The 60,948-nt window shown below is 41.0% G+C and overlaps 2 protein-coding genes across 2 annotated transcripts in view; both read right to left on the reverse strand.

Annotated features, from left to right (window-relative positions):
- Nucleotides 1-110, reverse strand: part of il6r (interleukin 6 receptor) — a 15,838-nt gene extending 15,728 nt beyond the window's left edge. Inside the window, exon 1 of the mRNA XM_066682272.1 lies at nucleotides 1-110. This exon is cut by the window's left edge and continues 164 nt beyond it. The gene's annotated coding sequence lies outside the window, so the exon portion shown is untranslated.
- A 6,974-nt stretch (nucleotides 111-7,084) lies between these two features.
- Nucleotides 7,085-60,467, reverse strand: atp8b2 (ATPase phospholipid transporting 8B2). The gene is made up of 28 exons (XM_066682271.1): nucleotides 60,245-60,467; nucleotides 50,579-50,637; nucleotides 48,757-48,870; nucleotides 47,127-47,225; nucleotides 46,661-46,722; nucleotides 46,474-46,546; nucleotides 44,076-44,146; nucleotides 43,558-43,637; nucleotides 41,987-42,145; nucleotides 41,330-41,418; nucleotides 40,204-40,400; nucleotides 38,440-38,648; nucleotides 37,548-37,582; nucleotides 37,157-37,325; nucleotides 36,422-36,610; nucleotides 34,318-34,433; nucleotides 25,740-25,904; nucleotides 25,514-25,625; nucleotides 24,559-24,664; nucleotides 24,057-24,282; nucleotides 21,846-22,029; nucleotides 14,430-14,653; nucleotides 14,259-14,342; nucleotides 12,974-13,219; nucleotides 12,660-12,798; nucleotides 12,248-12,378; nucleotides 9,504-10,065; nucleotides 7,085-7,303 (listed from the first exon to the last, which is right to left on the reverse strand). Exons 1-27 carry the CDS (start codon nucleotides 60,345-60,347, stop codon nucleotides 9,520-9,522), a joined length of 3,987 nt encoding a protein of 1,328 aa, XP_066538368.1. The 5' UTR covers nucleotides 60,348-60,467; the 3' UTR covers nucleotides 7,085-7,303; nucleotides 9,504-9,519.
- Between the last annotated feature and the right edge of the window lie 481 nt (nucleotides 60,468-60,948).

The raw sequence follows: 60,948 nt of genomic DNA on the forward strand, positions 1-60,948 counted from the left end.
CGAATAAATAAGAGCTGAAATCAAACTAAACACTCAGAGTTAACTTTTTGCGTTTCTGACAGCGGTAAGTCCAGCCTTCTGTGGGTGTGGAGGGGGTTGCTAAAAGCTTGTGTTTGGTTTCCAGTATGTGTCTAACGTTGGAGCGACGTTTTTTTAAAGCCTGGCCCTCTCCCTTCTGTGGACAAACTCATTCTTGCGTAATATTTCAACCCTTTAGACAAACATATCGAGTGTGTCAAGGGTCTCAGAACTGTCCTAAAATAAAAATACAGCTGCGTCAAACTAACAATAACCCAAGTTCCTCCAAAATTTCAAAAGCTCCACAATTTCTGATAGATATTACAATATTTAAAGGAGAATTTCACATAATTTTCAAAATATCTGCATAATTCAGTCACTGAGAAGTAAACAGTCACTTAGAGCATTTTTTTTACTGAACTGGTTTGTTGTCGAAAAATTTAAAAACTCAAAATCCCCTTCTCAGTGAGTGTGATAGGAACCAGGTGGCACAATGTCTACAAGACAAAAGTAGCCACATTATTATTATTATTTATATTGTTAAAATAGTGCGAAATCTCTAAGATAGATACATTTTGATGCTGTAGAAATTTTACATCGAAAGGTGGCAAGGAAAATATGGCTCTTAGCAAAAGCCTGTTTTAGTACAGAGAACAAAAACACACACAGGCTACACTTCGTAGCCCCACACCCCAAGCACCAGTATAAAGTGACGTCCCTTTGTGACAAGGGAATGCCATGGTTTTTCATGTAAACCCTAAATTTACAGACACCACAAATACAGGCCAATTTATGCTTCTGCATCAAACCTACACTGTAAGCAACATTTATGTGCCACTACATGCAAACCCTACACTGTACCTTACTGTATATGCTGTAGCCTGATTCACACGTAACTATATTTCACGTCTTTGACTGGTCCACAGATGGACAAACATGGCTGAGGCTAAACCAAGGAAGTACAGAAATATGAACTTCTCTTCTCTTACATTACAGCAGAAAGCAAAAAATAAGCACCCTAGTCCCTAAATAGTGCACTTCACAGGGTTGAGGAGGATATTTGTGATTCAGCCCTAATGCTTTGGGCTTTTAGTATTGGCTCCAGCTCGTCATAGGTCATGACGTCGGCACCAGGCAGCAAGGCAGTGTCATTCCCCCTGTAGATGCCGACTTTCCAGACAACTTTTTATTAAGTCTTCAGACCTCTCCCTTCCACCCTCTACTGTGAGCTGTTAAACCCATGCCTACGAAGGTCCCTAAAGGAGAAAGCAATCAATCCATGGTAAGGAAGCATCCACACATCTTGCTATGCTTACACAGCGTGCCTCATGCTTCCCCCGCAATTGCGTTGCCTCACCACAATCTCCAAAACATGGAAATGTCTAAGATAGTTCAAGCACCTAGGGAATTAACTGTGGCTTACTGGATGAGCCTTGGTCCAATTTGGGTGTCCCCAGGCACATAGAGGCCCCCCGTGGCTCATCCTGTGTCCTCAAAGGTCAGCTAAGTCAGTCTGGGAAAAGTCCCACAAATTTCATAGTGGTTCCAACCCAAGCAAAGGACAATAACTGTTCAGGTGGATGGATCAGTGATGATACAGTACCATCTTCTGTACCTTTCCAAAGGGACACCCAGATCGGCGTTCTCCCAGTTGTGGCAGAAATATGTGGCAGGCCTGGAGGGCTGCATGTTCTCACCACCATGTAGCAGAGCTTATCAAAGTTCTTGCCAACAAAAAGCTGGACACACATGAAGGAGATGGCAACACCAGAGCTTTCCAAGCTTGTTGGTGCTGAGTCTACAATGCAGGATTGACTTCCTAAGCCTACTAGAACTCTCCAATGTCTGCTGCACCCTACTGTTGAGGCGCATACACCACCTCCCTCTCTGAATTAATTTTCATCTGTGCTACAGTTTTTTGAATCAGAGAAGCTGCAGCTGGAGCGCACTACTCTTGGCTGCAGATACAGCTTCAGACTGGCCAAGTCGCTGCTAGAGCTAAGAATTGTACATGGGAATTTGGCATGGGAGTTCAACTGCACATGACTGTGGCCACCACCAGGGGCAGATGAGCTGCTGGCAGTCATCTTCAGACATTCCTTGTGCTGTATAATTCTGAATGCTACTTGCTACAGGTAGCCGTTTACCTTGATGACTTGCTCTCTTGAGCTGAAAGTAGACCACACATTTGACTCTCTCCCGATTCACTTCAGCCAGAATTTCAACACTGTTCTTCCAGTTCGCGGAGATGTCCATAGAGCAATGTCCTCAGAAGAATTTCACTTCTGGCATCACTGTAGCTATTTCACGTCCAAAGGAGACGATGGTGTCATGGCCCTTTTGTTAGCCCAAAGCTCTTATATTAAACTAAAGCCCCCTTCATACCGGGAGATGTTCCAGAATTTACTGTAAGTAGTTGTATGTGTGAACACAAACACCCATAACGTTTGTCCCGGACTTTATCCCTCTATCCTAGTACGATCTGCAGGTAAAATCTGAGTGAGCACGTGTGTCATTAGGGTGGGGAATGTTCCAGTGAATCATGAGCTGCAGAGGTGCTGCCCCATGCCTAAAGTGAATTGAATATTTCTAGCTGCAAGGACACATTTGACACACTCCAGACTATCTCCGTACCTGATATCAATGTGTGAATACACTTGTTTCTTGTGTGTTTAAATAATGTTGGTATAATCATCAGGAATATGTTGCCTTTGGATGTGTGACTCCTGACATGAAATGGTTAAATAAGATTTGGCCCAAAATATATATATTTGTTTATTATTTTGTGGTTTCTGAAGTTACTTATAGCATTTTAAACTTTATCTGTGTGTTTCCTATTGCAAATACAATATATATATTACTGTGCAAAAGTTAAGGCACCAGAGATTATGAGATTTAAAAGGCTTTTTATCTGAGCAGTGTTTATTTTCATAAACACAAACAAACAAACAACAAATAATGCCCTACATTAGAATAAAACCAGATAACATGATCCTCTGTGTGTGAATGTGTTGGTTTAACTCTGTCCAAGTCTCTCCTCGCGGAGTCTGTATTATTTAAGGTTACTGTCTAATACCTAGGTTTAGTGGTTAATAAATAATGATTTTAAATAATGTGTGCTGTTGATTTAACAAATTCATGCAAATCAAGGAGAATCTGAACGAAACATTGTTCTTCAAACTCACTCACACCTACTACTTTATAGGAATCTTATATTTCTTATTTGTTTTATATTATATATATATATATATATATATATATATATATATATATATATATATATATATATATTGAGTGAGTAAGTTCCTCAACAATTAACCATTTCACATCTAATCACATAAAGCAGTGGTGTTATCCACTATACCATTCAACCATGCACAAAAGACACTTATGTTTTGTTTTTGAAGGAGGCATGAATTTTTAATCGTATTTCATTCATTTTCCCAACCACTCTACAGCTTTGACAATGCACATCTGAACACATTCTGGAACACTAAAATTCAGCTTCAGCTTGACCTGCTGATCGCTCTCGCTGCGACAGAAGGAGATATGTCTACACAGAGAACAAACCGTCCAAAAATCACACACAGACATATTTGGACTCTCAAGACTCTAAAGACAACAGTTCAGTCCACCTCAGACAGAAGAAACAGCGTGGAGTGAAGTGGTTATGGTCATAAAGATGCACATACAATACAGATTCCAGAACATGTACCTAAGGCCACATTTAGGTTCAGACTGTCAATGAGATCCACTTAAGTGTTCTTTTCCCAGTTCGTTCCTTCAGGATCAAGAAGAGCTGATTGAGATTGAGGGAATATGACCCCAGCACAAAAGTTTGGTGGAGGTTCAGTAGCTTGGAGCACCAATATGGTGCAAAAGAAGTCAAGTAAGATTTTTAAATTCCATTTGGTAGAATTTGGTTTCACATTCTCATAGAGAACTATAGCGTAGAAGTGCTGCTCTTATTTGTCCATTATAAATAGCAGATCTGTGATTGGATAATGGGCTTCCAGCAACACTCGGTTGATCTTTGTGTATAACAAAACAAAAATAACAACAAAAACAACTAGATTTCCCAGTGGGAATATGCTGAAGACAAGAGGGTGTCGCTTGAACATGGAAGAAAATTAAAAAAAAAAAAAAGTCAATAAGAAACACAGACAAAAACAGAAAAAGAAAAGACTGGGTGTAAGAAGGAAATATAGAAAAGAAAGGAATAATAAGAAAAATTAAATAAAGTGGAAAGAAAGTAATTAATGACGGATAAAATGAAAATTGGGGAAAGAGGAGAGAAAACGACAAAGGAGAAAGGAAGAAAGATAAAGAAGGAAAAAGGCAGAGAAATAGAAGTGGAACTAGATAAAAGGCAAGCAAAAAAAAGAGAGAAAGAGAAAATGGGCAGATGGATGTAAGTGGAACTGCATGTATGGAAATTCCACTTCTAGTTCATCTTTTTTTTTTTCCACACACTCAGCTAATCATAAAAAAGTATAAATTACTATATTACAAATCAATGTAAATACATTTGCAGCACAGTTAATAAAAAAATAAATAAAAAGGCAAGAATCAAGGCATCTTTTAAACTGATCAATAACAATGGAGAAGAGAGCTGAACTGTGGGTCATTAGACAGATGAAGGTTTAAGAGTAAAGTACATTATATAGCCCAACGTTTGTGGACACCTGGTCATTAAAGATACTAATAAGGATCTGTCCTTCTTTGCTACAGTGACAGACTACTCCTGTGGGAAAGCTTTACACTACTTATTGAACATTATCTTTACAGATGTACTGGATGGGTCACTCCAGAGAACAGTGTTCCACTGTACCATAGCGCAATTCTGGGGAAGTTATATCACTCTTGCTGACTCTGGGCTTCAAGCATGGTGACCTTAGGCTATGTACAGCGGCTCTAGAGCTTCCCATTTCATTTCATACTGTTTGTACACAACTAAACATCTGTGCCCATGACGGGTTCACCTTAAAAGAGCAGAAATCACTAGCAATAAGGGGTATCTACAGCTATTGGGCTTGTACTTCAGCTTCTATAAATCCTGTGACACCAAGGTCATGTGCCCGGTTTTACATGCAGAGAAAGCCCTTAAAACTAAAAACAAAAAATTAAAAAAAAAAAATAAAGGGTAAAGCTCTGAATGTTAATACTGATGTTGACTCTGAGAATCACATATTAAAAGCCATGGTTTGCCAAATTAGCAAATCGTTTCTTCCTACTCAAAATGGAGTAAATTAGCCAAGACATGCTTGGAAGTTTGATTCTGAAGTCTGAAGTTTGATTCTTTAGTTTTGTACTAGCGCTACAAGGCTATGTAGGCTAACACGTAATAGAACCCTATGATCATGAATTAGCATTGGGTTAGCTGCATGTCTAATCCACCACACAGTAGCAGCAGCCACCTGAGTGTTATTCATTGTGATATATTAGAGCTGCATTTATTTCTATTGCTAGAAAAGTTTCAAGCAAAAGGGAAACAAGGCTAGGCTAAAACACAGTAAAAATAGAATATATATATATTTGGAAGGTTTTTTTTTTTACAGCAGTTGGTTTAACCATAGCTGATTTAAGTATGACATTCATTCATTGTCTGTAAGCGCTTATCCAGTACAGGTTTGTGGTGGGTCCGGAGCCTATCCGGAATCAATGGGCGCAAGACAGGAACACACCCTGGAGGGGGCGCCAGTCCTTAACAGGGCGACACATACACTCAAACATTCACTCACACACACAGACACTTTTTGAGTCACCAATCCACCTACCAACATGTGTTTTTGGACCGTGGGAGGAAACTGGAGCACCCGGAGAAAACCCACGCAGACACAGGGAGAACACACCACACTCCTCACAGACAGTCACCCGGAGGAAACCCACGCAGACACAGGGAGAACACACCACACTCCTCACAGACAGTCACCCGGAGGAAAACCCTGCAGTTAAGTAGAACTGCTACATAAACATGTGCACAAATGTAGACACTGGGTGAGTGCCTGATGGCCTGGCACTTTCTCCAGTGTGTGATCCTGCCTTTTGCCCAATGATTTAGTGTAGGCTCTGAACCCATGCTGTGTACAAAATGGCTCCCTATTCACTATATTTCTCATTATATAGTGCACTATTAAAGGAGGGTTTCAAATACTGCCTCATGCAGATTTTTACGCAAACAATGCAGTGCATTTATGGGTATCTGCTATCCAATAATGTCAGCTAGTGTACATGGCTTGTCTTTTGCTGTACATTGTTGAGTGCACTGTAAATTGTCCACTATGTTTTCGGACACTACTACAAAATGGAGGAACCCCAAAATAGTGCACTATATAGTGAACAGGGAATACAGCACCAACTTCAGATACAGTTTCTTATTGTTTAACATCACTGCTGTACAAAACTAATGAAGCAAACTTCAAAGACCAAACACAGACTACATTTACAGGGGTTGGACAATGAAAGTGAAACACCTGTCATTTTAGTGTGGAAGGTTTCATGGCTAAATTGGAGCTGTCTGGTGGCCAACCTTCATTAACTGCACACTGCACCAGTAAGACCATGTGCATCCAATGGTTCAAACATTGTGTCTTGAAGGCGGTGCCGTGTATCAGGACGACAATGCACCAATACACACAGCGAGACTGGTGAAAGACTGGTTTGATGAACATGAAAGTGAAGTTAAACATCTCCCATGGCCTGCACAGTCACCAGATCTAAATATTATTGAGCCACTTTGGGGTGTTTTGGAGGAGCGAGTCAGGAAACGTTTTCCTCCACCAGCATCACGTAGTGACCTGGCCATTATCCTGCAAGAAGAATGGCTTCAAATCCCTCTGACCACTGTGCAGGACTTGTATATGTCATTCCCAAGACCAACTGACGCTGTATTGGCCGCAAAAGGAGGCCCTACACCACACTAATAAATTATTGTGGTCTAAAACGAGGTGTTTCACTTTCATTGTCCAACCCCTGTAGTTTTACAGTTATGGGGGAAATTTTGTAGTTAATATTTATAACCAAATATCACTTTAATGTTTATAATTATATTTCGATTAATCCTACTTTGCTATAACATCTTTCTTAGCTTTGAATCAAAAGGCTGCATTAGCTCCCTTTTTTTTTTTTTTTGGCAGAAGTCAGATAAATGTTTTTCCATCTCATCTGCATGTCTTCACTGGTCTCTGCTGCAAGGCTCTTTAAACATCACAGTATTCACAGGAGAGCCTAGTAGGTTGGTTTGTCCCCATGTGGGCCTTCCTCACTCCCCACTGTTCGTTTTTTCCTGTGTGAACACAGAACACTATGATGAAACATCAATTGCTTAATAAAAGGCAGAAATGCCCCTAAGCAGCTGCATCCTGCCACGGGCTTATCTTCGGAGTCAAACACCTTGGCTGGGCAATATCCATTTCCTCTAATTCAGTCTAATCGGAGCCTCTGCCTTTTTAACTTTGGCTGCCCTTCTTCCTGAATTCATGGTGGGAGCAAAAGGTGTGTTTTGTGAGGTCTAGGAAATGTCCAAACATTTGTGGACACTGTAATGTGTGAGTTCACATACTTTAACGTGGCCCTAATTGCTGCAACTATGGCTTGTACAAGCGCTGTATCAAAATACTGAATAGAATGGGATTCTGTATGTATTCTACTCTTCTTGGAAGGTTTGTATTAGATATACAGAAAAACACTTCTGTTTAGATCTGATGGCATTCAGCCATGAGCACATGAATGACATCTCATACTGATGTTGGGTGATTTGTTTTGGATCACCCCAATAAAGGGCGTAGATCTGATGTCAGTGTTGGTATGGACACATAAAACACTTATCTATGCTGCCCCCTAAATAAATAAGTACTCTAAATACTGATAACTAAATAAATGTACTGTAAGTAGGTAAAAGAATGAATAAATAAATGGAATAAATTAAAAACCTTAGCAGAGAACTGATAAATGCTGCCCAGCTGACCATTAAACAGTTTATTAACGTACTTTACATTAAGATCAGCATTACATTGAATTAAAAACTGTGTCTGAGCCAAAGTTTTTCTCAAGTTATTGTTATATGTTTGCGGTTATTTTTTTTTTTTTTTGTACAATTCATGGGATTTGTATACCTGTCTTTGACATTTGATAGATTTCATTTCTTTTTTGTGATTTCTGGATGTACTGTCACTTTAAGTCCATGCAGCTTCAGGCTTGGGCTTGAACAGTGTCTGTGAGGGATTTGAGCTTGGGGCAACAAAGATTTTTTTTTTACCATAATATCCTTTTTTTTTCTTTGTATGCCATAAACACACACACTTAGGGTTGCCAGCAGTTACGTATAATTGCCTATGGCATCATAACATTTTTTTACTACTTTACTCAATCAATACAAGACATGATGTGGATAATGTGTCTCACTCAGTCATGGGTTTGCAACACTTTGACTCAGCCACAGACGCTCACACGTGAAAAACAGCAAAGCTGATCATGTTAGCAGTGTGTATTAGGGAAGAGGGACTTGTAGCAGAGAAATGGATCTTAACTAGATCTTAATAGATATTTTTGTATCAAATACATTGACTAGACACTGATGGACCATTTTTCTTTAGTAATTTTTGCCAAAAACTGTTAGGAACTATTAAGTAGTAGCTGGATAATCCCTACCCAATTCTAAGCCCTTGACTCCAACTCATCTCTAAGGGACTGGATGGTGGTCCATCACTGCAGAGGATACAGGTCCATAGCTCCACAGTTCAGTGCTGGGAGGTTTATACCCTTCTAGTCTACACTTGGCATTTTTCAACATGACCTTAATTTTTTGCGTTCAACTGTTCCATAGCATCCCCTTCTGACAGTACATTTCCCTGGAGAATCACTGAACAAGTAGCTGAGTTCACTAATTATAATTATTAAATAAAGTGAATTATGAATTGTGTGTCAAAATTTTAAAGATTCGTCACATTTGTAGGAATTATGATATATTTGCAAAATGCCATATCTAAACTATAGAGGACATACTAACTTGATTATTCTTAGAATATTGTAACGTCCTGTCTGTTTTCCTCACCATGTGCTCATGTAGCACATGGCTCTGGTTGTTGATCTTGTCTCTGCCCTAGTCCCGCCTTAGCTCCGCCCTGTCGTCAATGTCTCCTTTGTAGTCCTGCCCTCTTGTTATTGTGTTCCTTGTCCAGGTGTTCCTTGTCAGTGCTCTGTGTATAAATCCCTTTGTTTCGGTGTTCCATTGTCGGTTCTTGTGTGTGTGTAGATGTGTTTCTTTGTCAGTTGTCTTACACTTTGCCACCAGTTCACAGCTGTTATGTTCCTGTCTTAGTTATGTCCTACTAAGTTCTAGTTTGTATTCTTGACTCCATGCTTGTTTTTTGTATTCTGTTTGTTATTGGTTTAGTTTAATTAAATATTCCTTGCGTGTACATCCGTAACCTGCCTCAATTGTGAGAAATATCAATAAAATGATTGTAAAAATATTTACAGTATACCTGGATAACTTAAGCCTTAATACACTTGTCCACCATTAGCCCTGTTGAGCTGGACGTCGCTGCAGGTCCTACTAGATTCGGGGTCTTCATTGGTTTGTCCCACCTCCTCTGGCCTCATTTCCGACGCACCAGGCAGGGAGGACGATGTGGAGAGATCTGGGGCCTGGGAGGGAGCATTGCGGGCCATTATTTCCTGTGCACCCATCAAGGAGGAGGGTGTGGAGAGAGGAGGTGCTTGTGAGGTGGCAGGGCTGCCGTCTGCAGTGGGCGGGGCGTTGTGTGCGGTGTGTTTTTTCTTGCGGAGGGTATCGATCCAGATGGCGCTGTGGCGTGAGGCAAAAGTGGCAAGGGCGAGCGAGCTGAGGCGCATGTTCTTCCCTGACGTGATCAGCTCCCCAAAGCCCTCCTGGTGGGCAAAGGCGTAGCCAGAGCGACGGGATCCTCCACCCCGCCCCAAACGGCCAAGAGCCCCAACCCTCGATCCACAGACTCCACCCACTCTGCGGCCACCGCGTCCACCGGGTTTCCACTTCTTCTGCTGCACCAGCTGAGTGTAGCGCACCTTAAGAGAGACAGAAGACATTAGAGGCTTTGGTATAAACACTAAGCCAAGGCTAATGTATGCTGAAATTTCTGCAAATCTAGACAAACTATATATATATTGTTCATACACTCTACAGAGAACAAATGTTTTCATCCATATTCTGTAAACTTTGGGTCCTGCACACTGTTACAATTCTTATACAATGGAAATGATAGCAAGTGTTTTTAAATTACGCACTTTTTTCACAGGTCATGTTTTATATAACTATTTCCCAGTATGTTTAATACAGCGGATATATGCAGTTCTCTGTGGAGGATGTCTTCACTAAAGGCTTTTTCACACATGAAACAGGTACATTATTTGTTACGTTGCATTATTTGGTCCGATAAGTTTGTGCAATTTAGCCAGCGCACTAAACGACTTCAGTACATTGACATTATGTACGTGGACTGTTTCATATATTGATTGGTTTGTAGAGGGCCATGTATCTGAACAGGTTCATTTTGTGGTTGGTTAATTTACCACTGTAACATGACATAAAAGCCAAGGAAATTTATGTCGGAGACTGGAGAAGTGTTATATTTTATTCTCCCTCACATGAACAACTCTGAACATGAAAACATGCAGACCGACTGACAAAAGTTTAATATAAGTAATGTTTACTTTTCACTGACAATGCAGTTCTCACTCAAGGCAGTTTGGTATGGTTATGGTAACAAATGTGCAGTTAAAATAAATGTTTGTACAGTTTATCTGCTCTTTTTGAAGTGAAGGAAGTGAGTAAGTCATCTGGTCTCATCTATTTCTGTCATTTATTAAGCATCAACTTCCTGTAATTGGTCCAATCCAATGAAGTGTTTTCACACTGAGCACAAACCGGACCTTGGTTCCGTTTGATCCAGACCAAGACCTCTGGTCTTTTGGTCTTTGTTGGTCTGAGGCACGTTTCATATATTTTGATTCTGAGGAAACTAAAAACCCTAGAAGTCCAGGCCAAAAAAAGCATCCTTAGTTTCATTTGGACAGCCAATAAAAATATTGGTCATATTATCTGGAGTGAAATAACTTAATAAAAATTATGCTTTAGAGATATTTATATAAGTTTATATCATTTGTTCATTCATTCATTCATTGTCTGTAACTGCTTATCCAGTTCAGAGTCACGGTGGGTTCGGAACCTTCCCCGGAATCACTGGGCACAAGGCAGGAACACACGCCCTGGAGGGGGCGCCAGTCCTTCACAGGGTGACACACACTTACACATTCTATCACACACTCACTCACACATAGGGACACTTTTTAGTCGCCAATCCACATAACATGTGTTTTTGGACCATGGGAAAACAGCTCCCGGAGGAAACCCACACAGACACTGGGAGAACACACCACACTCCTCACAGACAGTCACCCGGAGGAAACCCACGCAGACACAGGGAGAACACACCACCCTCCTCACAGACAGACCCGGAGCGGGAATCGAACCCACAACCTCCAGGTCCCTGGAGCTGTGTGACTGCAACACCTACTTGCTGCGCCAGCGTGCCACCCCCCTGTGTCTATAATAGGTTCAAATAATTTCTTGCAGCCAATCATTTAGAATGTAGCTTAACTGCATCATAACTAATTTGCATAAATTTGAGAAAATCTCTGCTTGGTTTGTCGCTTGTCGCCCTGTCTCCACTCCTCACAGACAGTCACCTGGAGCAGGGATCGAATCCACAACTCCAGGACCCTGGAGCTGCGTGACAGTGACACTACCTGCTGCTCCACCGTGTCGCCCTAGGTTTATATCAGTGGTCAACAAATCTGTATGTAGGTGACATGAACCCTTTGTTTGATGGCGTATTGTAGTGCTACCAAAGTCTTTGTGAAGTCACAGATTTACTTTGATTTTCAGATTACTACTGTCCACAAATGTATTTCCTCTCCAAAAAAAGTAATGTAAGTGTAATAAGATTTTTTTTTCTAATGTCATATGGCTTTCTACGGGCCTGTTTATCTCTGAAATATCAACAAATTATAAAGCATGGCTGCTGTTGAAATGACACAGAAAAATAAAAACTGAAATTTCTTTGGACAGCAACAATATCATGTGTTACTACTTTGACACTACAGCATTGTCACCCTTAAAACTGTATGGCTCTTGTAAACACAATAAAGGCATTAGCCAGTGACATCATGCAAAAACAAAAACACTCACAGTGTCTGAGAGCTGTGGTTTGAGGTCCAGTTTGAGGAAGCGAAAGGCAAGCACAGGTGCGATGCAAATAACTGTAGCTAGAGCAATAGTTAACCACACCACTGGTTGTGCTAAAGTGTTCTGAGAGCTTCCTGTTGAGATATAAACACATAAATATATTACATCAGTTTTGACCACAAGTGAAAAATTAACTTCCCAATTAACCAAGTTCAAGTTCCAGTTTCCTTGTCAGAATGCAAACAGTACAAAATGCTTATTGCATGTAATGTAACCCAAGAGACAAATGTAAAAACAAAGAAGTCTTGTATGCGATGTGATAATGTGATTCCACTTCGCAAAACATATGCAGAAAAATGACCAGGGGACTTATATTTTTGCATAGCTCTGAAACACTTTATTTATAGTGCCTTACCCAGAAAGTGGAACTGCTTGGGGAAGATGCTGAAGAGGACGCTTGAGTGCATGGTGAAGAGAATAGTGAAGTACGCGCCCAGAGAGCCCCACACAAAGAAATGATTGATTGCTGTCCAATAACCAGTGTCCAGACAGATCTGCAAACGTACAAAAACGACACGCTAAAGTCTCGTGTTAGATGTGACATAATTAAAGTGATTTCTGGCTGCTTTTAATTACTGATTACAAATGATTTTGGAACATTTCTGAGGTTCGTACAAGGGCTTTACTCTCACTGTGTGCGAAAGGCTGTGGAAAATTGGGCCCACTGACCTGCACGCTGACGACGATGACAAGGGCGGTTGCTGTGGTGACGGCAAAGGTCTGGTAGTCGGCAAGGGGTACGCCATTGCTCTGTGTGGCCTGCGACAGGATGCCATACGGGATGAAGAACAGAACCACAGAGGTGTAGATGCCCTGCGTGATACAGATGAAAAACTCCCGCTTGTTGAAGAGCAGGTTCAGCTGACCCGGCTCATACAGCTTCGGGTACTCCAGACTCCGCTGCTCTGGCACGTCCTGCAAGGACAGGACACATGGAGAAGGATAATTATCACAATTTAATACAAATACAAGGGCTTTTTCCTCTCTACGTTTTGGCATGAAAACATAATATAAATGCCTTTCTGCTTCAGAGCACTTTGTGTTAATAAATATATCCTTTAATATCTTTAAATGCAAAAGATAATTTAATTTTGTGTGTGTGTGTGTGTGTGCGCGCGCGCACTTTATTTTAATTTAATTTAATTGTTTTTATATTGGCAGCACGGTGGCGCAGCAGGTAGTGTCATAGTCACACAGCTCCAGGGACCTGGAGGTTGTGGGTTTTATTCCCGCTCCGGGTCTGTGAGGAGTTGGTGTGTTCTCTCTGTGTCTGCGTGGGTTTCCTCTGGGTGCTCCGGTTTCCCCCACAGTCCAAAAACACACGTTGGTAGGTGGATTGGTGACTCCAAAGTGTCCGTAGGTGTGAGTGTGTGTGTGTGTGTGTTGCCCTGTGAAGGACTGGCGCCCCCTCCAGGGTGTATTCCCGCCTTGCGCCCAATGATTCCAGGTAGGCTCTGGACCCACCACGACCCTGAACTGGATAAGCGCTTACAGATAATGAATGAATGAATGAATGTTTTTATATTGAGGGAGGAAATCGGGACATCTGGAGGACACCCACACAGACAAGGGGAGAACACTATTTAATATTAAATGTGGTTAATAAGTGTGGCCGGTTCTCTTAATGATCGGGAGAAACAACACAAAAAGGCAGCTCTTTACAGCTAATAACTAATAAATTAAGATTTCACTGACTGGCTGTAGGTTACTCCACTCATGAACCAAGAATGTGGGGTTATTCAGCTACAGTGAGTGAAGTCAGGTCATGGCGCTCCATCATTCCAGAAATTACTTTCACTGCTCTACATTTCAGTCCCCTCTGTTTAACCTTGAGCACGGTGACCTTACACTTATGTACTGCTGCTCCAGAGCTGCTCCACCGAAAAATAGTTGAATTAAAGGGTTTTCTACAAACTTTGGGCATGTAATATGAGTTTATTAGTCGAATCAATACCTGGTCAAAGATGCCCATGGCCAGGACAGGCAGCGATGTGTACACAATATTGTACAGAGTGATGAAGTACTGGTCATACACCGTCTAAAAGATAAACAAGGAGTTCCGTTTAGCACAAACAATTTCTAAAGCAACCAACAAAGCATTTATATTCGATTATATCCCGGTTACCTGAGCGGAGAAGCCGCAGAAGAAGCCAAACCAGAAGTGCACCATGGTGAAGGCAAAGTTCTTATAAAAAAAATAGCAGAGGAAGCGGCACATTCTGAGGTAAGACCAGCGTCCATGCACCAGCAAGAGGCGCTGAAGGAACCGGAACTGGGAGAATGAGTAATCAGATGCCAGCACTGCCTGGATGCCCTCCTGCCCGCTGATGCCCACTCCGATATGAGCCGCTACAGTAAGGGAAAAGAAGAAGTTGGTAAAAGAAGACATGGTTTTTAACCCTTTAAAGGGCCCACGTATTTACCACTAGAAAACCTGAAGGCCCGCAGAAAAAAAAGGCATTTCTTTATATAATATTTGGGCAATTTTTCAGAACTTTTCTATATTTTCAAGTCATGTAACATGGTAACGTGTGAAATACATCACTGTACACAAAATTTCTCAAAATATTAACACATGGGGTGGGGTGGGGGGTACACTGTCGGGCTGCAGGAGCCTCATGTTCGTGAGTGTGGACTGAGTGAAGGGTTTTCTTGTGTTTTCACCCCTCTTCAGAATGTGACATCATCATTCAGTGAGCAGCCACAGTGCCCCCTCCCTGTGGCTCTGTTAAATGCACATGATTGAAGTCTTTGGACTTGTACTTAGACACGAAACACATACCACACACGTCATAATTTTGAAATACAGCCTTAATTTTGAGATACCATCCACATATTTAAATACTGTAGTGTATGGTATTACCGTTATATCTCCCAACCCTATGTTTGGCATTTTGTTGTCAGTCGCTCAGAGTGGACAAGTGAAAGCCATTTAAAATAACGTGATGTTGGTGTTGCTGAAATAATATGATCTAACAAAGATTTTAATAAAGAATATCTACTATTTTTCCAATGAATTTTTATCACTGATTTAGCCAGTGCTAATCCTACACTGCTGCTGGTTCTCCTCCCTGTCTCAGGATGGACTTTCTTTGTCCGAGACCCAAAAATGATTCACCACGGCATCTTTTAGAACGGCCTCTTTGAATTTTTTTCCAGTGCAGACTTATAGAGTCCAACATTGACAAGTCACAATTCTACATGTGTTAATTTCCAGTTATGGATCTGTACATACACCTTATCATCTGCATCTCGCACCTCCTCCCTTCTTTAACAAGAACGAGACATGATTTTGTGTTGAGCTGCTAGTGAGGGCTGAAGAAAGAGGCTGATAATGGAGAACTGGGAGGAAAATCCAGCCTCAGAGTAGTGAGTAGCCTATGAGTAGCATCCAGAAGGATGCCCTACTCTGCAGTTTCTCTCTTGTTATGAAAGTGGCCCTTGATCATCCAAGATGAGAAACAACAAGACAAAGCCTAAGTTAAGATTCCCTCACAGATCTCTAAGGCTCTCTGCTGCAACCAGAGCTCTGCTATTGCTCCAGTGCTGCCGCAGCTTCCCACATTATCTCCGTTACAGACGTTGCAATTAGTGTCTCAATATTATAGCTAGAGAGAGTAGCCCTGCACACAACCAATTAACATAATTTACATATTATTCAGCCAGAAAATGAAAAGACAAATGAGAAGTAATTCAGCAGTAGGTGGCGCATTTAATTTTCATTTTGGCCCCGAAAACACGTTCAGGGCTGATAATGGAATCAGAAACTCTCCCTTTGACTGTTATCTACCCATGTCTCCTATTATTTTTCATTTTATCACATCTGTAGGATTTTGCAGTGACAAAGAAAAAACTAAACATGTTGGAATTCCATGTTAATTAATGTTAATTGTGCGTGAGTGTATGCCCACATGTGTATTTCTTGCGTTTGTGTGTTGCAAAGCTGTGTACGTCTATACAAACCAAGGCTATGTTTGCCATCTGTTATGTTGTCACTTCCTTCTGCTTTGGGAAGAAAAACATGTCTCTGAAATCTCATGTCACAACTGCGTTTCCTAAGGACAGTGTCTATAGAAACCGCCGTCCACAGTGTTTCGGCTAAAGCTCTGTACGTTGTCCAGTAACACAAACTTCAACACATTGTTTCCTCTTTGCTCTTCCACATATACACAGCTGTGATTTGAAATGGTTTCCCCTGATTTGTTTGTGTGGGATGGAGGTCCATGATATTTAGATATTTAGGATAAATAGTTAGATATTTAGTTTCTGTAATGGGAATGAGTGGGGGCTGACAATATATCCAAGATTCTGAAGGCAACCCTTAAAACATGTCATTTTAGGCTACGTCAGGATGCACCCACTGTGGGCATAGACACTTTTAAGTTCACCGTTCTTAATGCAACAACAGTATCCTACCAGAGTTGGTCTCTGGAGAAGTAAATCAGCATTTTCTGGAGTAAACATGTTGTACTAGGGCGCACACAGTATGTAGAGGGGCACTCCTGCACACCGCTGCTTGCCAGTCAGTCAGAGGTGCACAAACATGCTTCTAGTAAAAAGCCTTTTCAACACTAAATAAATGAAATGATTGGATGAGTGATTTGGATGAGAAAGTATGAACAAATTAAAACTAAAATATTATACATTAAGCGCATTCATTCTGTTTGTGTACTTCCTTAAACAAATAAAACCAGAAACAGTGTAAATTTCAGATTTGCACCATTTGCCAAAACTGCATTCGTATTTCCTCTGAGGCAATTGTGTAACTAACCTTCTGCAGTCTCTGATTTAATATGACAATGTCCAGAACTGAATGATTCAGAAATGAGAATGCTCTTGAGAAGTTACAGGGGTTGGACAATGAAAGTGAAACACCTGTCATTGTAGTGTGGGAGGTCTCATGGCTAAATTGGAGCAGCCTGGTGGACAATCTTCATTAACTGCACATTGCACCAGTAAGACCATGTGCATCCAATGGTTCAAACATTGTGTCCTGAAGGTGTGCCGTGTATCAGGACGACAATGCACCAATACACACAGCTGACTGGTGAAAGATTGGTTTGATGAACATGAAAGTGAAGTTGAACATCTCCCATGGCCTGCACAGTCACCAGATCTAAATATTATTGAGCCACTTTGGGGTGTTTTGGAGGAGCGAGTCAGGAAACGTTTTCTTCCACCAGCATCACGTAGAGACCTGGCCACTATCCTGCAAGAAGAATGGCTTCAAATCCCTCTGACCACTGTGCAGGACTTGTATATGTCATTCCCAAGACAAATTAACGCTGTATCGGCCGCAAAAGGAGGCCCTACACCATACTAATAAATTATTGTGGTCTAAAACCAGGTGTTTCACTTTCATTGTCCAACCCCTGTACGTTGGGTGGTATTAAACAAGCTTATATTTATTTTCAGTGGGGAAGGTCTAACTGATTTGTTTGTGTATTGTGTATTTTTGTTTGATTATATGGCTCTAAGTTGCTATAACCCAAATATATATGACTATGAGTTATCATTTATCAATAGCAATTTGTTGCATAGCTGACTTCCTTTTAGAAGAAAGATGGTGGGCACAACTTATGATTTTTTTGCTAATGGCTTTTGGAAATTTTGGAGACTGTCAATACTGTTCTGAGAACAGCCCTCAAACCAAAAACATACAGCCCTTAATCACTTTATCTTCTAGTCCTTCACAACAAATAAAGAGCGAGGAGATGGCAAAAGAACATTACTAACCTCACAGTTATTATACCTGATCTTATAAATCATTTAATGTTAGGTTAATGAATAGGATACACTTTCATAACTAGTCCTTAAACTGCTATTGTGCACAAAATCTTCAGAAGTTTCTTTCTGAGTGATGTTTAGGTCATTTTGTGGATTTGAGTGTGGTGTGTCGTTCAACATCTGAGCTTAACCTAGTTCTTGAAACATATTACATCACTAAAGACATGTCACGAACAGGCGGACCACAGTCCAGGTCTGGTGTTTGTTTGAAGTGGTGTGACTCTTCTAGTCAAATACTCTTCAGGTTTAGCACTCCCTTTAATACCTTGAAAATAAATGTCTGTTACTCAAAAAAAAAGAAATTGTATGCTGCCCAAGTTTGGAGAGTCACTGGTGCATTATGGGTAAGATAGTGCCTGAACGAATGTGTTCTGAAGTTCTGAAACATGTCCCTGTAAATTGTTCTAATGACGCTCCTGAGTTGAAGTTTGTGATTCAGAACTAAACATTCAGCATCATAACCAGACCCCATTTATGTCATCAATTCATCACAAAAATGTCCCAACATCTACAGTTAAGCCTTCTGTGAAGAGTAGAAGCTACTGGAGATAGATTTATTCCATTTGAACTATTGGATGAACAGTTATCCACACACTATGGCTACTACAGATGTAGAGGAAGAACCATCGCCTTAACAGCCAAACAACTTACAGTATCCAAAAGGGGAATTCTAATCTCCTGCTGAACTCAATTAAGACTTTTGGAGCCTTCTTCTTCTTCTTCTTCCTGAGCCGGAAAATGCCTTGATCACTCCCCGTGTCCAGTGTAGCACAACATTTCCCTTTCCACTAAGTGTGAATGCTCAGCGGGGTAAATAAAACTGACCCGCATTGTTGAGTAAGCGAGCTTACCTGACCCCTGCACGGCTATCTGCTGAAAGTGGACATCGTTACTTTGAATCCTTGCGTGCCTAATATTTCAGACACTCGTTAAAACTGAGTCTAGGGGATTTCTAGTGTTGACCCAAAGGCCATCGATGCTGCTTCACATGCTGCTGGAATTAAACAACCCAGCCAGGATAAACAACTCCCCCTGATATGTGCATGAATGTTTATTTGGTTTTCTGGATTTCTAGGGGTAAAATATGTGCAAAACAACTCCTGGAGAACAACACAAATCGCATGCCTGAAAGCTTATTCACACTGGAGTACACTTTTTCAAAATTTTGAATAAACCAGAAGGGGTGAACAAAAATAGGGATTGTTTATTTTAGATATTCTTGCCTTCTTTGACTTGAGGCAGCATGATGTTCTCAGCTTTATCTCCATGGAAGTGGTCTTTGGCACATGAACTTAAGATCACTGCAGAGTGCCAGATGTCATCTAGAGGGGTATAAACTAAAGACTCCTAGCAATGTGCTGTGGATCTCCATCCAGTACTAATATGTGAGGAAAAACCACTTGACCTTATTAACGCTCTAGGAACGAATGCCAGCAATTTATCAAGTGCTCTAATATCTTCTGTAAACTCATCCCGGAGTAGACACTGTTACTGCATCAAAGGTAGACAAACTCTTTGTTGACACCCTTGGTCATTAGAGATATGTTGGACAAAGTGTCCAAAAACAATTGGCCATTTAGCTGAATTGCTCTGCATGGATTTTCCTCACTTCTGTTAGATGCATCAGCCTTGTATCTCTGGCTTTCACACACTGGACATTATCTTAAGTAAGGAGTCTGGTTTATGCCATTGTTTTCAGACCTCCTTCACCACGAACAGCAAGTGAAGTGGGAAAGAGGGCTCGTTCACTTCCTCTGTTAAGAAAGTTGAAGAGGTCAGAGTCTCTTCCAGGAAATATGTGATTTCTTGCAAAATTTCCAAGGGGCACTATGTGTCAGAAAGTTTGTAGATGTCTGTTATAAATGCTATAAGATGCACTAATCATGGACTAAGTTGTTTAGTGTTTATAATCACCATTGAAAAGCACCAAATAAAAAACGAGTGCTTTGGAGCAACGTCAAATGAGCTTAATGTCACTATAATTAATTCCAAGATTTGGAAAGAAGGGTTATAAAGCCATCCACTCAGCAAAGGAGGACAAATTGATGATTCCTATAAAATGTATCAAGAAAGTCTTTTTAGCTTTTAACGATTTTTTTTTTTATTGTTCCGTTTAATAATTATTTCTAGATTCTTATACCTTCTTACATACCTGTTTACATTAAGCTATTTTAAATGTAGTACACTAAAACTGTAGATGTACAGAAAATAACTGGCAGTTTATCTAAATGTACAGTACGGTTAGAATAGAACACTACTGTAATTTACAGTAATTAACTGTAATTTTATAATTACTGTATTTATTTTTTAAGTAGGAATTAATATATTCAGTACTGTGCAGAATTCTTAGGCACCTAGGATAATGATATATATTTAAACTAATGCCTTCTCAGTGAACGTGGTGCTTGTGTAACTTTATATATAATCACAGTAAATATAAAATAAATAATAATATAAAACAAATGAGGGGCGGCACGGTGGCGCAGCAGGTAGTGTCGCAGTCACACAGCTCCAGGGGCCTGGAGGTTGTGGGTTCGATTCCCGCTCCGGGTGACTGTCTGTGAGGAGTTGGTGTGTTCTCCCCGTGTCCGCGTGGGTTTCCTCCGGGTGCTCCGGTTTCCTCCCACAGTCCAAAAACACACGTTGGTAGGTGGATTGGCGACTCGAAAGTGTCTGTGTGTGTGAGTGAATGTGTGTGTGTCTGTGTTGCCCTGTGAAGGACTGGCGTCCCCTCCAGGGTGTGTTCCCGCCTTGCGCCCGATGATTCCAGGTAGGCTCTGGACCCCCCGCGACCCTAAATTGGATAAGCGGTTACAGATAATGGATGGATGGATGGATAAAACAAATGAGAAATATAAGTTGTTTTTTTCCTATAAAGTAGTAGGTGTGAGTGAGTTTGAAGAACAATGTTTTGTTCAGATTCTCCTTGATTTGCATGAATTTGTTTGATCAGCAGCACACATTATTTTAAATCATTATTTATTCAACGCTAAAACTAGGTACTGGATCATTCATTCATTGTCTGTAAGCGCTTATCCAGTTCAGGTTTGCGGTGGGTCCTACCTGGAATCACTGGGCACAAGGCAGGAACACACCCTGGAGAGGGCGCCAGTCCTTCACAGGGCGACACACACTGACACCTATGGACACTGTTGAGTCGTCAATCCACCTATCAACGTGTGATGTTGGACCCAGGGAGGTAAACCGGAGCCAGGGGTAGAACACACCAAACTCTTCACAGACAGTCACCTGGAGCAGGACTTGAACCCACAACCTGTGTGAAAGCGACACTACCTGCTACGCTACCCTGCCACACTATGTACTGGATGATAACCTCAAATAATACAGATTTGACACGAGGAGACATTTGGAAAAGGTTAAACCAATACATTCACACAGAGAATATTACACTTACTGGAATATTTGGTTTTATTCTAATGTTGGGCACTATTTGTTGTTTGTTTGTTTGTTTTAGCAAATAAACACTTACTGCTTAGATAAATAGCTTTTTAAATCTCATAATCTCTGGTGCCTAACATTTTTACACAGTATTGTACATAGGGCCAAAGTCTCCATAGGTGTGACTGTATGAGTGTGTCGCCCTGTGAAGGACTGTTGCCCCTCCCAGGGTGTGTTCCAGCCTTACGCACAGAGATCCCGGGTAGGCTCCATACCCACTGCCACACTGAACTGGATATCTATATATATATATATATATATATATATATATATATATATATATATACTGACTCACTCTTTATCATGCTGACGTCATTAGCTCCATCTCCGATGGCGAGGGTCACTGCTTTCTTGTGCCTCTTGACCAGTTCAACCACAAGAGCTTTCTGCAGAGGAGTGACCCGGCAGCAGATCACCGCCCTACAGGCACAGGCAGTGTCCAAAAACTCCTGCTCCATGTCTGCCTCCAGCGCATGAGCCTGCCACACACACAAACAAGTATGTCACTAACACTAAACACTGTATGACCTAGAAATGAACAAAGCCACACTTTACATGTCCACACTATGTCCAAACATTTCGAGTCATCCCGTATCATTTGTGAAATTATTATGATGTAGAGCAGTGGAATTTTCTCTAGAGGAGCCTTTCTCAGCCGATGGTGTTGTGGCACCCTGGGGTGCCATCTGGCTTCTTCGGGGGGGGGTGCTGTCAAATATATTCTGATGTTGCTGATAAAACAATTAAAATGATAGTTACAGAATGTATCATGAATATGCAGCTATATTAAAGTTTTAAATCTCAGAGGATAAAGTCAGAATATTTCTACATTATATTCAGAATATTAAAAAAAATAATGTCTGAATATTTTGAGAATAAAGTCAGAATATTTAATGTCCTAATATTCTTATTGTTCAGCATCTAAATATTCTCAATGAAAGACTGAGTGTGTGTTTTCCATCTGAGACTTTTGGGCACTGTTGGCAGAGCGTGATTGTGGGTTCAGGTTGTGAGTGAACACAGTGGAAGCAAGACAAAAACACAGTTCATTTTCAAGGAAATTAGTCAATAAAAATCTCATTGATTTGCGGTTATCAAAATGTTATATTCCAGGCTGATTACAGCTTCTGGTGCCTGTGTGTGTGTGTGTGTGTGTGTGTACATGAATTGTTCTGGCTCATAGACCAATGTAGAGAGTACGTTTTTAATACATTTTAGAATGGGGGGGACTCAAAACTTTACATACGTTTAAAGGGATCATGATAACAAAATCGATTGAATGATGGCTCTTGGTCCAATATATTTGTTGGTCACTGGGTGTAGAGTCAGAGCTAGTGTTGCAAAGGGGTAGGCAATTTCTGATAAATTTCCAGTAAATTACTGGTAATTTTTCAAGGAAACTTTAGAAATATTATTTAATGTAAACATTCTTTGAAAATTTTGGGAACTTTGGGAATTTATGGGAATTTATTGGAATTAATAGGAAATATTGGATAATTTAAAGGAACTACATCATACACTATCATCAATGTATTTTTTTTGTCAGCAGCAGACATGAAGGCATAACAATACAAATAATAACTGACATAATTATTTGCAAGTAGAACTTTATAAATGCTTAATTCTTTCATTGAACAATCAAAAGTTCACAAAACAATCAAGACACCCCCCCCCCTCTAAAAAAGTGACAGTCAAAATGTCTAACAAAGCAGCCTTCCTTCTTCTTAAAAATGATCAAATTTAACATCAAATAAGCCTAGCCTCTGCATGCTCTGCATTTATAGCTTTAATAGTTTCAGGCTTGTTCCTGAACCTCGGTATCCTCCATGTTAAAAAAAATAATAAATAAGTATTAATTCTTGGTTACAGAAACACACTGAGGTGAAAAATATAGGTAGCTAGCCTATGCTAACATTGGTAAGCTAACCACTTGCTAGCCTGCTAGCCTTGGTAAACTATTCTCTTAAATGCAATTGCTCATTAAGCTTTTCTGATTTAGCAGATAACAAGAAACTATAAGATTACACTTTGATTTAATTGTTTCTAAAATGTTTCAATGCAATTACTGTCAATATGAATACAGCTTTAATGTTTGCTTTCAGTAGGTTTCTAGAAATCATCTGAACATATGCTGTACATGTGATGGAGGAATGAACAGTGGGGTCTCAAAATCCCTTCAGTGTGTAATGTGCCATGTGCTTTTTTACCAACTATATGTAAGTTTCTCACCTTTGGCTTTGTATATTTGCATTTTATTTCCGATTAATTCCTATAATTCCCATAATTACCAGTTAATTCCCATTAATTCCCATGGTAAATTTCCCAACTTTGAAAAATTCTCAAAATTTTTATTATTATTTTTATATAAAATACGCACAAATCTACCTTTATTGCTGAATTCTATGGTAGACGATTTTTAAGTGAATTTTAAGTGCTTTTGGCACTTTCAGTGTATCCATTTGCTGACCATCTCTGTCACAAATTCCATAAAGCACCTTTCACTCACCAGACTGTGTCCAGTTATGACCAGCGCAAACTCCCCACTGACGGCCTCCAATACTGAGGCAGGAATTGCCTGGGGCTGTTGGCATTTCTCCTGATTGGGGCTACAGTTAGATGCATCTCCACTGCTGAATCCATTACCCTGGGAACAAGCTCCGCCCCACTGAGTTTCAGCTTCTTTTCCTCCATCTCTGGAACGGGCAGATTCCATCATACGCTCCCTTGCTCTCCTGCAACAAAGCACACGGCATCAGTAAAAGAAAACAGAATCAGCAAAGTGAACATTAAAGTAGTAGTCTGTCATTTTTACCACCAAAATTTAGCATTTAGCAAAAAAAAAATTTTTTCTTTGACATTCTACTCATGACATAAAGAATCAAACTGAGGGGAGTAGATAATCTGATCTAATATAAATCCTAATCAAATATATATTGAATAAACTGTATTGAAAGGTGGCATATGTCCAGACTGGATCGGTGGACATAGGTAGAGAAGGGTAGACATACCTGAGGTCCTCACGCACACTCTGGACGGTGTGGCCATTTACTATAAACACCTCTGTCATGTCGTCAGTCAACATTTTACAGGAATAACCAATATTCACAGCAGTCTCTGTGAAACAAACATAAAAAACATATCAAGAGAGACATAAATATAAAAATTATTTAAAATTATTTAAATTATATAAAATATTTTTTTCTGTCACAGTTCAATGTGTAAAATTAATGTACAGCTTTTTCTGCAAAAACATACTTAACTCAAATTCAAAATATGTCAGAAATCCTAGTATATATTTTCATTAACTCATTCATTATCGGTAAGTGCTTATCCAGTTCAGGGTCGTGGTGGGTCCAGAGGGGCGCAAGGTGGGAATACACCCTGGAGGGGGCGCCAGTCCTTCACAGGGCAACACACACACTCACACATTCACTCACACACTCTCATCTACGGAAACTTTTGAGTCGCCAACCCACCTACCAACGTGTGTTTTTGGACTGTGGTAGGAAATCGGAGCACCCGGAGGAAACCCACGCGGACACAGGGAAAACACACCACAGTCCTTACAGACAGTCACCCGGAGGAAACCCACTCGGACACAGGGAGAACACACCACACTCCTCACAGACAGTCACGCGGAGGAAACCCACGCAGACACAGGGAGAACACACCAAACTCCACACAGACAGTCACCCAGAGCAGGAATCGAACCCACAACCTCCAGGACCCTGGAGCTGTGTGACTGCGACCGTGCCGTCCTAGTATATATTTATTTCCCAAAAAGAAGTATCTTTATTTTTCCTCAAATGTAGATTGCACCTCTATACTTGATGATGATGTGGTGAGAGGTGATTTTATTGGTAGATGTTTATTGTTTTCCCAAACTGATGGTGCACAGTGGAGTCAATTTTATGAATGAATAAGTTTTATCACCCTATGGTGTGTAACACTGTAGTCTCTCACCTTGTTTGTCTCCTGTCAGAACCCAGATTTTAATATTAGCGAGTGAGAGGATAGCAATGGTCTCAGGGACCCCCTCCTGTAGCTTATCTTCTATAGCTGTAGACCCCAACAGCTGAAAGACATTATTAAAGGCACACACAGAGACAACTATTTTAATATTTCCATGTTCAGGTTCAGTAATGTATTATTTAGGGCACACACACACACACACACACACACAGAGTACCATCATGTCCTGCTCAATCTCCTCATAAGCAGCTGCCAGTCGGTCCTCTCTGCAGTCTGTTGCTTTATCAGCACCACGGTAACGTTCTGCCCACTCCGCCCACTGCTCTTCAGACAGATCCCTATAGGCCAGAGCCAGTGTCCGTAATCCATCACCTGCATACTCCTATGTAAGAAACACACACACACACACACACACACACAGACAGAGATAGAGAGAGACATCAGTCAGCGTAGCAGGAGATAGGACATCCAAAGCAATGATTTCAGAACACTTCGTTTTCGTTACTTTCCTTTTACATCCTGTGGCTCTAGCACAAAATAATGAGGTGTGTGCCCCCCAACGTCTGACCTTCCCTTCATGTGTCCTCTAAAGAACAAGACCGCTGCTCTAGACACCCCACCATAGTTCACCTGTTAAGAGATAGAACGGGGGTCACGAATAGACGGCCCCCAAGTCCGGACCCACATACTGTCTACAGACAGACCTGGACCTGTAATTGGCCTGTAACTGAAACTATTAAGAGCTGTTTCATTTTTGTGTTTGTTTTAAATGATGTGATTCTTCTAGTCATATACAATTCACGCGTGAGGCTACTCAGCCAATCAGATCTGTGCATTATGATGAGCGCTGTGATTCGAACGAGTGACACACACAGGGCAGGGCTCGACACACCGCTGTCCTAGGGCCAGTAAAAATAGCCCAAGGGACGTGATAAAAGCTATTTTTGGAAACTTTCAGGACGACAGTGTTGTGTGAGTTAAAACCAGAAACTTTAAAAATAAGGGAACGGTTACGGGTTGAAATTCTCATAACGCTGAGAATGGATTCCCGCCGTTCAGCACAAAGCGCCAATCAGCTTTCCGTTTACTCGTTACTAAAGTCCCGCCCTCCAGCAATAAGAACCAATCAAATTGATGGTTATGAAACAGCAAGTCAACTTCAACTGAAAGTCATTAGGGACTTTATTTTTAAATATGCTTTTTTTGTATTCAGAATCATGGTTTTATTTGTAAATTTTACTTGAAATAAAAAAAGAACATTTTATTTACAGTATTTATTATTTATAATATTTTTAATTTCTTGTTCTATATTGAAAAGTAATTGAAATACATAAAATGTTGCTATAACTACAAGGCTACTTCAATATACAGGACATGGCACCGATCATAATGCAGGTCACACATTATGTTCCGGACCTTGGCTTGAGAAAACTTTGTCTAACTGGACGTTAATGAATTTTAATTAATTACCCCTGAGATAGAACATTAAAAGGAATTTAAATTTGCTTTTGTCTTTTTCAGATCCCCACAAAAAATTGTGTGTGAGCGTTGTAATTTATTGGTGCAACACCATTCTGATTATGTTAATGAAACTGGAACTGGACTAGTACCAAGGTTTTGATGTTATTACCACCTAGTTATTGATAGCTATGTTTTGCACAGTTGGACTGGCTCTGCAGTTAGTTGGCTAAAGAATTAACAGTCCCTGAAAAAATGCATATACAGTGTGAAACATACCCCAGTCATATACCAGCAAGCTGTGTCCAGTGCAAGACTAAAGTTACTTTGGAGTCAGTAAAGTCATTTTAGAGAAGCAGGTGTTGGTTCATAATCATTAACATGACTTTTAATGTCAAAGTTTTCCTGCTTTCTAGCTTGTACATAGCATTATTGGTTAACATAGAGACCTTGTAATTTGGACAATCCCAATTCCAACAATCTGGTTTACAACAGGGAGTGATGGCAGTGATTCTTTTTCTAACTTCGCTCGGCGTTTCACTATGGGAAATCGCCTTGGGCGTGACCAACTACGGAAGCTCCAATTGCATCACGTCTGTCCATGACAGACAGGTCGACTCGTAATGAGGCTCCGCCTCTGCCCCTTAGCCACAGTCGGCCTCCCTGAAAAGGTTATTCGCGCTTTCTTCCCGTGAAGGACTACAAGCTCCCTCAGCGCTCTAGGCAAGGCTGTGCTCGCTAAACAGTTCTTAGACGGGCCGTCATTGGAATCCGTCGCCGAACGCAACCGCAGCTTAGCATTAGAAGTGCTGAATAAGTCCCTTCATCAAGAAGTGCATTTTTCGCTGTTTATTCAGCTACAGAGAAGGGTGAACGCGTCAAGGTGAGCTCTTCTCTGGTCAACTCGGTAGCTTTCGTATTAAATTACTGGAGCTACTATCGGGCTATCCCTACTTAGCATTAGCTTGCCAAAGTAGGATCACCGTAGCTTGAGGTTAAACGCGTGAAGGCGGGCCTTCTTTGTCATCTTGGTCAACGGGCTAGTTAGCTGGCCCCTAGATATCTCTAAGAAATTAGCTAACGTGTCACGACGAGCTATATTTCTTTTATCAGACCTTGTTGACGTTAATTAAACTTAAGTCCCTACTTAAGTTCTCTCCCCTCTCAACCACTATGTCTTCGGTTTCGACCCCCGCCAAAGGGAAGGAACCGGACGTTAAAGAGGCTGCATCCCGCCCGTGTCCAGCGTCATGCGGAGCCACCATCTCGGGCAGGGACCCTCACCCACTGTGCATTGTGTGTATGGGCAATAAACACGCCCAAGCGTCACTGGCGGACCCGCAAACATGCACTCACTGTGCTTTGATGCCACAGAAAGTAAGAGAAAGGAGGTTGAGAGTGGCTGTAGCGAACGAAAAGGACCCCTATCTGTCTGGGGCGATACCCAAAGCTACAGCCAGCGACCATCAGCCGCGAGCCTCCATGAGCTGGGCGGACGTGATGGAAGCTGAATCCCCCGAAATGCCTTCCCTTGTTGAGGATGTTCTCACTCAAGTGGAAGGGGAGCCGGGGGGCGAGGACTCGGAGGGCGATGCCAACTCTGATCTCCTCGATGTGGGCGACATGGAGGAGGATGAGGAGGATGACTCCACCTTCCCGGCCCAACAGCCCAGACCACTCAGTGCATCTGACACTGGCTCTCAGGTTGACAACAACCTGTATGAGGTGTGTAAACGGGCTGCTGCTAAACTGGCCATACCTTGGCCAGCAGCATTGAACGAAGCAGGAGCAGAAAGAGACCTTTATGATGGGAAAAGGTTCCCTCCAGCGCAACCCTCAATTAGACAGCTTCTGCCTGCGGTCCCTGCCTGCATGAAGGAGATGGCTCGCTGCTGGTCCAGCCCTTTCAAAAGCAAGTTCCCCACAAAGGGATGCTCTAAGCTGGAAATTCATGGGATGGCGGAGCTGGGGCTGACCGGACCCCCGACAGTAGAGCCTTCAGTGGCCTACCACCTCCATCCTAACCGCCGCATCATCTCAGCCTCCTCTAACATTTCTCTACCCAGTAAAACGGATCGCCTCACAGCATCCATCTTTCAACGGGTGTACAAATTTGCTGCCCAGTCAGTGTGCTCTCTGAACGCTGTCACACTTCTGTCAGCGTATCAGGCAGAAATTCTGGAGGAAATGGGGCGACAGTTGGATTCAGGGGCACCAAATCCCGTTCTCTGGGATGAAATTTGTGTTGTAAATGACCTGCTTCTTCGCTCCTCCCGTGGGGCAGTGCAGGGCTGCGGACGTGTCATGGGCCTGGCCGTGTCAGGAGAGAGAGCTCTTTGGCTAAACTTGTCAGGCCTTAGTGACAGCCAAAAGGCAGAGATCATGGATACGACTTTCGACCCCACCAAGGGTCTTTTCGGACCAGCTCTGGAGAAAATGAGAGAAACCAGCACTCTCAGAAAGCAAGAAGATGAGACGTTTCATCTGTGTTTGCCACGCAAACAGGTCCTTCGGCTCAGCAAGGCTTTGCAGCCACGGCTGTAAGAGCTAGGTATGGGGGGGGGGGGAAGCTCAGAGGCCAAACACGGGGGCTCAACAGGTCAGTCAGCGACCTAGAACAGTTAACCCCGGGCCGTGGGGAAAACAGTCCTTTGCAGCGGTAGCAGCTAAGAACCGTCCGCCTCCCCACCCCACAGTAGAAAAGAAGAAGCGGACTGCCTGACACCCCGTCAGCTTCCTCCCTTAAACTCTCCTTCTCCCACCAAACGGAGAAAAGTGGAGAAGAGCTGCAGCCCCAGTTTTCTGTGTTCAGAGGGCTCCCCAGTTATGAAACTTCTAGGAACCCCTATCCCACCCTCTTTTCCAGTTCCAGAGAAAGAGGAGTTACAGGGGCTCGGTTTTCAATGTTCCGTGTGTCACCAAGCACTCAGTTTGACGGACATAAAAATAAAAAAGACACTATCGCAGCCAGGCGTAAAGCCGAGGGCGATGTGCTCCCCATGTTTCAAAATAAAAACAAAACAAAGTTCTCTCTGTCCACGGCCACTAGAAGGGGCTCACGCCCCTTCTTTGAGCGGAGACGCCTGTCTCCACGGGAGATCGACGTCATCAATCCGCGACAGAGGCTCTTTTGCAGCTCGGGCAGCCCAGTGGCGCGCATTCGCTACTCATCCATGGGTCCAGTCCACAGTGTCTCGCGGGTACAGACTACAGTTCTCTATGAAACCGCCAAAATTCAACGGTGTGTTGGTCTCTTTGGCCAGCGGGGATTCAGCTCTCATCCTAAGGGAAGAGATTATATCCCTATTAAACAAAAAAGCTATCAAAGTGATTTCAGAAAAGGAAAGTCAGCAGGGTTTTTACTCCCGCTACTTTGTCGTTCCAAAGAAAGAGGGCGCAGCACCCCGCCCTATCTTGGATCTCCGTGTGTTAAACAGACATCTACGCAAATACACGTTCAGGATGTTAACACACAAAGTGCTATGTCAGTCGATTCGTCAGCACGATTGGTTTGTGACAATCGATCTGTCAGATGCTTATTTTCACATAGATATTTACCCCGCACACAGAAAATATCTCAGGTTTGCATTCGAAGGCAAGGCCTACGAATATCAAACGGTCCCGTTCGGGCTGTCTTTGGCACCACGGGTATTCAGCAAATGTGTGGAAGCAGCACTTGCCCCGTTAAGAAACAAAGGGATCAGGATTTTTTCTTATATAGACGATTACCTCGTTTGCTCCCGCACGAGGGATCAAGCGCTCAGAGATTCCAATACAGTGTTGAGTCACTTAGAGAATCTGGGGTTCAAAATAAACCTGACCAAGAGTCGTCTAGAGCCCTCACAGTGCACAGATTACTTAGGCCTGACTATAAACTCCCTCACCTATCGAGTTCGGCTGTCGGAGAGGAGAGTAACGTCATTCGAACAATGTCTTTCCCGTTTTCGATTGGGGAAGGTGGTCTCGTTACGGCTTTGCCTACGCATGCTGGGACTCATGGCTTCAGTTGTTTCAGTGGTGCAGTGGGGACTTCTCATGATGAGAGATTTTCAACGGTGGGTAGCGTCACTGCGGTTATGCACCCGCAGTCATCTCTACCGTCCTGTCAAAGTGACAGCAGCTTGTGTGACGGCTCTCCGGCATTGGAGAAACTCCGTTGTCTTAACAACGGGGATTCCCCTTGGGGGCGTGTCCGCGAGGATAACCCTAACGACGGATGCGTCTTTGCTAGGCTGGGGAGCAACTCTAATGGGCAGAGCTGTGAATGGGCTGTGGCCCCCCCAGCTCAGTCTGGCTCACATAAATTATCTAGAGCTTCTCGCAGTGGTCTTGGCACTGAGTCACTTCGAGAATTTTCTCCAAGGTCAGCATGTTTTGGTGAAAACGGACAACTCTACTGTGGTAGCTTATATAAACCGCCAGGGTGGGACACGCTCACTACAGCTACACAAGCTGGCTCGGAGGCTTCTCCTGTGGAGCAGCACCCGGTTTTTGTCCATTCGCGCGACACATGTACCGGGGATACTGAACAGAGGGGCGGATCTTCTGTCAAGGGGAAATCCTCTGTACGGAGATTGGAGGCTTCACCCGCAAGTGGTGACTCAGTTGTGGCAGAGATACGGACAGGCAGCCGTAGATCTCTTCGCCTCGCAGGAAAACGCACAATGTCTTCTGTATTTTTCCCTGTGGGACGAAAATGCACCTCTGGGTGTGGATGCTCTAGCCCACCCATGGCCAAACGTCCTTCTTTACGCGTTTCCTCCCTTAAGCTTAATTTCTCCCACACTGACGCGAGTGAGGGAACAGGGCCTGTTTCTTATTCTAATAGCTCCACACTGGCCGTCGAAGCACTGGGTGGCGGAGATCGTTCAAATGCTTGCGGGCCAGCCTTGGCCGCTCCCATTGAGGAGGGACCTACTGTCACAGGCGAACGGGGAAATATATCATCCCCACCCAGACAAGATGGCTCTTTGGGCCTGGCCCGTGAGAGGTGTAATCTAAATGCGATAGGTCTGCCACCTGCTGTCATTGATACAATTCAAAGCGCCCGGGCTATTTCTACGCGCACATTATATGAGCATAAATGGCGAGTTTTTGAAAATTGGTGTGTACTAAGAAATGTCACTCCTTTTCAGTGCTCGGTGTCAGAGCTTCTCTGTTTTTTACAAGAGTTGTTGGATAAAGGGAAAGCCTTTTCAACAATTAAGGTATATTTAGCAGCCATTTCAGCTTCTCATGTGGGTTTTGGGGATAAGCCTGCAGGACAGCACGCTCTGGTCTCTCGGTTTATGAAAGGGGCACGTCGTAAACGGCCTGTCTGCAGACCTTTGGTTCCGCCGTGGGACTTGTCCTTGGTACTTGATGGACTCTGTTGTCACCCTTTTGAACCTTTAGAGGGAGTGGGGCTGAAGTTTCTTTCCATTAAAACAGCTTTGCTCCTGGCACTGACCACAGCAAAGCGAGTTGGTGAATTACAGGCATTAACCATCCGCCCTTCATGTTTGCAGTTTGACCCAGGCTACACTAAGGTGCACCTGCGTCCTAATCCTGTATTCGTGCCAAAAGTGATAGGCTCGGCTTACAGATGCCCGACAGTAGAACTGGCGGCTTTTCACCCCCCACCTTTTAACACTGTGGAGGATCAGAAACTTAACTGCTTGTGCCCTGTAAGGGCCTTGCGTCAGTATATAGATAGAACAGCTGGTTTTAGGAGACATGATCAGTTATTTGTATCATGGGCCACTCCTCATAAAGGAAAACCCTTGTCTCGTCAACGGTTGTCACATTGGATTATAGAGGCTATAGCAGTGGCATATAGATGTAAGGGCTCACAACCACCGGAGGGTCTACGAGCCCATTCCACAAGAGGTATGGCAACATCCTGGGCATTGTTTAAGGGTGTGTCAGTACTGGACTTATGCACAGCTGCGAGCTGGGCCTCAGGGAACACGTTTGCACGGTTCTACCGGCTAGATGTTTCAGGACCATCTTTAGCACATACAGTACTGGAGGCTGGTATGTCTGATCCTTTCTGATGGGACATTTATTCAGAACCTTCTTTCAATTTTCTGGAGAGTGCAGTCCGGGAGTAGTCTATATCTCCCATAGTGAAACACCGAGCGAAGTTAGAAAAAGAACGTTGGGTTACTTGACGTAATCCCTGGTTCTTTGATAACAGAGTGAGGTGTTTCACCAACTTTTCCCTCCCTGCACTGGGACGGGAAGAAATCTCTCTGGAATAACCTTTTCAGGGAGGCCGACTGTGGCTAAGGGGCAGAGGCGGAGCCTCATTACGAGTCGACCTGTCTGTCATGGACAGACGTGATGCAATTGGAGCTTCCGTAGTTGGTCACGCCCAAGGCGATTTCCCATAGTGAAACACCTCACTCTGTTATCAAAGAACCAGGGATTACGTCAAGTAACCCAACGTTTTTGTAAGACCATTCACCTCAGTCAAAAAGAAATCCAGCTTAGACCCTGAAATCCTGATTATGACAAAGAAGCTCATAACACTGATGCTGAATTCAGTGTTCTATATCCATCTGATTATGGTGAAAAGCTGTTGCTCATTTCCAAATATTTTTTTAAGCTCCATATAATTTCATGTAAAAATAAAGTAAGTCTGACAAAGTCTATATGAACAGTAAAAGCTGAAATATGATTGCACAAGTTTTCCTAAATATATATTGTTTTAATACCAATACATATATCTGATGTCTATTTGTATATTATTTTTATGTTGTTAACATGAGTATATTTCTACTCCTGTGTACGTATTGTATTATTATTGCATATAAGTGTATCGTCTGGTGCATCTTTTGTATTTTTCTCCGCCTGCTACAGTTCTTGTGTAGTGCACCTTGTTCAGATGTATTAAAGTTTAATAGAAGAATGACAATAATGATCCCTTGGCTTGACTTGATACTGGCACGCCCATGCACCATACACTAGGGGGCAGTGTCCAGTTTGTAATTTGAACAGAACCCTCCGAATCAGCTCTGAATGAAGTGAAGTGATTGGCTTTAAGATAAAAAAAAAAAAGAAGTCCAAATATCTGTTTTCATAGTTATAATGAGATCTAAGTTTGCCGCGCACCTTACAAGTCTAAATAACAGTGTGCAGTGTTTAGCATCTGTTTCTCCAAGTGTAACTCTCTGCAAACCACATGCACACATTGTTTATGTACGTGCCCAAGTCCTAAGACGACAAAAGAATATGGCATTGTTATCTCAGAACATAACATGATGCTTAAAGGTCATTCTGGATAAAGAGAATGTAAATACACACACACACACACACACACACACAAACACACAAACACACAAACACACACTCACATTAAGGTGGTCCGAGGTACTGTTCATTAGGTGATGATTGCAGGAGTGAAGCCTCTCAAACAGAACGGTGTCTGCCCCTTTACAGTACAGACGAATGCGGCCCTCAGGAGTCCTCACTGAAACACACACACACACACACACACAAACACAGATATGTGTGGATAAACCATGTTCCCCAGCCAATAGGTTCACTACAGAATCTCTAATACCTCTCAGCCACTTGGTGTCAGATATTGGCCTTTTAATTTCATGCAGAAGAATTATTGATTGCCCTTTTAATATCTTTGACCATATTGTGAAGTTCTCAATAAACAGCAGAACATTTCTGTCTCTAATCTCATAGATGGCTAGAGTAGAAACAAGCATTACTTTTCCCCTGAGCTCCCCTAATTAAGTTCTAATGAAAGCTCCCAGTAAATGAAATGCCAGCTCCACATTAATCAGCTCTTACACAAACTGGAGAGCTGTATTTCAGTGTTATTACAAAGCAGTGACACACAGTTAAGAGTGCTGTGGCTTGGCAAACCCTAGAGCTGTCTGCTGATTTTTCAGGGAGCTCAAGTTTCATCAGCTAAAATGACATCACCTATACACAGTGCAATACACCTACCTATTATTGGTAATGCCTTCCTTTACTGTCCCTTAAATGGGAAATATTATGATGGGGGGAAGGTGATGTGTTATTTTGATCAAAGCATGAGACATTTCATCAAGACCCCTTGGAAATGCATTAATTTGTGCAAAATTAAATATGTTCCACCTAAACCTGTATAAGACAAGAAATGTGTACAAACTCCAAAGTATTAAAAGGTTGTAGTGATACAATACATGACTAATGCCACTCCAGGCCATGACCTCATCCAGTTCTATTGATAATGCTTTTTATGGAGAGTCTTTGTAGAAATGTTTTCATATATTTACTGGTGATATAAGAATTTCGTTATCGAATTATTAATAAAATGGAATGCAATTGTTGTGACTGTTTGTAAAATGCAATAAATATAATTTGTGATTGTTTAAAAATTCACTTGAAGATTTATTAATTAAATATAATTCAATGATATACAGTGTGAGGAGTGTGGTGTGTTCTCCCTGTGTCTGCGTGGGTTTCCTCCGGCTGACTGTCTGTAAGGAATGTGGTGTGTTCTCCCTGAGTTTGCGTGGGTTTCCTCCGGGTGACTGTCTGTGAGGAGTGTGGTGTGTTCTCCCTGTGTCTGCGTGGGTTTCCTCCGGCTGACTGTCTGTAGGGAGTGTGGTGTGTTCTCCCTGAGTTTGCGTGGGTTTCCTCCGGGTGACTGTCTGTGAGGAGTGTGGTGTGTTCTCCCTGTGTCTGCGTGGGTTTCTTCCGGGTGACTGTCTGTGAGGAGTGTGGTGTGTTCTCTCTGTGTATGCGTGTGTTTCCTCCGGCTGACTGTCTGTAAGGAGTGTGGTGTGTTCTCCTTGTGTCTGCGTGGGTTTCTTCCGGGTGACTGTCTGTGAGGAGTGTGGTGTGTTCTCTCTGTGTATGCGTGGGTTTCCTCCGGGTGACTGTCTGTGAGGAGTGTGGTGTGTTCTCCCTGTGTCTGCGTGGGTTTCTTCCGGGTGACTGTCTGTGAGGAGTGTGGTGTGTTCTCTCTGTGTATGCATGGGTTTCCTCCGGCTGACTGTCTGTAAGGAGTGTGGTGTGTTCTCCCTGTGTCTGCATAGGTTTCCTCCGGGTGACGGTCTGTGAGGAGTGTGGTGTGTTCTCCCTGTGTCTGCATGGGTTTCTTCCGGGTGACTGTCTGTGAGGAGTGTGGTGTGTTCTCTCTGTGTATGCGTGGGTTTCCTCCGGGTGCTCCGGTTTCCTCCCACAGTCCAAAAACACACGTTGCAGGTGGATTGGCGACTCAAAAGTGTCCGTAGGTGTGAGTGAATGTGTGAGTGTGTGTGTTGCCCTGTGAAGGACTGGCGCCCCCTCCAGGGTGTATTCCCGCCTTGCGCCCAATGATTTCAGGTAGGCTCAGGACCCACCGTGATCCTGAACTGGATAAGGGTTACAGATAATGAATGAGTGAATGAATGATATACAGTGTAATGTAATAAAATAGACGTGTTCAACAACATAGTATTGTTTAGAACATACCTATTACAGACATTCTCTTGCGGATGTTGTTGAAGTCAAGGATGCTGAGGAGAGTGTAGGTGACGGATTTGCCCAGCTCCAACGTGGTGATTGTGCCAGGCGTTCGAGACCGGAAAACAAAGCCGAAATTACGAGCTGCTGTCACTAGAGCGCCCTCATCTGGAGACTGAGCTTTATACATTAATTCTCCTACAGAGAAAAAGATAATGAGAAAGATTGAAATAGTAAGAGAAAAAGAGATATGTTTTGATGTCATAGAAACCAATGCTTTTACGTATATTTGCCAACTGTGAACAGCCTGCCTCAATTTAGACACACCCACTCAGACTGAAGTGACAGTATAAGGAGTGTTTCAAGCATGACTGCGTTTCTTAATGCAGCACAATGAATTGTAGCTTATCAAAACAGGCTTTATATTAGACTTTGGGTTTGGGTTTCTGGGTAGGTGATGCTGGGAATAGCATGGTGGACAGCACTGATATTGTCTATGCACTTGACTAGGGTTCAATTCCAAACTCCCAAAAGAACACCAGAATCCCTGGGCTAGACTCCCAACACTGCAATATTCCAATTGACCTGAGGGAATGCCATAACCATGACTTCAAATGAAAGGGTTACCCTCGCTCTACTCCTCACATACCACCTTGTGGCAGACAGGGCTTTAGGTTAGGTTTAGGTCAGGCTTAGTGTTTGTGTGTTTGTGGGTTGATGGTGGTGTGAGGTGAAAGTGGTAACCTTCACTCTTCTCCTCGCTCATCACTGTGTGGCAGAGAGAGAGAAGGCGGAAGAACTCGTGGACGGTTGGGTCCCCCATCTTCACTGCCTCCAGCAGAGACTCGTCATAGAAGCGAAAATCTCGGTCGCACAGAGGGTTCCAGGAGCTAAAGTCCAGGGGCTGAGCTCGCTGAGAAAACATAAGATTAGAGAATAAATATGCGCTTAATCAGGAAAGCATTTTATTGTTACTTTAAAGAAACCATTTGGAACATACAGACACCGACATGTCTAAATTATATCCAATATATAAAGCACATATAATATTAATAAAACATATAAAAATAATGATGTACATGTAAAAATCGAGCAATATTATTTCAACATTACTAGATTTATGAGCTCCACTCACCTTATGTTGTGCTCCAGGTGTATTCACTACTTCACCTGTGACTCCGAGAGAGATATAATATTTGCATCAGATATAATAATATGCCCTGCGTGATATACACCTGTTATTTACTCAGTATTTCTCATGAATTAAGGGTAGAAATAGGAAGGTGTTTCCTTCATTGTTCTGGTAACAGCTTCTAGACTCAATGATGGAACATTTTTGTGAGGGTTCGGTTGCAAATGCCACTCCAAATAGTTCCACTGCTCCGCGTTTCAGTACTGGAACCCCTCTAGCCTACACTTGGCACTGAGTAGAGTGACCTTAGACTGATTTACAGCTGCTCCAGAGGATGCTGCTTTTGTTTCATGCTTTTCTATGAAGAATCTAAGTTGTCCGTGTCCTTAAAAGAGCAACCAGTTATTTCCTCAAATGGTTATTTTATTATACTGACACCTAGTGGTGGATAATCCAGAGATTGTATACTAAACCATTCATGTTGGGGGAGGCACTGGTTCATTCAGGGACTACAAAGCTTAGAATGAATTCCGATATCAATATGAAGAATATAATCGCCACAGAAACACTGCCAATAACAAACAAGAAACATGACATCACTGTCAAACAAACCTCTCGTCTTTGTCAATATTGTAATTTTTAACCTAACTTTAAATTTGAGTGCAATAAACCGATGGCAGCGACTTGTAATGAACATTAGTCAGTGACAAATGTTGTAAATGATGTATATTATATATATTTAAAAATGTGTTTAAAATTATATCATTGTTACTGAAACATTTTGTTTTTTTGTATGAATTGTCCAGTCCTACTTCCAGAAATATTGTTCCCTTATTGCTCCTTTAATATACAAGACTATCCACACATTTGTACGCACAGGGAATATGGGCCTCACCATAGTTGCGTCCATTGATGGAGCATTTGTTAAAGGTCATAATGTTCTGGGTGAGTGTTCCCGTCTTGTCGCTAAAGATGTACTCGACCTGGCCAAGCTCCTCATTTAGTGTGGTGCTCCGGGCCTCCGCCGCCGTGTTGCTACGGTTACAGAACATCCGCCTGTCCCAGTTAATAAAGTAACTGTGACACAACCGAATCACCTCCACACTGACAGAGAGAGAGAGAGAGAGAGAAAGAGAGAGAGAGAGAGGTCAATGCTAAAAAGTGAAACATTGTGCTGAATGCTAAAATGCAATATTTTTAAGAGCATCTATCTAGCCTCGTCCTGGGCGCCCCTTTGCCATTCCATGTGAAACTACAGGTGTCATATATTGAAATTATTATATCAAATATTAAATTTAATATTTTTAATGATCAAAATCAAATGAATATTTTAGAATTAGAATCACTTTATTGGTCACTGTACTTGCACACTTGCACTTTATGGTGCCCGGGGAGCAGTTGCGGGTTAGGTGCCTTGCTCAAGGGCAATTCAGTCATGACCTGCCAGCTCTGGGGATCGAACCGGCAACCTTCCCGTTACAAGGCCAGTTCCCTAACCGCCAGTGACTTCTTGTTGAGCTGCTAGCGAGCAATGGGTGTTAAAAGTGGAGGGTGAAACTCTCTGATGAGAAAACAATCCATATTTCATTTATAGTATGTTAGTATTTTTGGGAAATAGGAATGGGTGAGACTTGGGGGTATTGATATTAAATAAAAAAAACTATAAATTAAAATAAATAAATAAATAAATAAATAAATAAATAAATAAACAAACAAACAAAAAAAACGTTACATTTATGGGTATTTTTTTGTCTGGGACAGCCATATCAGTTAGAGCTTGTTCAGAGGGCAGTATTGGAGTCAGTCCTATGAGAACTATGAGAGTCTATCTAGAACTATGAGGACTGTGTGGTAAAGGTGCTTTGGAAGAGGTCGGACAGTGGGCAGTTAGACGCTTACCTGCCCAAGGCATTCTGAGGAAAACATGAAAACAAATAAAACAAAAAAATAAATTAAAATAACCGAACAATAACAAATGTTACAGAAAACAAAAATTCAGAATGGAAAACCAAAGGAAGGAAAATATAACAGTGATAAATCCACTTGTAACCTGTATTTAAATTAATATACAAAGAGGTTTAATGTTCAAAATTAGAAGCTACACTGTGTCTTGGTAAATATACACTCATTACAAAACTGATGCTGATAAAGGCCTGGACAGGGGCTAATTTAAATTAGAAATTGTGAACACGCTTGGAAATTAAAGCAGCTTCCAGGAAAGGCAGAGTACTTTAAGACTGAGGACAGGTTAAGACTCCAGGTTAAGTGCGATGAGTGGGCGCAGGGAAAGTAGGTATTTCACCTTCTACAGCTCTAGCTGTCTCTCTATGTAGTGATAAAACAGAAAAGTAAATTAAATGCCCAGTACACTTACATAGCTCTAGATTCACATAAAAATTAATCATAACTGCATCTACTGGTGTCGTGAGTCTGTAAATGACTGTTAAATGTTGAATGGAAGTGTAATGAAAAAGTGGTAGACAGGCTCCTGTCCCAGCTATTGTGAATCGTGATGAAATACACATACAATATTATATTTACAAAAGAATATAGAATATATAACATAATATATAAATGCAACAATAATGGAATTCACTAATCACTGCTTTCTGTTTTTACTAGCATTTTTCATTTACAGGTTTCCATCTCTCTGTCCTACCTGACGTAGAGGGAGATGGGCACCACGGTGTTGAGGATGATGACATAGGACCAGAAGGACAGGAAGGCTGAGAACAGGAAGTTGTCGACTGGGGGGTCCCACGGAAGAAAGCTCTGAAACAGGAAGCCCACCTCTCTTTCCCATACAGCATTCCCTATCGCCAAAATCACTCCCATACACACCAGAAAACCAAAGATCTGAGAGAGAGAGAGAGAGAGAGAGAAGTGAGAGAGATCACCAACAGTGTTAGCAACTAGGAAGACCTCCAAGAAAAGCTTTGTTTGCTGTTGGAAGTGGTGTTGATGGGGACCAATAGGGGGCACTGTCCTTGTGGCCTGTGTGGATCCTAAAGTCTGAGTGCAGTGACAGGAAATCTATTCAGAATAAAAGGCACTATCCTTCAGATGAGACATTCAGCCAAGGTCCTGACTCTCTGACATTGTAAAAGATCTGAGTTGCCCCCAATTTCTGGACTTATCTACCACTGTGGTCACTTCTGGCATTTTAATTATCCCCATTTTCAAAAGATGGCTCAACTATTCTCTCACAGCTCTTCTCTAGGAAACACCTGATGTGTGGTGAGTGTACTGGCATGGACTGGCATTGTCCAGCTGACTGCTGAACATGGGTCATGGGTTCGTATACCTTTCGTTATTTGGTTTTCCATTTCTCATCCCAAAATAAAAAAAAGTGCGATCTACTGATTTGCCAGTTATACAATGAAATGTACATGGATCTTAGGGCAACTACAACAGAAAGAAAAATTACAGTGACTTGACTCACCCAGAGGTCTGCATACCTTCCGTTATACCTTCCAAAATTGGAAAGTTGCTCATTCCCTGTTATTCTCTTACAAGACTAGAAACTGAAAAACACGTAATGAGAGGTACATTACCTCATTCTCTGTTTTTCTGTTGAAGGATTAGAAGCAGAAAACCAAATAAAGAAAAGTACATGAACCGTCACGGTCGAGGGGACTCCCTAATATTCCCAAAATGTTGTGCTTTTTTGTGCTTTGTGTGTCTAGAAAGCTTTAAAAGTGTAACTATCATCCCTTCTTTCATTCTTGTTTGTAAATAAGTGTAACTTGTGTAAGCTGAACCAGAAGCTGAGTTAAGACTCTTACCCACAGCACCAGTGTGTTCATCAGCCGGTCAATGCTGGTCCGCTTGAACTTGGTGCGTCCACTGTTCTGCATCAGCTTGGTATCTGGACCTGCATTGTATTTCATGACCATGTTAAATGTATAATTACAATATTCAAGAAAGATTCAAAAAGACTAGAGCCTGGCTGATATTGTAGTCTGTTCTCTGGAGTAATAAAGCTCCAATTAATATATTTGTTTGGATCTAGAGCTGATTATCTAACATCAAGACCAGGTCTCATTAATGTGCTCATGACTGAACACAATCAAATCCTAACAAGCACATTTCCAAAGTCTTGTCTCCAGCCTTTCTAAGTGTAGAGGCTGTTAGTAAACAAAAGGGGGTGGCAAACCACCACCTACTGAAACATATAGTTGTAAATACAATGAGTCTGAACGAGCACATATCAACACATTTTGGGTCATGTACTGTATTTAGACCATGGGTTAGTGCTGCTTATTTTAGGTCAGGTGGTGTGATATAGTTCAGGTCCTAAAATAGACACAAAGTGAAATACGAATAAAGTGAATCCGTGTTTTTGTGGTTTGAAGAAATTTCTTCACCACATGAAGAAATGTTTTTGGTCAAACTGATAGTTTTTACAATGTGTAGACACACACACACACACACACACGCACCTGCAAATATGACAAGGCCGTAGCAGGTCTCTGTGTTGCGAAGAACACAGCCCCTCAGGAGCATGTTCTGATTGCTCAGTCCATATTTACACTCTCTCCAGTACAGCGTCCCACAGAAACGATCCAGTTTATTATTGGGAGGCTCACACACCACCTCTCCTGCAGACACACAATTATTATTAGCACTGGTAGAAGTACTCTGATCAGCCATAACATTTTGACTACTTGAATGTTTCAAAACTCATGATGTGTAATCAGTTTTTCAAGAAGACTATAAGGCATTAAACAGGGTCTGACATCAATGAAATGTAAATGGAGTTTCTTAAGAAAGAGTAAGACATGGAGTACCTATAGTGTCTATTATTCAGTGAACGGTTATTTGCTGCATTGTTATATGGTTAGATGTAGCACAGCAGTGGTGCAGTTTAATCAATCATTCTTTAGTTGATGAGCAAGGACAGGAAGTGTGGCTGAGGGCTTAAATACACACACACAAACACACACATCACCATCTCTATAACTGTCACTGTTGCAGTGAAAAGGTCAAACGTGTTCTACACCCAGTGTCAGCTCTACATTATGAGTGACATAAACTGCTGATGTTTTAAAGAAGGTATGAAATGCTTACAATATCTGATTAAGATCCAAACAGGTCTTCATTTGCATTCAATCATCAGTAAGACACAAATTAGCCAGTTAAACACTTACAACATTTAGCTATTGGTTCATTCATTCATTATCTGTAAGCGTTTATCCAGTTCAGGGTCGCGGTGGGTCCAGAGCCTACCTGGAATCACTGGGCGCAAGGCGGGAATACACCCTGGAGGGGGCGCCAGTCCTTCACAGGGCAACACAGACACACACACACATTCACTCACACCTTACGGACACTTTGGAGTCACCAATCCACCTACCAACGTGTGTTTTTGGACTGTGGGAGGTTGGCACAAAATGGGACCTGACCCATTTCCACTTTGGTGTAAAACGGCTTTCCTCCCACAGTGCACCACTCCAGGGTGTATTCCCCGCCTTGCGCCCAATGATTCCAGGTAGGCTCTGGACCAGCCGCAACCCTGAATTGGATAAGCGGTTACAGATAATGAATGAATGAATAATTTGTTTCCACCAATATAAATTGGTTCCTGAACCAGAAATGTTCCCAGTTGGAACCAAAGAATACTAGGTTCTGAGCTATAGGAGCACCAGAAAGAGACCAGAGCCTCAAATAAAGCATTAGCACACAGTGGAGCTGGACATGGTCATTTACAATGCCATATACACATAAATAAAAGGTAATAAATACAAGAAAGCCCTCCATTTGTGTTTTCTGGGGCTGTGTTCAGCACGACACAAGGTGCATTTACTACTTTTTTTTCTGCAGTTCACAAGCTCAGTAGGATGACTCAGTACTCAGCAGCCTTTACACATATGTAACATATATCACAAGGACTGAACTTGTGATATCCTGATGATAAGGCCAACACTTAACTGTTCTGGTATGCGTAGGTTTCTGTAGTTTTGATAGAGGACTTAGGCAGATAGAGGATACTTTCACACACCTACAAACTCACCATTAAACTGAGCAAGGGTGTTGGGATCTCCAAGCTCTGAGGTCACAGAGAGGGACTGACGCACCTTCATGTTCGTCTCGCTGCAATATACAACAAAGCCAAATCATCATAAATGATGTCTTAATATGTTTTACGCTGGGAAATTTAACTTGGGAACCTGACTGCAAGTGAGTTTGACCAATCAGAAGCAACCAAACACTCATGTGCTGTGGCATCCCAAACACAATTTTTTAAAGGCTACCAATGTGGTCTTATTAAGTTTCAGGTCAGAAAACGTTTCTTAAATACACACTTACTGTGTGTTCAACCAATCAGATTCAAGGAAGCACTTGTATGCTTTGACATCACAAACACAACCCACCTTCCCTCTTTCTAAAATTAAAGGGAATTATAAAAGTATTTACTTATAGCATTAATTTCTATTAGATATTTTCCCCAAATCATTCAGCCTTAGATATGATAAGCTCATATTCAGTGCTGGTTTCATCAAATAACTCAAGAACAGGTCAAACTCTTACCCATCCAGTTCTGCAGTCTCAATGTAACACAACCCATGAGGTTCACTGCTGGACAACAGGAGCAGGTCAGCCTGAAATAAAAACATACACACATGTATTCATTTATACCACCGTTTCACACTCATAATATTAAAAGGAATGTATTGTAAATGCTTACAATATAAAATATGACTGTGCACTGTTATTATAAACATATTTTTCAGGTAACTGTGAAGTATTAAATGTAATATAACTTCAAAATCAAGAACATATAAGGAAACCCTCCTGTAAAATCCTTTAGATTATGAATTTAGTTATGAACCGGCTGGATTCCATGAATGTATTTATTCTAAAAGCAGAGATATTTGATTATGAATGTTTATTTGAGGAATAAATATTTTAGCCGTAAATGGATGAGTGCAGTGTCTGAGTTGGAAAAACACATTTAAATAAATCATATTTTTCTTGAGTCTTGCCATGTTAAGATCACAGTTTTAATTACTAAGAGTTAAATGTTAAAATATTAAATATTAGTATTTGTGCCTCTTTTGTGAGCTGTATGGCACAGCAGTCTAACTGGCCTCTCTCTCAGTGAGCAGGTAGGATGGCTCTGTTTATTAAAAGCACAACGCTAGCCAGCGCAGCTGTCTGTTAGCTGGCATTACGGATCAGGAAATTAGGGTTGAATTGGCAACAACAATATTGCAATATTGCATGGCACGATGGCGCAGCAGGTAGTGTCGCAGTCACACAGCTCCAGGGGCCTGGAGGTTGTGGGATCGATTCCTGCTCCGGGCGACTGTCTGTGTGGTGTGTTCTCCCTGTGTCTGCGTGGGTTTCCTCCGGGTGACTGTCTGTGAGGAGTGTGGTGTGTTCTCCCTGTGTCTGCGTGGGTTTCCTCCGTGTCCACCGTCCAAAAACACACGTTGGTAGGTGGATTGTTGACTCAAAAAAAAGTGTCCGTAGGTGTGAGTGTATGTGTGAGTGTGTGTGTGCGCTGCCCTGTGAAGGACTGGCGCCCCCTCCAGGGTGTATTCCCGCCTTGCGCCCAATGATTCCAGGTAGGCTCTCACTGTGTCCCTGAACTGGATAAGCGGATACAGATAATGGATGGATGGATGGATGGATGGAATATTGCATAAAATAATAAGCGATATAACGAAGTAAAAACTAGGGATGCATAATTTTTTTTTTTTCCAACCGAGTACAAATATGTGTATTTTTGTACTTCCTGATACAGATACTTAGAATTAAGCAATGAGGGGCATTGTGTAATAGTGTAGTTATTAATTAAAACATTTTTGTTTAATTAAAATCTTTATTGTCCATTTCTGGAACTATCCACCTTCTATTTATCATTATCCCACATAACGCCACCGAAAATTTGAATTTCCTTCTGGGATCAATAAAGTATCTATCTATCTATAAATTAGCAACATGAGATGCAACAAGCTCTTGATATGCATTTGCATTGTGCATCTTTGGTAAGTTTCGCACTTGAGAGTGCTTATGTTTTGGTCGTGTTTATTTAAAAGTAGCAGCCTGATCTATGGCGTTGGATCCTATATCAAATTTGCAAGTGAAGAAAATTATTTGGTTTGAGGAAAAACACAGGCAACGAACAGTGCTCTCGCAAACGGGAAAACACACTTTGAGTGAAAGTCAAAACAAGGGGCAGACTCACTGCTCTCGGGTTCTCCCTGCAGTGAGCTTTGCTTGGTTTGCCATCACTGATTGTGAAATAATTTCAAATCGCCGACATTTTGAGTTGTCTGCTCATTAGCGCAGCAACGTCCACTAAGCACAAGGTACCGGATGTTGGTATCGGAGCCTCGTTTGCGATTACGAGTACGAGTAAATGAACACATCGTGATTCATGCATCTCTAGTAAAAACCAAACAAGCCTTGACTGAAATAATGTTATTGACTTTCATTTTCTATCTAGTACAAATACACTGTAAAATATTAAGAACATGAGTAAAAAAAAGTTTATTTAACGATGCCCTCAGCACAAGTGCATTCTTTGCCTGACAAAAAGTTTGGAAATGTACACAGTGCATCAGGGTCTGTGTTTGTTATTGTAGTTCACACATACATCCGCTAGAGGTCATGTATCCTGACTTATGCACCACCAGTGGTGTGGTAATTTGTCTGCCCACACACACTTGACTCAAACCATCTGTCAGCTGCAGGTGGATGTGTATTAGCAGGAGAATCACCTAGATTTGCTGCGCACCGAGGCCCTCCAGGACCAGAGTTGTGAACCCCTGATCTAGAGACTAAGTAGGTGAACACGAAAGGCACTCTGATGAAATTATCTCATCTAACTTACCTTTAAGGGTCACAATTAGAGTCAGTTTTAGGACCAAAGGGAGGAGATATGTGTAGTGTATTGATGAATGAATGGAGAAAGACTTACTGCCACGAACTGGTTGTTCTCGAGTTTGATGATGTCACCCACTCTCACATTCATCCACTTCTCCTTCTGTAGACTGCAGGAGTGAGAATGAGAGAGAGAGAGAAAAAAAAGAAAGAAAAGATTCTCAGTGATATAAGGCTCTCAGTAAGTAAGTGTATGTCTTAGAAAAGATGTGTGTAACACTTACATGCCATTGATGAGCACCTGAGACTGGCGGTTATTCACCTGCTTGTCACTCTTGTGACGAAACTACAGCACAGACAGAAACACACACTTCAATTTAATATGTGCCATAAACATTAACTGTATTAAAGTGTGTAGACATCATGCCTTAATATGAGTGATGTAGCCTACTTAGGTGTCCATAGTATTCAAATGTGGGCACACAGCTTGTCTCAAGCAGCAGAGGGAGGGAGAGAGAGAGAGAGGAGAGAGAGAGAGAGAGAGAAAGAGAGAGAGAGAGAGATAGAGAGAGAGAGAGAGAGAGAGAGAGAGAGAGAGAGAAAGAGCGAGAGAGAAAGAGAGAAAGAGAGAGAAAGAGTGAGAGAGAAAGAGAGAGAAAGAGAGAGAAAGACAGATAGAGAGAGAGCGAGAGAGAGAGAGAGAGAGAGCGAGAGAGAGAGAGAGAGAGAGAGAGAGAGAGAGAGACTCACATAATCATCAGTGGCATCCTTGACTGCAGTGATGCTCAGCACCAGTACTAAAGGCACTATGGTGGTGAACCAGGACAAAGAGGAAATCTGAGGAATCAACTGTGAAAAGAGAGTAGGGTTGGGTATAAAAAAGGAGATATATGATTATAGTGATTCAGCAAAATAGTCTCAGAATGTTAATCTGTTTTTACGACATATATCTTAAGTTTGCTTCTTGCTTTTTTGCCCTGGAGCTTTCAAGCTAATTTAGCTAGCATGTAATGGAAGCCTAATTTTATATATAGACAAAAGCAATCAAGTTCATTTCAACTTGTAGGACACTGAAGATAACCCTCATTCACAATGTAGCCCTCATTAATAAAAAAACCCCAAAGGTTTTAAAAGCATAAATATAAATAGAGGAAGTATAGCGCAGAAAACAATACCCAATTCAGGCTTTACGATAGCAGCTGTCATTTTCAGCTATGTGGTGTGACTACTGTTATAGTAACAATGTCTCAAATACTATCAGAAAGCACATACTGTTTCTTTGAGAATACTTAAATGCTCTGCAATTTCACACCATTTTCTGCTTAACCCAGATGTAGTTGATCGCCTAAGTGTCTGAACTTTTGTGGTAGATCTTCAAGGCTAATGTTGCTAACAATCACAACAGGTCAACAGACACTCCATTTTTTTCTCCTAACACCCAAACCACATACAGCTTTTATTTAAACGATTAAAGTCATACAGTGTTACTGATGTGGTTTAGGACGTAGTGTGACATCTAAAGAAATCAACTAACTTCACAGTCGTAACTGAACAGTGGTCAGCCATTTTAGGTGTTAGAGAAAGTTTGTTTTCTTTGTGATTTCCCACCAAACTTCCTTGAACAATTCCTTCCATTTTGTTGCATACACTGAATGAGTGATTCTTAGGCATACTGTTAGCTTGGGTAACCAGACATCCTCTTTTCGCTGGACGTGTCCTCTCTTTGGGACCAAAAATATGCGTCCGGCCAGCATTTCTAAATTACCAAAGCTGTCTGGCATTTACTGCCTTCTTTTCACCTAATTCTCAACATATATCCAACATATATAGCCAACGTAGTCAACATATAGCCTCATATTTCTAGAGCAAAACTAAAGACACAAACTTCAGACATCGAAAATATTTTGCTGAATCAATCTGATGTTAGATTAAATCATCACTTTAGAATCTGGATGAAGATGTTCATCATATAATAATGACGTACCACTGGACAGTGTCCTTGCTTGTCCTGCTATGTGTGTCGTAAGATGACGCTGCTACTTGCACTGTCTCGGTTCACCTACCTAACCCCATCTGCTGCTCTCCTGTTACATAACGTGTTTCTCTGGGGAAGAATGGCTGCACGCTGGTCCTGTCCACTTTAATTCAATTCCAATTTTACAATCAATAACAAGATGCTAAGAAGATACCAAAGGCTGTCTCTTTCAGCAGAACTGTATGAAACTTCTGGATGGGATTTGGACCTAACTTTCCTCAGTTCTCTCCCTGATTTCTAATCACAGTGATAAACTTATTATTATTATTATTTAAAAAACAAACAAACAAAGAAAAACAAACAAAAAACAAGGAAACAAAGAAAAAAACCTAAAAAGGGAAGTACCTGGAGTATGAGAAGAAACAAGAAGTAGGTGTTGGCAACTTCTTGAAACTGCTCAAACAGGTTGACTGGCAGGAAGGTGATGATGTTATACTTTGAGGTCATGATGCAGTTGCTCTGCAAAGGCACAATGTGTGACATCACTGATTACATCACTGAATGATGAGTAGTCAGAAGTCTTGCATACACTCACTTTATCAAAGACCACTCACTTATAGTTTGCTTGTTTATAGTTGACATAGTTCATCTGTTTATGCACCATTTATATTAAACATCCTCTAACAGTTTCTGATCACAGATATTCTCCTGTCTGGATCATTTTGGCTAGTGAAGATGTTCGTCTTAGTTGTAATACTGCTCAATCATATTAATACCACTCACACTATGTCAGCAATTCCCCTACAAAAACATGTTTATTCAAGTTTGCTATTAGCATACTTTTTTAAACAAAAAAGGCATTAGTTTTTAGAAAATTCTGAAGCTGTTTCCTCATCGTATACTATTTCTCCAGTGCTTGAAACAGATCAAATGTTTTTACAAAGCCCCTGTGTCAGTTAATGGCTGAATGGTTTCTGTTTGCTATGCTAGGCTTGCACCTTTAGTTTTTTTAGACGAAGGAGAGAACTCCAAACATTGAAAAGCAGGAACCGAGATGAGGACGTTGCTCTATTCTTGCTCCATAGGAGGATAATATTTACTTATTTTTGCTGTTTCAGATTCCTTAAGGTGGAAATGTCTCCAAATTCAGGAGATGTCTAACTACATGAGAGTAAACACAAGTTTGGACCAAAACCGATACAAAACTAAACAATGTGAATTACAAACGAGTTTCTGTGGTCATTCAAACAGTGAATAAAAACCTCCAGAATATTATAACTTCAGCCATGTTCAAACAGCAATTGCATTTCCCCACAACTGTAGACATTCCATTAGAGTATAGTTGCCTTATGCTGAAAAGTATACAGAAAATTATATTTGGAGTATACTTGTACTTTATATCAAAATACACTTAAGAAAAGTGTAATTAAGTATTCGCCTTATACATTAAAGTTTATATTTTTAGCTTGTAGTTGTTGTGGAATAGCTGAAAGTAAATAATACATGGGTGGAACTGTATACATCATTAACCAATTAATACAGAAAAAACATACCCTCCTACTTAAACACTAAGGATACTTTGCTTCATCACAATTTTCAACTTTTTATGTTCACTAAGCAAGCCCCTGTCCACTGCTGATGCTGTTTCACTGCATACACTCAAAAGTCTCTGTTATTTACCCAAAGAAAAGCTATGAAGACCTTGTTTTTTTCTGGTGCTAAATCTTCAGGTTAGGTTTAGGTTTATTGATAGGGTTAGGCAAAGTTTTAAGGCTGCTTTTTTAGTCAGGATTGCCAGATATTCACCATACACAATTTACAAAGACTGATCTACGTTTTCACCATGATAGCAGGTTAGGTTTGAGGGAATTGTAACTTGTAGCTTAATTAATATTATTATCCATTACAGTTGTAAATGTAAATTATACTTACTAGTTTACCATTAGTGTAGTTGTAGAACAAATTAAAACTTAGATGCAAACTAGTTGTGTGTTCAAAATGTACTACACTCTTAAACCTAAAATATACATAAAGTGTATTTTTATACACTAAAAAGTGGGGCAATTTAGTCCTTTATTGTCCAATATTGACGTAGTACAAGTATACTACTGTAAATATATATATATATATATACTGCTAATAATAAGATAATAATTACAGGTCTCTAATAAAGTGGCCAGTGAGTGGAGGCACATGGTACACTTGTATATGTACATGACTTTCTTACCGCATACTGGAACTTCTCGTTATATTCCCTGTCATTGCCTCGGACCCTCCTTTCCTCTTCTGCAGAAAAAAAACATGTTTATTTAGTTACATGATGTGCCATTTACCACAAACACCTATTCTAAGGTCAGAGTCACTTGCATGTGAAATGCCTTTAAATAACAACAGCAACACCCCACTTTTGGACAGCGTTTCCAGTAAAATTTCATTCTCTTTTCTCCGCCCACAAGAAGCAAATTGCTTTTACATTTACCTGTGTTTGCAGAGATATTTTCCACTTCTCAAAAGTTCAGTGTGTTGCAGTGTTTTCCGAGCTCATCCACAATGTGTGTAACTCTGAACACATTCAGATGCTGGGGTCTGACTCTACAGTAAACTCCATTGTTCTGGGAACATTAGCTACTTCTATGTTAGATTAAAAAATGTTTTTTTGTGTGTGTAAATTAGGTTAATGATTTTCAAACATTATTACCGTTCCCTGATTTTGTTTTATGTGATTGTAATCCTTGTTAAAACAAACAAGCAAACAAACAAAAATATGTGATAATATTATTACAGATGATATAATAACAATGTAAAGTTACAGGTAGGTTAGTACATGAAGCTATTGTACTCTGGTTGCCCCAGAGCCCAGACCTCAACATCACTAAATGTGTTTTTAATTACATGGTGTGATAATTAATATCAAATCATTAATAGCGAAAATGAACATTATACATTCAGTTTTGAAAGCTAAACCTGTGTCATCCCGATGAAAAAGAAACTACAGCTTTGAACAATGGACACTCAGCATGACTGAGCTCCCTCCTGGCTAGTTTCAGATGGAAGCTATGTGGTTGTTCGCTATGCTCATACACACCTGAAGAAGTGCAGAAATGGCTCGCTGCGGTGTGTACTGTACAGTATGATTCATATGTATACATATAGGTAAGAAAATAGTGCTGGTAAACATAGCATGCCGTCTGCTTTCACTTCTGTTGTGAGCAGGTTACCAGGAACACAGTCACATTCTCAGCAAAGGTTTGGAAACCCCTAAATCAGGCAGAGTTTTGTTTTAATGATGAAATGTACCTCTCTACTCGGAAAGTCAAGATAATGATCTAATCTCAGTGTAATTTCAAAATAGCTGCTCTCACAGTCAACAGTAAAAAAAAAATATTTACTACTGTCTCAATAGTGGGTTACATTTATAGTAATGACCATGACTTTTGAGAAGGTAAATGTGTCTCATATAGTAAAATTATAATTGAATTAATTGGATAAGCGGTACAGATAATGGATGGATGGATGGATAATTAAGGTTTGCTGGCCAGTTGTTAACCACCATCCCTTTTACGGAGGCCTCTATACTGTGTCTCAGTTATCGCTTGAATAAATGGTGTTTGGAAATTGTGTCATTTCTAGCACAGAATCAACTCCTTTCCCTTGTGTAAAGGTGCCATTTTGAAGATATATTTGTTTATTTTAGACAGGGAATGTTCCTCTTAGTTAAATATCGGACCTAAGATGCTGAAGGAAGTGTACAAAGGCCTAACTGACTTAAAGCAAAAGGGGATGCATGCTGAAAAAAACATTTCCTACATCCAGCAGCAAATATCATTTTACAGTGCCAGAAGCCACAGGGTCTGGAGTTTGGCTCCATGTCTAAACAGCAGGCTGCCATTTAAGAAGGAAATTTACAACAATCACTGTCTAGTCTGGCAAACAAAGAGGATGGGTCTGGCTATCTGGAGCACAGTGCATCTGTCATTGTGCTTCTAGTCTCACTATTGGCTTCGTTGGAGAACCATACACCTTTTTGAAAAACTTTATCCTACTCGTGGTGGGTCCAATGTCTACAGTGTTTACTGTCTGTTAATAATGCAGTGTATATTATTTAAAAAATATCAGGCAGTGACAAATAATGGAGTGATTGTAATTTAGTTTGTTTCTGCAGAGTAGCTTTGTACAGTCTGTCAGTATGTGTGGGTTTTCCTATATATTCCTTTCCTCAATATATGATCATATTATCATTTTAACTGCCTCAGTTCAGTGATCCAAGGGAAAGTACCCAGCTAATTTTGCCCGCACAAATCCCTTTAAAGTTTACACTACACAGCCTCCTTTAGTAAAACTAATCCGGGTCCAATAGTGCTGATTTCAGAAAAATATTTTTCAACAGAGCCCAGAGGATCATGACTTGGCTGAGCATCACTCATATATTAATCTGACCAAACTGTGACCGTCCCACCGGGATTCAGAGCCAAAATTACTTGGGGTTGATGTATTGGTCTGTATCCATGGGATTACACTGACACAAAAGTGCTTTTCTTCACAAAAACAGACCTTGAATACATTTTGTTTGAAGAATATGTCATTTTTTTTTTACAAACCTTGGTGACAGATCCATGGTTATGCCATCATCAGCAAAATAGTATCTGCCGATCTGCCACCAAGGTTTGTAAAACATAATAAATTGTAGAGGTTATCCAAAACTAATTGTCAGTACATGACCTCATTAAATGTTATGTGCCTGAGTGCCATTAAACCCTCATATCAATGTATAGTCTTATACACTAGTAATATCTAGTTAAGCCTGCCCAGAAAAATGGAAGCCGTTTATACAGCAAAGGAGTAAAATTTATCCTTCATATTGGTAAAAATGTTGACTGGCCATATGGTGTAAGTGAAAAATGGATATCTAGTTTGACCCACATTTGCCTTACATTTACCTCACCAGTAAAAACAGGAACTCTAAGTGTGGGAAAGCTAAAGAGAGAGTAGCCTTCCCTCAGTGCTGTTGTAATATTGATGGAATATTTTAAAGCATTATAATCTGCATGAGAGAACACACACCACACACATACGTTCCACTCTTTAAGAAAGTGCTCATAATTTAAACTGTATTTGGCCAAATTAGCCAAAGACACATTTGGTGTGTTGGGGCATGCCAATGCTAATGTAGCTAACAAAAAAAATGAAAACCAACAGCAAAGCAAAGCTAATCCTCACAAATGCCTTGTTATGGCTACAGATCCAGTATCTGTGTCATTCAGGAATCAGGAGGGAACTCTGGAAATAATGGACGTGTGCATAAAACGTGTGTTCAACAAAATCTAAGAAAACGCAAATCCAGTTTCTATAAGCAATAAATAAAGGGTTTCCTCTTATTACAGTCTCCTTCAATTTTTTTTAAACAATTAAAAAAAACTCTGCATCCATGCTCTCTAAATTCTTTCCTTTTCCTTCTTTTCCACCACATCTCCAAGCCCAAATTGTGTTGTTACACACGCTATCAAATTAAGAGTCCCAATTTTCAAGTTACTAACTAAAACTGACATTATTGTTACTTTAATAAATAATACAAAACTTAAAGTACTCAGACAAATACAACATATATGAAATCTTATATATGGCTCCAACATGCCTCATGACCTGTTTTACAATATGTACAAGAAAAAAAATGTGTATTAGCTACATTAGGCTCGTAGGATAGTTGTGGAAATGGTAATTTAATTTTTGGGCAATTAAGAACCAGCAGCAAAAGCACTAATGAAAGCTACTGTTAGAAGTTTAGTATTGTCCTAAAGTCATCACACATGCATTATGTGGGCTTAAAGCTTAGCTAGATCAGCTTAGCATTGTGCTTTGAGAGCTGTTAAAGAGGTATTTGGTCTTAAAACAAGCATTTATCTTATAAAGTCCACTACATGTCAGTATAGTTGCAATTAGCATCAAGCTAATTGTTTGCCTGAATTACGGTACCCTTCCCTTGCATTGTTAACGATGAATTACGCTCTCAAACTAGCATTACATATTAGTAACATTAGACCCATGGCCCAAGGATAAGGCCACTGAGAATTTCAAAAACAATTCTACCACAGAAACAATGCTAAGGGTTTTTAATTTTTTATTATTATTATTTTATTTTGCAGAGACCAGAAGTCTTCAGCTAAATGTGACAGTATATCTGTATGGCAGAAGGTGCAAAATCCACAGCTGTGAACTTGCACGAATGGCCAGGGGGTTGCACATTTGCACCAAAGCAGTGCATCACAAAAGGTCAAACGCTTGTAAAAAAAACACAGCCCTGAGCAGCCTCCACACAGCCAGCGTTAACTTCCTCACACCTCCGTCAGTCCTGCTCTGAATTACTCACCCTCGCTGTGGTTTCCTGCTAAAAGGCCACTCAGTTTTCACTCTGCTAGTCTCTGGCCAAAACAATACTCAACCTGCAACTCTCACGCACAAAAACATCATACACACATACATTTGATAAGTGTCTGAGCTCAAAATAACTCTAAATTACAACAATTTAACAGAATTATGAAATCTCAAATGTCACTACATTCAACCTGGGAATTCTGGAACAATTCATACGTTTTGTTTTTACCTACTTTTAGTCTTTTCCACCACACAAAGCCACTTAGCTGAGAGAGTAAGGGCTAGCAGACTACTGCTCAACACTTTTAAAGGAGAATGCTAACTGCGAAGGTCTGTTACTATATGCCTCTGTTGGCCATGATGGGAAAGAAGGGGCCATCCTTCTCACAGGACAATTATATTCACTTCAGCAGCTAGTCTCCGATAGGATCACACGAGATCAGACTGTATTCAGATTTCCTAAAGGACCAAGATATGGACTACATGGGAATTAACATTATACAATTGCACACTGCAGTGGAATACAGATATAATGCGCTAAGCATTTTTGGGGGTATTTTCATTTTTGAACGTCGCATGAGAAAGATATAATTGATTATAGCAGCTTTAGACTGCAACGAACCTTGATGCAATCGCTCTTTAACTTCTATAATCTTCTTAAACCTTCAAAACAAACCTGGCCTTGTTTTCTCTCTCTCTCTCTCTCTCATTTTTTCCATTTTGATTTCCTTTTCATATGTGCCGATGCTGACACATAGATTTATGATACATAGAGAGTGAGAATACATTTACATAGATTTATGGAGTACCCCAGCATCACCTGGTTGATATAAATACATCATGTAATATTAATTTTAAATATATTTTAAAAATAAACATGTCTGACGTTTTTCTTTAAGCACTGATCTGCTCATACTGACACGATCCCAGGGTGATTATGTATGTTGTATACTCTTTACCCACTTGAAGGTGAACATTTTTTGGGGCGCTTCTCACAAAATTACAAACAACTAGAAAGATGCAGCTCAATCTAAAAAAATATGCAAATTTTGAAAATCCCCTTCCCTACAAAATGCATCAACGCATTCTCACATCCCTAAAAATCTCAAAATGCAAAAGAACTGTGCAGTCACTGTGCATTCTCATGCTGATTCTTCCCATACTCTCCTTTTACGTATCTGTCTGCGATGCTCAAGGTCACTCTTCCTTTTCTCTCTCCCTCTCTCTGTCTGTCTCAGTAATCAGTGCTGATGTAAATCGAAACCGTCTTCGAGTCCCTGGTCCAGCACCTGCTCGATTGGCTGCCGATGACATAATGGCCCAGAGCCGGTTCCAGGCTGGAGTCTGTACTCACTAAACTGGGCCATTAGGCACTTTTAAACACGCTGCCCTTTACTGAAGCAGCTAAGGACGGTCTCACTCTGAGCGGCAGAAACTGAGACCGTGACATCTGAAAAGCCTCAGCTGTGGGGTGGGTACAATATTCTACTTGATTCAGGTCTCACTTTTTTCTAGATTTTATCTGTAGACAGTTAGAGCAAACGGAGGTGAGTGAGGGTCAATTAGGGGGCAAATAGGGGTGTGTAAATTTGACAAGGGACCAAACACTGGTCGTGCGCTAATTTGACAAGCCATTTATAGCAGTACACGCAGTCTGGGATACAGCCGCAAGCCAAGATTTAATTGCGTTGTCTCAGGCATCGGTTTTGTTTTTAAAGGTATTACAACTCTTCAGATGTCTGGCTACTATCACCAAACTGTCAACAATCCTGACCCACATGTTTCTACAGAATGGAGCATTGCACATCAAAACTCTCCCCATTACCGTGCTCAAATCTCAGCCATGCATTTATGGAGAGAATTTGAGAGAACGGGTGGCTTGTCCCCTTTAAATCCTTTCAATGCTCCATGTGCCCATGCACGTGCCACACACTGTCCTGACTCATCTTCTGCTTATTGCCTGCTCACATGCGCTCAAAAGAATCTGTTCCCCCACTCTCTCTCCGTGTCTCCTTCAGAGCATCCATTTAACCCTCAAATCTACTACCCATCCTCCATCTTCTGTCTCCACATATTCTATGGGCTAATATTATGATATCATTAGTTTTATCACTATACATTGCATCAGAATACGTCAGAGAGACGAACAACTGAATGAATCATGAAAAAGACGAGATCAATGTCAAAGCCTGCTGCAATAACAATAACTTGATTGCATACCATCCGCTTTTAATCTCTTTCATCGTATACGTCATACTGTATATACCGTCAATGATTTCAAACCCTCTGTGGTTGCAGCCTGTCTATGAGTCAAACAAGTCATGGATAATTGTTTAAAAATAAGTAAGGTTCTTAAGGAGGACTAGAGCATTCCACATTTGCTATTGTCAGTTTGCTACTCATTGATTTTTCAAATATTTCTCGTGTACAATTTCCAGCACATTCCAAATGGAAGGAACTAGAGATATTGGAACAATGACAGTAAATGTGTGTTCTATCAATTTTACTGTATTTGTAAGCTTTGTAAATTCCTTTGCTAATTCACATACTGGTACTCATTTGTTTTCTGTAAAAGCTTTATTCTGTTCAGAATCGTGGTGGGTCCAGAGTCTACCAGGAATCACTAGGTGCAAGGAAGGAGCACATCTTGAACGAGGCACCAGTCCATCACACACTTACACATCGACCCACCAACTACCTGCTCTACAATCAACCTGTGTATCTGGACACCTAGAGGAAACCCACGCAGACACAGGGAGAACACTCCAAACCCTTCACAGAGAGTGACCAATGTTGGTGAACCCACAACCACATTAACCTGGAGCTGTGTGGCGGGGGCTTGCTGCCTTTATAATACTCAGTATAATGACAATTAACTGCGTAATGCAGTAACAGTAATGAATGAGAAGAGTGGAGTGCTGATGTAACTCTGTTAAATCACCTGCACAAATGACTTCAGTTCCTGGCCTTTTCAGAGATGTTGTATAAAGCCATGCTGACTCATTTCAGACAAGGCCAGAAGATAAAGAATCAGGCAGAAGTGGGGGCTGAAATTTCTGATATGGGTTTTTGGCTCAGTTTCAGTCGTTTAACACATGATTCAAACGGTACTAAATACAGTCTTGGTTCACAGTACTTTGTGTGTAATAACTTAGTTAGCCTCAACATACAGTTCTTTAGTAAATATGTTTATGATGCTGGGAGACGGAGGGTTACTTTCCTACAGCAAACAGAATGAGCATCCGCGTTTGTGCAGGAGGTGGGAATGGAATATTTAACAGTGATTATTTCTTTTATGTAATCCCCGAGCATGCAATCTTGGTGGTACAGAATGCTGCTAGTGACAGTACACGCAGCGACAGAACAGCAGCGAAGCCTGGGTGTACATATCTGTGAAAGTTTCCAGCTGAGATGTTTGCGTGCGCTTGTCTGCTTCTGAAGTTAAATGAGGTTAGCACCACCTCTGAGAGCAGTGATTATGTAAGTGGCTCCTTGAGGCTTGGGTTCACAGCAGACACAGCTCCAAATATGACCCATACATAACAGAAAACCTAAATGTTCTTTCATTTCAACGTCTCGCAAATGTAGTAAGTCAGCCAAGAAATGTACACTAGATGCTGAAAAACTGCTTTTTTTGTAACCTTCAGCCACAATGCAATTGTGAGGTAATATTGGATGGTCATTTCATTTCAAAAAGGTACTGAACGATGCTCCATCACGTCACAGAACACAGATGTTCCACTGCTCCACTGTTTGTGGGTTTATACCCCTCTAGGTGACGCTTGGTATGGGGCACGGTGACCTTAGTCTAATGCGTGTGGGCTTCAGAACATTCCGTTCTTTTTTGTTTGTTTGTTTTTCTATTAAGTTTACACATGCCGTATGTGCACAACTGAACGTTTCCACGATGGGTGCATCTTAAACTTAATTAATTCACTCTTTTTAAAGTGTGTATAAAGAATTCTGGACATGCAGCATATACAGTGTATACACCTTCCAAAAACTTGATGAATGGACAATCGAGGTCAACTGCGTTTAAGGTATTTTTTGTTTGGAACTCTAAACTGCTGACGCTGAGTTGGAAAGTAGTGGAGGGCAGATATCTATACATTAAAACTATTAAAAATGTGTAAAGGTGTGTACACCCCCTGTAAAATAATGTCCTATCACATGTGGACTGTGCCCAATTTAGGTCACATTTTATTTGCTTTTAAAAATAAACCATTAATTGCACACTTCCAATTTTATCTAAAAATTTGTTTTATTGACCCTCTCTGCGAGGGATGTGTCAAGATACACATCCACATCTAAATATAGAGCTCTGTAACCAGAATAATATACATCTATTAATATTAAATCACCAACAATAATCCACAATTCTAAGTGCATTATTGGAGATCACTGTTTAAGCAATGTGAAATAACATATACACACTGGTTTGTACAGAGGTACACTGTATCTACAGTTTGTACACACCACGTGCAACAAGTAAATTAAATAGCCTTAAGGTGCACTCACCGCGGACACAGATGTTGGTGTATCACAACAAATTATAAGCATGACCTCACTGTTTTGGCTGAATAGCATCAAATCGTCATTAAAATGTTACACCATCGAGCTTCCCCATGAGAGTGGAGGCTGTTACTAAAGCAAATGGAAGCTAATTCTTTTTTAACGCACTTCGGGTGTGTTATTGAATAAGAAGGTGTCCAAAAACCTTTGTCCACATTGTATTTGGATTTCAGCAGTAATCACATGTTGTATAATGTTATCACATACAAACTCTTGCATGAAGGGGACCAAGTGAACACAGTTATAAGGATGAAGCTGTGTAATGCTTGATGAAGCTAGTAATGATTGACAAATGTGAGGAAGATATGGATATAATAATGAGAATAATGTCTACGAATAACAGAAACATTGGGTCAGACAATGTATAGCTGTCACTGACAAGGTTGAAGGAGGACATGGACACACACACACACACACACACACACACACACACACACAATCTGAAGGTGAGCATCTAGTGAAGCAATGATGAAAAGCACACACATGGAGAAGAACACAGTGTTTTATTGACATGACACAAGGATGTAAAAAAGTGAAGATGAGGCATTGAAGAAACATTTATTTTAACAGACAAGAAGCGAAAGACGATGTTATTTATGAATATGGAACGTCTGAGACTTTTAAACAGTTAAAGACGAAAATGAAAAAAATATATAAAATCGTGTAAATTAAATAAAAAATGAAATAAAATGAGGAAACTAATAATAATATGCAAATAAAATATCTGATAGATTCAAATATATATGAAAAAAAATTCTTAGGTGATATTAATAGTTAAATAATTAATATAAATATAAAATGTAAATCTCTAAATGTATTAAAAATATAAACTTAAATAAACTTAGACACCAAAATAAACGACTTTGTGTTTTTTTTTTTTTTTAAAAAAGAGCTATGATAAAATGTATTATTATTATTAATTATTATTATTATTATTATTTAAGTCTTTTACCTGCTCCTCCTCTACTCTTCTTGTGTTTAAGTCCCTCTTTGGTCCATTTCAGCGGGAGAATCACAGGAAACCATTTGTCCGGAATTTCTTTGGGAATCGTCATTTTCTGTCTCTAACGGTTCTTTAACGGCTTTTTTTTTCTCGGCGCGGTTTAAACCGCGGAACTGTGACCGGAGCCGGATGAATATTATCGCGGGTCTCTCGCGGTGTCTCTGCCGCAGAGAGGTTGGGGGTCACACGGCTTCTGCCAGCAGGGAGAGCCGCTGAACAGAACCGGATAATACTGAACCGAACCGAGCCAAGTTCAGCTCCTTCCCTCACTCTCATTTATCCTAGTGTTGTGCCGCATATTGCCGCACCACACGAAACCTCGCATCTCCAGCTCGCGCTGATCTGGGTGCACATTAAAACGCATACTGAAGTGCACTAAAAGTGCTCCCAACTCCAACGTGATCGCTCTTGTTTATATGTGACATAATCAGAAAGGCTTCTGATTGGCCACGGCAGCATCCAATGAGAAGGAGCTGTATCCCAATCTGAGTAAAGCACCTTTGATGCCTTGATGTCTTGGATGTCTTCTCCAGGAGACAGCTGTTCTACTGTTCTACTTTCTTACAAAAGCTTTACCACACAGTGGAACATTTCTGTGAGGGTTTGACTGCATTCATCCACAAGAGCACAAGCGAGGCCTGGCTGTGCAGGTT

This window comes from Hoplias malabaricus, chromosome 10, assembly GCF_029633855.1.
Source record: "Hoplias malabaricus isolate fHopMal1 chromosome 10, fHopMal1.hap1, whole genome shotgun sequence".
NCBI classification, from domain to species: Eukaryota; Metazoa; Chordata; class Actinopteri; order Characiformes; family Erythrinidae; genus Hoplias; species Hoplias malabaricus.

Coding starts and splice junctions, on each gene's coding strand:
- atp8b2 (XM_066682271.1), bottom strand. CDS start 60,347: ATGACGATTCCCAAAGAAATTCCGGACAAATGGTTTCCTGTGATTCTC. Junction 50,638..60,244: donor GAAGAGTAGAGGAGGAGCAG/GTAAAAGACTTA, acceptor TTTTTTCTGCAG/AAGAGGAAAGGAGGGTCCGA. Junction 41,419..41,986: donor CGGCCTTGTCATATTTGCAG/GTGCGTGTGTGT, acceptor AATACAATGCAG/GTCCAGATACCAAGCTGATG.